This window comes from Carcharhinus amblyrhynchos, chromosome 2 (assembly GCF_965287045.1).
Source record: "Carcharhinus amblyrhynchos chromosome 2, sCarAmb.v2.hapA, whole genome shotgun sequence".
In the NCBI taxonomy this organism is placed as follows: domain Eukaryota; kingdom Metazoa; phylum Chordata; class Chondrichthyes; order Carcharhiniformes; family Carcharhinidae; genus Carcharhinus; species Carcharhinus amblyrhynchos.
The window spans coordinates 40,967,100-41,039,188 of record NC_137325.1 but is presented as its reverse complement, the minus strand read 5'-3'; the positions used below and the strand labels follow the sequence as shown (position 1 = coordinate 41,039,188).

The window sequence follows — 72,089 nt, the reverse complement described above, 5'->3', positions numbered from 1 at the left end:
GCTCACCTGGGGGAGGCAGCAGTGACCAGGCCTCTAGAGCTGAGCCCAACCCAGTACTTCAAAAAAGTAAGGAAAAGAGCAGTAAGGCAGTGTTAATAGGGGACTCCATAGTGAGGGGTTCAGACAGGTGTTTTTGTGGACGCAGACGGGAGTCGCAGATGGTGGTTTGTCTCCCTGGAGCTGGGATCCGGGATGTCTCTGGACACGTCCCAGACATCCTGAAAGGGGAGGGTGAGGAACTGCAGATTGTGGTTCACATAAGTACTGCTGACATAGGCAGGAAGAGGGAAGCAGTCATGAAAAGGGATTATAGGGAACTGGGTAGGCAGCTGAGAAAGAGGAACGCGAAGGTAGTAATCTCAGGATTGCTGCCTGTGCAGCGGGACAATGAGAGCAGGAATGGAATGAGGTGAAGGTTGAATGTATGGCTGAGGGAAAGGAGCAGGGGGCAGGGATTCCGGTTCCTGGATCATTGGGACCTCTTTAGGGCAGGTGTGACCTGTACAGTAAAGACGGGTGGCACTTGAATCCCAGGGGGACCAATATCTTGGCAGGAAGACTGGCTTAGGGCTACTGGGGGGACTTTAAACCAGAAAGGTTGGGGAGAGGAAACAGAATGAGGAGACTGAGACCGAGGAGGTTAGCTCCCTGGTAGAGAAGGACCGTAGACAGTATGAGAGGGAGGTTAGACGGGTGGTGGAGAAGGGAAGCGCCCAGACCAAGGGTCTGAGGTGTGTCTACTTTAACGCCAGGAGTGTAGTGAATAAAATAGATGAGCTTAAAATAGATGTGATGTAGTGGTCATTACGGAGACTTGGATGTCTCAGGGACAGGACTGGGTACTTCAGGTGCCGGGATTCAGATGTTTCAGGAAGGACAGGGAGGGACGCAGAAGAGGTGGTGGCGTGGCACTGTTGATCAGGGACAGTGTCATGGCTGTAGGGAAGGTGGATGCCGTGGAGGGACTGTCTACAGAGTCTCTGTGGGTGGCAGTTAGGAACAGCAAAGGGTCGATAAGTTTGCTGGGTGTTTTCTATAGGCCGCCCAATAGTGACAGGGAAGTTGAAGTGCAGATAGGGAAACAGATCCTAGAGAGATGTAGTAATAACAAAGTTGTCATGATGGGAGACTTTAATTTCCCAAACATCAACTGGAATATCCCTAGGGTAAAGGGTTTGGATGGGGAGGAGTTTGTTAGGTGTGTTCAGGAGGGTTTCCTGACACAGTACGTGGATAAGCCTACGAGAGGAGAGGCTGTACTTGACCTGGTGCTGGCTAATGAACCAGGACATGTGACGGATCTCTCGGTGGGATGGAGATCATAATTCTATCTCCTTCACGGTAGCATTAGAAAGCGATAGGATCAGGCAGGCTAGGAAGGTGTTTGTCTGGGGAAATATGAAGACATCAGGCAGATAATTGGTCGAGTAAACCGGAAGGAGGTGTTCTTGGGTAAAAGTACAGAAGGAAGGTGGCGGATATTCAAGGAATGTTTGACTGGAGCTCTGCACGATAACGTTCCGATGAGACAAGGAGGTTTTGGTAGGGCACGGGAACCGTGGTGCACGAAGGTTGTGGTGAACCTAGTCAGGAAGAAAGGAAAGGTGTATAAAAGGTTCAGAGAGCTAGGAGATGTTAAGGATCTAGAGGAGTATAAGGCTTGTAGAAAGGAGCTTAGAAAGGAAATTAGGAGAGACAGAAGGGGCCATGAGAAGGCCTTGGCGGGTAAGATTAAGGAGAATCCCAAGGTGTTCTACAAATATGTGAAGAGTAAAAGAATGAGAAGTGAAGGGGTAGGACCTATAAAAGGTGAAGGGGGAAAAGTCTGTGTGGAACCGGAAGAAATGGCAGAGGTGCTTAATGAGTACTTTGCCTCGGTATTCACAGTGGAAAGTGATCTGGGAGGTTGCACTACAGGTTTGCGGCAGTCTGAAAAGATTGAGTATGCGGATGTTAAGGAAGAGGATGTGTTGGAACTTTTAAATTCTATCAAGATAGATAAGTCACTGGGACCGGATGGGATGTACCCCAGGTTACTGTGGGAGGTGAGGGAAGTGATTGCAGAGCCCCTGGCGATGATCTTTGCGTCATCGATGGAGACGGGAGAGGTTCTGGAGGATTGGAGGATTGCAGATGTGGTTCCTATTTTCAAGAAAGGGAACAGGGATAGCCCGGGAAATTACCGACCGGTGAGTCTGACCTCAGTGGTTGGTAAGTTGATGGAGAGGATTCTGAGGGACAAGATTTATGAGCATTTAGAGAAGGTTAGAATGATCAGGAATAGTCAGCACGGCTTTGTCAAGGGCAGGTCTTGCCTTACAGGCCTAGTTGAGTTCTTTGAAAACGTGACTGAACACATTGACGAAGGAAGAGCGGTGGATGTGGTTTACATGGACTGCAGCAAGGTGTTTGATAAGGACCCCATGCAAAACTTCTTGAGAAGGTGAGAGGGCATGGGATCCAAAGGGCTGTTGCCTTGTGGATCCAGAACTGGCTTGCCTGCAGAAGGCAGAGAGTGGTTGTGGATGGGTCTTTTTCTGCATGGAGGTCGGTCACCAGTAGAGTGCCCCAGGGATCTGTTCTAGGACCCTTGCTGTTTGTCATTTTCATAAATGACCTGGATGAGGAAGTGGAGGGATGGGTTAGTAAGTTTGCCGACGATGCGAAGGTTGGTGGTGTTGTGGATAGTCTGGAGGGATGTCAGAAGTTGCAGCATGACATAGATAGGATGCAAGACTGGGCGGAGAAGTGGCAGATGGACTTCAACGCGGATAAGTGTGTAGTGGTCCATTTTGGCAGGACCAATGGGATGAAGGAGTACAATATCAAGGGTAGGAGTCTTAGCAGTGTTGAGTAGGATCTTGGGGTCCAGATCCATAGGACTCTTAAACCGGCCTCGCCGGTGGAGGATGTGGTTAAGAAGGCGTATGGTGTACTGGCCTTCATTAATCGAGGGATTGAGTTTAGGAGTTGGGAGGTAATGACCCTTGTCAGACCCGACTTGGACTTCTGTGCGCAGTTCTGGTCGCCTCACTACAGGAAGGATGTGGAAGCTATTGAGAGGGTGCAGAGGAGATTTACAAGGATGTTGCCTGGATTGGGAGGCATGCCTTATGAAGATAGGTTGAGGGAGCTAGGTCTCTTCTCCCTGGAGAGACAAAGTTTGAGAGGCGACCTGATAGAGGTTTATAAAATGTTGAGAGGAATAGATAGGGTGGATTCTCGGAGGCTATTTCCCAGGGCTGAAATGGTTGCTACGAGAGGGCACCGGTTTAAGGTGCTGGGAAGCAAGTACAGAGGAGATGTTAGGGGTAAGTTTTTCACTCAGAGGGTGGTGAGTGAGTGGAATCGGCTGCCGTCGGTGGTGGTAGCGAACTCGCTGGGGTCTTTTAAAAGACTTCTGGATGAGTATATGGGATTTAATGGGATTGAGAGTTATAGATAGTTCTATGGCTTGGTAGGTATGGATGTGATCGGCGCAACTTGTGGGCCGAAGGGCCTGTTTGTGCTGTAGTGTTCTATGTTCCCCCACTGCATTTTTGATGACCTGACCAGGCTCATTCCCATTTTCATTCCCGGGCTCAGACTATCCACATATTGTTCCAAAAAGCCTTCCTGGACACACTTAACAAATTCCTCACCATCCGAACCCTTAGGCCTAAGGCATTTCCAGTCAATATGAGGAAAATTAAAGTCTCTCGCTGCAACAACCCTACTATTTCTACATCTGTCCAGAATCTGCTTACATATCTGTTCCTCAACTCCCTGTGAGCTGTTGGGAGGCCTGTAGTACAACCCTACCATAATGACTGCTCCCTTCCTGTTTCTCAGCTCTATCAACAGAGTGTCATTACATGATTACATGGTGGAGAGGGGGACTGGTAGTGTTGAGATGGCGGCGTGGGCTCATTGGGCCGAAGGGCCTGTTTCCCGGGCTGTTTTTGTTCTTTGTTCTTTGTTCTTTCATGGCCTGGGTTCCATGCTCATCCGCAGCCTCTACACTTACTGACCTACTGTTCTGATTCCAACCCCCCTGTCACATTAGTTTAAACCTACCCAAACCATACTAGCAAAACTCCCAATAGGATATTGGTGACCCTCCATAGAACCATAGAGCGTTACAGCACAGAAACAGGCCTTTTGGCCCTTCTTGGCTGTGCCAAACCATTCTTCTGCCTAGTCCCACTGACCTGTACCTGGACCATATCCCTCTTACCTCTCTCATCCATATATCTGTCCAAGTTTTTCTTAAATGTTAAAAGCCCAGTTCAGGTGTAACACGTCCTTTTTTTTCACAGGCCTCACATTCCCTGGAAGACATCCCAATGGTTCAAAAAACTGAAACCCTTCCTCCTGCACCAGTTCTTTAGCCATGTATTCAGCTGCACTATCTCCCTGTTACTAGCCTCACTAGCAAGGGGAGTAATCCTTAGATTACTACCCCAGAATCCTGCTTTTCAATCTTCTACCTATCACTGTAAATTGCCATTGCAGGGCCTTGCTACTCTTTCTATCTGTCCATTCCAATGTGGACAATGACAGCTGTCTGATTTCCCTCTGTTTTAGGATGCTTTGCACCTGCTCAGAGACATCCAGGACCATAGCACCAGGGAGGCAAACTGCCATCCTGGAGTTCCTTTCGCGGCCACAGAAACGACTATCTGTGCCCCTAACTATTGAATCCTCTACTCCTATTGTTTTGCTATGCTTTGTACCCCACCCCCCTTCTGTGCAGCAGGGTGGTGCCTTTGTTCTGGTCACTGCTGTTGCTGTCACCTGATGGAACTTCCCCCTCATCAATATCCAAAATAGCATAATTGTTAGATAGGAGAAACAGCTATAGGGAACACTTGCGCTGACCGCTTACCCTGTCTGGCAGTCACCTATCTATCTTCCTGCACCTTGGTTGTGACCACATCTCTGAAGCTATTGTTTATAACAATTTCAGCTAACTGTGTTGCCCTTCAGTGCCTCCAGCTGCTGCTGTAACTGATCCATGTGTTCAGTGAGCATCTCAACTAGATGCATTTCCCACACATATTGCCCTCAGGGATACTTGAAGTGTCCATGAAACTCCATCATGCAGGAGTAGTGCACAACCCTGCCAATTGACATCTCCCTTCCTCTCTTAGCTGTTAGATTAAAAAAACTATATACTAGTTGGGCACTTAAAAGAAAAAAATACTGCTGCTGCTCTCATTAATAAGATGTATGGATTAAGAGAATTAGTGGGATAAATACGGAGGATTATGGGGATAGGACCTGGATGGGATGTCCTGTCAGAGAGTTGGTGCAGATTTGATGAGCTCAATGCTTCCTTCTGCACTGTAAGGACTCTGATTCTATATCACTACTCTGCCCACCTGACCAGTCCATTGATATGTCCAACAGTCTATGGCTGTTTACCATCCTATGAGTTTTCATGTCATTCATGAACATCTTCGTTATAGCCCTACATTTACATCCAAATCATTAACCTACACCACAAATAGCAATGATCTGAGCACCCCACTGAAAATAGACTTCCAGTCACAGAAATATCCCTCTGCTGTCACCCTCTGGTTTTTGTCTCTCAGCCAGTTTTTGGATCCAATGTGCCACTTAGCCTTGGATCACTTGGGGCCATACTTTCTTAACTAGTCTGCCATGAGTTCAAGTCCGTATAAACAACACCAAATGCATTACCCTCATCAACATTCCTCATAAAATTTGCTTAAATTTATGAAACATGACCTTCCCTTGACAAATCCATGCTAACTCTTTCTAGCGCTGATATATTCTGACCCACAGAATTCTTCCCAGTAATTCCCCTACCACTGAGATTAGACTAACTGAACTTTAATTTCTAGTCTATCCCTACCTCCCTACCTCCCTCTTTTAATAATGGAACAATGTTAGCAGTAATCGGGCATCTCACCTGTGAGAAATCTCTCAACACCAGATTAAAGTCCAGCAGGTTTATTTGGCAGCACAAGCTTTTGGAATCTCGCTCCTTCTTCATGTGAGTGAGGAGTTGTGTTGACAAATGGGGCATATGTAGACACAAATTCAATTTACAAGATAATAGTTGGAATGCGAGTCTTTACAGGTAATGAAGTCTTAAAGGTACAGACAATGTGAGTGGAGAGAGGGTTAAGCACAGGTTAAAGAGGTATGTATTGTCTCCAGCCAGGACAGTAACTGAGATTTTGAAAGCCCAGGCAAGTCATGGGGGTTACAGATAGTGTGACATGAACCCCAAGATCCTGGTTGAGGCCGCCTTCATGTGCAGAACTTGATTATCAGTTTCTGCTCAGTGATTCTGCGCTCTCATGTGTCATGAAGGCTACCTTGGAGAATGCTTACCCGAATGCCCGTGACTGCTGATTGTCGAGCATTATTCATTCATCTGTTGTCATAGCGTCTGCATGTTCTCGCCAATGTACCATGCCTCGGGACATCCTTTCCTGCAGCGTATCAGGTAGACAATGTTGGCCAAGTTGCAAGAGTATGTTCCATGCATCTGGCGGATGGTGTTCTCATGTGAGATGATGGCATTCGTGTCAATGATCTGGCACATCTTGCAGAGCTTGCTGTGGCAGGGTTGTGTGGTATCGTGGTCACTGTTCTCCTGAAGGCTGGGTAGTTTGCTGTGGACAATGAGGTTTGAGGTTGTGTGGTTGTTTGAAGGCAAAAAGTAGGGGTGTTGGGGATGGCCTTGGTGAGATGTTTGTCATCTTTGATACATGTTGAAGGCTCCAGAGAAGATGTCGTAGCTTCTCTGCTCTGTGGAAGTACTGGGCAATGAATGGTACTCTGTCTGTCATGTCCTGTGTTCGTCTTCTGAGGAGGTCAGTGTGATTCTTTTGCTGTGGCGCGTCAGAACTGTCGATTGATGAGCCGAGGGCCATATCCTGTTCTTATGAGGGCATCTGTAGATGTCTGTTGCAATCCTCCTCATCAGAGCAGATCCTGTGTATACGGAGGGCTTGTCTGTAGGGGATGGCTTCTTTAACGTGTTTAGGGTGGAAGCTGGAGAAGTGGAGCATCGCAAGGTTGCGGTACAGTGAAGTGCTGAGGTGACCGTCCTTGATGGAGATGCATGTGTTCAAGAATGCAACAAATTCTGGAGAGTAGTCTATGGTGAGTCTGATGGTGGGTTGGAACTTGTTGATATCATCATATAGTTGTTCCAATGATTGTTCGCCATGAGTCCAAAGGAAGAAAATGTCATCGATGTACCTATTGTACAGCGTCAGTTGAAAGTCCTGTGCAGTGAAGAGGACTTGTTCAAACCTACGCATAACAACAGGGTATGGTGCTTAACTCATCAATCGACAGTTCTGACACACCACAGCGAAAAACCACAGCAACCTCCTCAGAAGACAGACATAGTGGACAGAGTACCCTTCATTGTCCAGTACTTCCCCAGAGCAGAGAAGCTATTACATCTTCTCTGGAGCCTGAAGAAGGAGCGAGACTCCGAAAGCTTGTGCTGCCAAACCTGTTGGACTTTAACCTGGTGCTGTGAAACTTCTTACTGTGCTTAACCCCAGTCTAATGCCAGCATCTCCATATCTCACCTGTGACCAGAGAGGATTTGAAAATTACAGCCAGTGTGCCTGATGTTGCCTCCTTCAACAACTTGGAATAAATCTCATCCGGGCCTGCGGATTTATCCACTTTGAAGGCTGCTGTACCCATTAATACCTCCTCCCCTTCCGTTAATTTATTTTAATATCTCAGCCCTCCAGCCTGATCTTTACCCCAGCTTCATCATTTTCCACTTAAGACGGACGCAAATTATTCGTGAGGACCATGCCCACATATTCTGTGCCCAGTCATATTACCTATATGATTCATAATTGGCCTTGCTCTTTCCAGAGTTATTCTCCTGCTCTTTCTACATTTAGAATCTACCCATCAACACATTTTCATGCACTCTTTGCTTTCCTAATTTCCTTTTTTAAAGTTACCCTCTGTGTTTTTCATACATCCCCCAGGTCTTTGCTGTATTGAGCCTCTGGTATCAGCTGTAAGCTTCTGATTTTCATGTCCATTGGCATCCAGAGTTATCTGGTCTTGGTCCCACAGCCTTTATCTTTTTGGGAACATATTTGCTGTGTACTACTTGGAGGCCTCCCACTGCTCTGACACATCTGTGTCATCTTTTGTTTTATTTTAGTAAAATTATCCTTTCCCCAGTTAAGAACTTTTATTTTGGCCCATTTTTATCCTTTCCCAAAACTGTCCTATATGTAACTGAATTATCGTCACTACCTCCAAAATGCTCACCCTAGAGTCCTAAAGTAATGTAGAAAATTAAATAGCAAAATGAATTAACCATGTGACTCTTTTTATGTTGTTCAGATGTTGAATTGTGTAACAAATTTATTTTTCAAAACTTTTCTTGAAGTTGTTATATTTCACGTAGTGTGCCAGAAGTGAAACTTTCTTCTCAGCTGCCTCACAGCTTCAGGGACCCAGGTTCAATTCCCAGCATGGGTCACTGTCAGTGTGGAGTCTGCATATTTTCCCCATGGGTTTGCTCCAGTTTGCTCACACAGTCCTAGTGATGTGGTGGCTAGGTGCACTGGCTATGCTAAATTCTCCCTCAGTGTACTCCAGCAAACACTGGAGTGTGGCGGGCGGGGGGGGGGGGGGGGGGGGTTCACAGTATCTTAGTTGCAGTGTTAATGTAAGCCTACATGTGACACTAATGAAAAAAAAACTTTTTGTGTGATTTTTGTTGAGACCTTCATCAGTTTCACATTTTGTATATTCTGGTTTTCTTTTCTTATATCTGTGGTATTTCTGCAAGGGTGATGTGTTGAATTTGGACTTTAGAAACATTTACTTATTTTACAACTTCACAGTATGATTTGTCTTTAACTAGCTTTTCAATTACTTTCTCGAACTGATCAAGTTTTATTGTTTTCTTTTTAACTTTTCAAAACATTTATTTGTTTCAGGATTTAAAACTGTCATGGGAATACCAATTCTTGGAACGTTTTGGATATTCATTTTGAAAAATGATTAATCTAGTGTAACTGCTCCGGAAATTCAAATATTCATTTAAAGATTGTCTTATCTTTGACGTTTGTCCACTTTTTGAGCATAGTTTTATTTAATATTTAATTTGCATAATCACTGAAGGTTTTTCTTTCAGGAAGACTTCCTTGTTCTGCCATTGTTTTGTCAATTTATGTCGATGCTATTTAACTGATGCAACACAAACAAAGGTGGGACGCTGTTTTCACACTTTGATTTGGTTCTTAATGAGAGTCAGACAAATGGTTATGTTAATAAAATGCCTGAATATTTGTGGAATTCGGCAATTGGGTTGCCGAATTACAAAGGGAACGTTCCAGTGAAACTATTGTAGCTACATGTTAAGGTTGTCATCTCTTTCAGTATGCAATTAAACTGAACAAGATGGCTTCTCTACTTAGGAGCCAAGTTCCCGAAGCTCAGGACCCTCCTAAATATTGTGTTGATTAAATTAATTGGGTTAGTATTAGTTTAATTTTCGAGGTCAGCATTTGTTTTATATTACGGATCAGCATGTTTCAATTTGGTATCAGTAAAGTTAATATTTTGAGATGTTAAATAATGGTCAGTATTTATTTATTTTTGGGATGAGCATTTGTTTATTTTTACAGCGAGTGTTTTGTAGATCTTTGAATGAAAATCATTAAACCATAGAAAGCTCAGATCAGGAAAGGTTGTGAAGTCAGCGCTCTGGCTTCCTTCGTGACACTTAAAGATGAGCAGGTTGAGCTGAGGTGAGGATTACGGCTGTTCGGCATTCCTGTTCAAAGTCTGTTTCGTGGGATACGGTCACCCAAATGAGCAACCCGATTTGGATCTAAGTGACGTTACTGTCACAATTCTTCTTTATATTTCAACTATAACCTGAATGTTTAGCCAATGAACTGAACAAGTTTCGAATCATCCGTAGTTTCGTATATAAAGGCTGTAATGAAACGAGTACCGGCTTGGCTGCTTTTTCACAACAGGTTCTAGATTGACAAGGTTTGTCCGATTCCTAAACTGAACATCCACCGGGTTTACACAAAACAATAAGACAATGGGTTTGCTTGTTTCCCTGTTTGTTCTACGGCAGTTGGAAAGGTTCCTCCCTTCATACAGAATGAAGAAATATTCAGCAATGTTGTTATATAAATAAGAAAAGACCAGAACACGCTTTACATTCAGAATGCACAAACAACACAAGCGCATTGGAAACGTTTTCCATTAGACTCAACTCATCTTTACCTGAACAGATTGCTATTATTTGAACATTATTATATACTGACTTTTAAAAAAAATTCATAGTTCACAAATATTTCATAGCGATCGACTGCTTTTTGTCCGCTTTTTGTCTGAACTAAAATCGAGACCTAACCTCTAAATTTGGGAAAGAGCCAAGTGTTCAACTGTGGAATTTAACTCCATTTTCTCATTTTACGCTATCACTAAACTGTATCCCATAGGTGTCACCGAAGTCAGATTTAAAGTAATTGGCTGCAAAAAATGTTGCAACATTTTGCTTCATCTTCAGTTCAAAATAATCCACACGTTAACATGAAACGCCCCACAAATCCGTTACAACTTTTCTCAGTTCACTTTGAACCACGTGCGGCAAGTTAATAGAACATAGAACATTACAGCGCAGAACAGGCCCTTCGGCCCACGATGTTGCGCCGACCAGTTACAAAACAATGACCCACTAACCTAAACCAATCCCTTCTCGTCCATAAACCTATCCACGGATCTCTTAAACGCCCCCAAACTAGGCGCATTTACAACTGCAGCAGGCAGGGCATTCCAATCCCTCACCACCCTCTGGGTAAAGAACCTACCCCTGACATCCGTCCTATAACTACCACCCCTTAATTTAAAGCCATGCCCCCTCGTGCTAGATTTCTCCATCAGAGGAAAAAAGCTATCACTATCCGCCCTATCTAAACCTCTAATCATCTTATATGTTTCAATAAGATCCCCTCTTAGCCGCCTTCTTTCCAGCGAAAACAACCCCAAATCCCTCAGCCTCTCCTCATAGGACCTCCCCTCCATACCAGGCAACATCCTGGTAAACCTCCTCTGCACCCTCTCCAAAGCCTCCACATCCTTCCTATAATGTGGGGACCAGAACGGATTCACAACCATTTTCACTCTTATTTTCACAATATATGAACGTTTGTTTAAAATTCGCCACATATTCCAATCACATCCTGAAATCTGTGTAACGAGCTGTGGTCCACATTAAACAAACGGTCTGGAAAGAGGTGTGACTTTCTGAATTTATTTTGACTGCTAAAGAATAAATAATTGTATTGTGCAATCAACAGAAATCCGACAACGCAGCTTTGCTGTTAAAAATGTATATACATCTCTGCTAATTGTGTTTTGATGTGGGTTTTCAGGCTTGACTTTGTCAGTGGCTGATTTATGCTGGGGCTGGGGTTATGTCTCCGGCGAGTGCTGAATTTGCGGGTGGGTCATGTGTGACAGACTACGTGTAGTCTAGTGTAGTTTAGAACCGGCAATCTTCGCAGGTCACACCAACGTGGTTCACCTGAGATCAAAGCTGATGCTGGTGTTCAACTTCTACCGAACTGTTTCAAAAGGAGCGTGTATCCTGAATCACTGCGAGGTTATTTGATAATTCAGGGAGTGTTCGCAGTATCTTCACTCATCTTTGGACTCTTGTGTGCTCCTGTCAAACTTAATTGTACTCCACTCCGACTCGAATGATATTCAAATGCCGCAGGTTTTGCTATTCTCTAAATACTTTCTATCAGACGTAAAAACATCTTGACTTTCGAATTCTGTTTATCCTGTATCTGTTCCTTTATGCTCACCATTTCTTTTCTACAGTGCATGAATCGGAGTACGAGTGGATTCTCAGGCCAGCCGATATAATTATTGACTGCGAGAAATATGTCCAAAGCGGATCAATACGAAGATGCCGATTGTGTGTGTTCCTACGGCATGAAAATCACTTGGGACATTAACGACCCCAAACTACCTCAGGTAATTGTTGGGAAAGCTCCATTACGCAAGTGAGCGATTGAAATCTAGTGTTTATACATTATGGTGCAAATTACTGTCGTTTTCTTTTAATGCTCTTCAACTAAAAAGAACTTTAACCGTTGAAACCCAAAGATGATGTATGAGGTGGGGAGAGAACAAAATTCGCTCCCTCAAGAGCAGTTGTTATATAAAGGCAATGAACAGTCCTGTCTCGGTTCCTTCCGTCCGATCATTCTTTCCCTGTCGTTTACCAACGCCTGGATATTTCGGCCTTTCCATCTGCCGCCAGGTTTTTATTTAAAATGCTGTGCTGATTTGCTGATGGAGTCAAAGTCAGCAATTTGAAAATGATTGACTTCGGCCTCTGAAGCATACTGTTTAAAACTTGACTTTCACGCTTTGGCGAATTCAGCACTCATTCATTTTGTTGGCTGGTTCTTTTTACAGTGCTTAATAATTAAAATCAAATCGATTACAGACATAATCATTTTTAATATATCTAATTTGGGTATAACTTCGGATGATCGCATTTTAATCAGATTCTATAAATTTTATATATCCGCTCAAAATGAACATGGTTTTAATTTGATTTATTATTGTCACATGTATTAATATAACGTGTTGTTTCTGGCGCGCCATACAGACAAAGCATATCGTTCATGGAGTACCTGGGGAGAAGGAAAGGAGAGGGTGCAGAATGTAGTGTTACAGTCATCACTGGGTGCAGAGAAAGATCAACTTAATGCGGGGAGGATCCATTCAAAAGTCTGAAAGGACATGTAAACCTATTCCAGTTTAAAAATTCCGATTTATTTTAGAGTTCATTGCAGGTTTATAACCCTCTAAAATCTGGTCTGGGTTCATAATAAGCCAACCCATGTATGTTTTTCTTGTATCGTATTTTTTATTTGACAGTCTTGCTAAACAAATCAATAATTGTGTGTGCAACTTTCAGGATGTGAAGCAGTTCGACACGTTCCAGGAGTGGACAGATGGCTATGTTCGATATATTTATACTGCAGACGATAAAAATGCGCAGAGGCACCTAAGTGGTTGGGCTATGAGGAATACTAATAACCACAACTGTCAAATCCTGAAAAAGTCTTGCTTGGGTGTGGTGATCTGCGCCAGAAACTGTACTCTGCCGAACGGTAGCAAACTTCAGCTCAGACCGGCTATCTGTGACAAGGCTCGTCAAAAACAACAGAGTGAGTATCCTCCAGCTGTCAATATTGTTGGATTAACATTGCACCCTTTTTAACGGGAACCCATATTTCTATCTCAAATTGTGGTTTAAACGGGCGAAGCGAGATTTATATCAGGAAAAGGAATGTACATAAACTCTCCACTCACCGACAAGAGGCTAATTGGAAACATGTTTGAACATAAAACAAATATTTTAGTTGAGGAAGGAACGGGACTAAATCTTTCGCCTTTGCTCTCCGGCAGAAAACAACTCATTAAATGTGTAGGAAAAGGTTCGAATAAATGCAAATTTTTAAGTCATGCGCTTGTTCAGACTTTTGTATCTATGGCCTGAAATTCTATCTTTCCAGCAGTGTCTGCGGCCGCAGTGATTTCTTTAACTGGGTTTCTAGCATTCTTTTATTTCAAATATGAATCCACAGATCACACATGTCCCCAGATAAGAACCACGGTTAAAGGTTTAAAACGTTTAAAGTTTATTTATTAGTCATAAATAAGGCTTAACATTAACACTGTAGTGAAGTTACCGTGAAAGTCCCTTAGAGGTTAAAAGTTATTGGTTTTTCCTTTTGGTCTAAGTTCATAGAGAAACATTTATAACATTATTAATATCATCCTCCCCTTCTGGGCAAATCTTTTAAGATGCAGAATATATCACAACCTTTCCAGAAACGATCTTTAAAATTGAATCCAGTTTTGGTTACATTCTCATCACCACAGAATTATAGAATACGGCACATAAAGGAACCCAAACAAATGTTGTTCACTAGCATGCCAATTAATACATCTATTTTTCATCAGGAGACTCAAGATAGCAAGAAATAGAAGCAGGCCATCAGGCCCTTCAAGTCTGCTCTATTATTCAATACTATCATGACTGATCTATGCTATCATTTTCCGTGTTGTTTTCCCCATTGCCCTTTATTCCTCGATTTCATCAAATATTTATCCACCTCTGCTTTAAATCCTTCTAATGATCCAGCCTCCACTATTTTTTGGGGCAGAAAATTCCAGGGATGCACCACCCTCTGAGTGAAGAAATTTCTATGCATCTCAGCTTTAAATGATAGACACTTTATCTTGTTATGCCTACTTATTTGAAACTTTCCCACTAGTGAAAACATCTCAACATTTACCCTGTTAAGCCCCCTCAGGATCTTGTATGTTTGAATAAGATCACCCGTCACTCTTCTAAACTCCAAGGAAGACAGACCCAGACTATTTAGTACTTTTGATAGTTCAACCTCCTCATCCCAAGAATTAGCCTGGCAAATCTCCTTTGGACTGCCTCCACTGTTACTAATCCTTTGTTAGAAAAGGGGATCAAAACTATACACCGTATTCCAGGTGAGGCCTTACTAATGCTCTGTAAAATTGTAACAAAACCTCCCTCTATTTCAACTTTATTTGCAACAAAGGCCAAAATGCCCTTTGTCGTCTTAACTAATTGTTGGACCTGCCTGCTATGTTTTGTGATTCAAAACCTAGTCGCTCTTCTTCACTCACCTGCAGTCTCTTTCCATTTAGGTAATAATTTGCCTTTTAATTCCACCTATCAAAATGCAGGTCTCACACTTCCCCACGTTAAACTCCGTTTGCCAAGTTTTTGCCCAATCACCCAATCTATCTTTCATGTTTTAGAATCACAATATCTTCATCACAGCATGTCCTACCTATCTTCATATCATTGAATTTGGAAACCTTGCATTCTGTTCCTTCCTCTAGGTCATTAATATAAATAGTAAACAATTGCTGGCCAGAACTGATCCCTGCAGCACTTCAATAGTTGAATCTTGCCACTCTGAAAAAGACCCACTTATTTCAACTCTTTGTTTTCTATGTAACAACCAATTTCAATCCACGCTAATATGCTTCCTCCAATTCTGTGGGTTTTTACTTCATGCACACTTTCTTTTGCAGCACCTTGTCAAATGCCTTTTGGAAATTTTTCAAGCCCTCCAATTTCATTTAATTCTGGTGATTTAATTCTTTGCGATAAATTGAAGCTAGTGGCCATTCCTTAAAGAGTATTATAATCTTATCACTATTTATCCTATCACAACTCTTCAGAATCTGGCAGAGCTCTGCCACGTTTAGTTTCAGTGAAATAAAGTGCTAACTTCTCCAGTCTGTTTTCATCATTGAGAGTGTGATAATATTCTTGAGCCAGAGGTACTAATGAAAAGCCGTTTGATAATTGATAAAATGGCTAAAGATGATAGAGATCCAAACTGCCTGACAAACATCAATATCAATTGTTTAGTAACATTGACTTTCTGTTCTAAAGCTCCATTGGTACTGCAGCTATTGTTTGTGGAATGCAATGGGCAACTGGCAGATGCAAGTTATTCTGTCTTCCACATAAATACAAATTATTCTGAAATCAGTGATGGAGGAACAATAATTTTGGCACTGGTGTTGTTGAATTCATACATAGATTGAATTAATACAATACATACCAAACCATAGATCCTTGGAAGTCAGGTTCTAAAATTAGGAGATTCTTGATAGAAGCTAACATCAGAATTACTAAAAACTAGATTTATGCAGTTTCCAGGGCAGCCAATAGATAATCTTGAGACTTCTGTTATTTAGTTTTACACTGATTTGGATTTATATTATGTTCAGTGTGACATCAGTGTCTGAGGACAATCATGCATCTTCTGGTTGAGTGTTCAGAAGTCACACAGGAACCAAAACATTTCACTGTCACTTTGTTTCTATGAATATTACAAACATCTTGCATTGCTGCAAAAGTGTATATAAAACTTACTCTAAGCATGTTGAAATTTTCTACTTCAGCACATGTGAAATACTTTTCTTTAAGAATAAATTGGATCAATTCACTGGTAATGTGCCCCCAGAGGGGAGCCACATCAAAGTGGAATATGGGTCAGAGTTAGGGCTATAACAGTAGCACTGATTCTCTGACCTTTTAATCCAATCAGACTCTTCACTAGACATGTGGGATCAGCAAATTGATAATATTGCATTATTTTTTGCAAAATAATGTAGAAAGAGGTGTTTTCTTGAACTAGTAATAATTTAATTTTACGGCTATGCAGTGGGATTATGCTTGCTGAAATGGCAAATCTGCTGGTTCTGTTGATCTTTTGTCATTTATGACCATTCTACCATCTTAGTTTTTAAAAAAGGTAATTCGTGCATTATTTGAAATGTATGAGGAGAAAAAAAACTTTGGTAAATAAAATGACAATGATTTAAAAATTGTCCAGACACAAATAGTGGAATGAATAGTATTCAGGAGACATGCAGATATTGTTATAATCAAAACAAATGAAGCTCAAATCCAGCATAACCCTTCATGCCTGTGCCAGCTCACTGAAAGCACTATTATATTAATCTTATTCCCCTGCTCTTTTCCACACAATTTTAAAAAAAGCTCCCTTTTTTTAATACTGAACTATTGTAAAAGCTATTACGGATTTTCCTTCCTCCCATGTTTTCTTCCATGTCTTATCAAACTTCTGCATGAGAAAAAATCTTCTCTCATTCTCTCTTTGTTCTCCTGATGATCTTAAACTCATATCTTCTAATGACTATAACTATACTCATTGCCAATCAGTGGATTTTTGTGACTTCCTTCATCTAAATCTCTCATAATTGAATGTGTAAGAATTCCCAGAGATGTGTTGTAACTGGGAACACAATTTCGATCTGAATAATACATTTAGTTGCAATTTATTCTGTTCCGGATTATCTTATTTTGTTTTATTTTCATAAATTGTGAGTGTTCCGGCGTGCAGTAATGACTTTTTTTTACAGTGCTTAGGATATGGAAAGCACTGGAAAGGTCATAATTATTGCCCATGATTAGTTACCTTGGAAAGTTGCTGGTTTATTGTCTTCAACTGTTGCAGTCTTTGTGCTGCACTGATTGTGTTATATGGCTATGAACGCTTCAATACTGAAGAAATGGTAATAAATATACAGTCAGGCTGAAGCTGACAGTGTTTTCTTTCCATTGTTGCTCTTGTCTTTCATGATAATAGAGATCACAGAGCTTTTGAAGTATAGCTGAACAATGTTCGTGAATTGTTATATGTCTATTCTGCTGGTTTATTGAATTGATGACGCCTGAGTCCATTAGTTGGCTTCAAACAGATTGCTAATGATTTCAAGCTTCTTGTAGCTAGAGCATACACATGAATGGAATTATTCCATCAGACTCCTGATATGTGCAAGATAGACGATGGAGAGGTTTTGAGGAGTCAGAAGATTAGTGACACATCACTGAGTAATCAACCCTACTTTTCTAACCCTGATGTTTATTTGGTTGATTTGATTAAAAATTCTGTCAATGGTGACCTATCAAATATGGTGGGGTGATGGCAGTGCAATTAAACATCAAAGACTATGGCTAAGCTTTCTTTTGTTCTAGAAGACCATTGGCCAAAGTACAATTGTTATCTACCATTTATTGAATCATAGAGTCACAGAGATATAAAGTGTGGAAACAGGCCCTTCAGCCCAACTCATCCATGCCTACCAGATTTTCTAAACTGGGCTCGTCCCATTTGTCTCTGTTTGACCCATATCCCTCTAAACCTTTCCCAACCATGTGCCTGTCCAAATGTGTTTTAAATTTTTGTAATTGTTCCCACCTCTATCACCTCATCTGGAAGCTCATTCCATATATGCACCACTCTCTGTGTGCAAAAGTTGCCCCTCAGGTCCCTTTTAAATCTTTCTCCTCTCGCCTTAAACCTATGACCTCTTGTTTTGGACTACCCACCATTCTTAAGTAATGGCACAACATTTCTATCCCTCCAGTTTTCTCGACTTGAATAAAAGCTGTTCGAATGTTGCCATAGGTTAAAATGGTTGGTTTCGTTATCAGGAGAAATACAGATAATGAGATGTGATCACATGTGAATTATGATTCCAGACACTGGTGATTCTCAGTGCCCCAATGTGTTGTGTCTGTTTGGCACAATAAGTGGTGAAGAGGAAAGATATTGTCATCTCACCTCTGGTACTCATCTCTTCCTTTTTGGGGCCATATGTCCTCAGTCCAGCTAGGAAGGCTAGTTCTGGTGCTGAGAAAAGGGTTGGACATGGTGGAGCAAGTGTCTATGAGGAAACACTTTGGTATTCAGGGCTGGCATATTCTGTAAGGATGAAGGATAAGTATGACAAGTTTCTGGAACCTTGGATAGTGAAAGATTGTGAACCTAGGAGACTGGGAACACACGAAGCAAATGTGGAATACAAGGAAAGTAGAAAGAAACTTCAGCAAGGAGTAAGGGAGGGCTAAAAAAGGTCATAAAGTCATTGGCTGTGGGATTAAGGAAAATTTCAAGGCTTTTTATACATGTATAAAGACCAAGAAGGTTGGCCCACTCAAGGACAAGGGAGGGAATCTATGCGTGGATCCAGAGGAAATGGGTGAGGTATTAAATGAGAACTTTGTGTCAATAGTCACCAAAGAGAAGGACTTAGTGGATGACGAGACTGGGAAGGGTGTATAGATTGTTTGAGTCATGTTGAGATCAAAAAGGAGGAGGTATTGGGATTCTTGAGAAACATCAAGGTAGACTTGACCACAGGGCCTGATGGGATATACCCCAGAATACTGAAAGAAACAAGGAAGGAAATTGCTGGAGCCTTAAGTGAAGTCTTTGTACCCTTACTGGCCGCAGAGGAGGTCCCAGAAGATTGGAGAATAGCCAATGTTATTTGTTTATGAAGGGTAGAAAGGATAATCCAGGTAATTACAGGCCGATAAGCCTTAGGTCAGCGGTCGCGAAATTATTGGAGAGGATTCTTCAAGACAGGATTTACTCCCATGTGGAAATAAGTGGACATATTAGCAAGAAGCAACATGGTTTTGTGAAGGGGAGGTCATGTCTCATGAACTTGATCGAGTTTTTCAAGGAAGTGATGAAGATGATTGTTGAAGGTAGGGCAGTGGATGTTGTCTACATGGACTTTAGTAAGGCCTTTGACAAGGTCGCTCATGGCAGACTGGTACAGAAGATGAAGTTGCATGGGATCAGAGGTGAGCTGGCAAGATGGATACAGAACTGGCTGGGTTATAGAAGACAGAGGATAGCAGACGAAGGATGTGTTTCTGAATGGAGGGCTGTGACAAATGGCATTCCTCAGGGATCAGTGTTGAGACCTTTGCTGTTTGTAATATAAACCAATGATTTGGAGGAACAAAGAACCAGTTTGATTCGTAAGTTTGCAGATGACACAAAAGTTGGTGGAATTGCGGGTAACAATGAGGAATGTCAGAGGATACTTTGGTTGGAGATTTGGGCAGAGAGATGGCAGACAGAGTTTAATTCAGACAAATGTGAGGTAATGCATTTTGGAAGGTCTAACACAGATAGGAAACATTCAGTAAATGGCAGGAGCCTTAAGAATATTGATAGGCAGATGGATCTGGATGTACAGGTACACAGGTCATTGAAAGTGGCAATGCAGATGGAGAATTTAGTCAAGAAGACATATGCTTGTCTTCATCGGCCAGGGCAGTGAGTTTAAAATTGGCAAGTCATGTTGCAACTTTATGGAACCTTCGTTAAGTTGCACTTGGAATACAATGTTCTGGTTGCCATGCTACCAGAAGGAAGTAGAGACTTTGGTGAGGGTACAGAAAAGATTTACCAGGATGTTGCCTGGTATGCAGGGCATGAACTTTGAGGAAAGGTTGGAGAAACTTGGTTTGTTCAAAGTGGAATGATAGAGATTGAGAGGCAACCTGATAGAAGTCTACAAGATTATGAGGGGCATGGACAGAGAGGATAGTCAGAAGTTTTTTCCAGAGTGGAACAGTCAATTACTAGGGTGGTTAGATCTAAAGGAGATGTACAAGGCAAGTTTTTTTACACAGAGGGTGGTGGCTCATAGAGCCATAGAGGTTTACAGCATGGAAACAGCCCTTCGGCCCAACTTGTCCATGCCACTCCTTTTTTTAAACCCCAAAACTAGTCCCAATTACTCGTGTTTGGCCAATATCCCTCTATACCCATCTTACCCATGTAACTGTCTAGGCGCTTTTTAGAAGACAAAATTGTATCGGATTCTAGTACTACCTTTGGCAGCTTGTTCCAGACACTCACCACCCTCTGTGGGGATAAAAATGCCCTTCTGGACCCTTTTGTATCTCTCCCCTCTCACCTTAAACCTATGCCCTCTAGTTTTAGAACCCCCTAACTTTTGGAAAAAATGTTGCTATCTAGCTTATCTATGTCCAAAGATGTGCAGGTTAGGTTGATTGCCTATGCTAAAAAAAATTGCCTCTTAGTGTCCTAAGATCTGTAGATTAGCAGGTAAACGTGCAGGGATATGGGGGTAGGACTTGGTGGGATTGTGGTTGATGCAGACTCGATGGGTCAGGTGGCTTCTTTCTGCAGTGTGGGGTCTCTATGATTTTATGATCTATGATTGTATGTCCCTGCTACGCTACAGAGAAACAAGTCCCAGTCTATCCAGCCTCTCCTTATGACTCAAACCATCAAGCCCCAGTAGCATCTTAGCAAGTCTTTTCTGCACTCTTTATAGTTGAATAATATTCTTTCTACAATAGGGTGACAAGACCAGAACAATATTCTAAGTGTGGCCTTACCAATGTCTTGTACAACTTCAACAAGACATCCCAACTCCTGTATTCAATGTTCTGACCAATGAAACCAAGCATGCTGAATGCCTTCTTCACCACTCTGTCCACCTGTGACTCCATTTTCAATTGATCAAGATCCCGTTGCAATCTGAGATAACCTCCTTTACTCTCCACCATGCCAACAATCTTGGTATCATCTGCAAGATTACTAACCATGCCTATTAAATTCTCATCCATGACATGAATATAAATGGCAAATAACAGTGGACCCAGCATCGATCCCTGAGGCACACCACTGGTCACAGGGCTCCAGTTTGAAAAACAACCCTCTATAACTACCCTCTGTCATCAAGCCAATTTTGTATCGATTTGGCTACCTCACCCTGGATCCCATAAGATTTAACCTTATGCAGCAAGCTACCATCTGGTCCCTGGAACTTGCTGCCAGAAGTAGTGGAAGCAAGGGGCATCTTGACAAATACATGAAAAGGATAAGCATAGAAGGATAATGGTACTGGGAAGTGGAGGGGGTTTCAGTTCAATTGGGCAGCTTGGTCAGTGCAGGCCTGAGGGCTGAAGGGCCTGTTGCTGTTCTGTAATTTTCTTTGTTCTAAGAATGATCATCATCGAATAAGGTTTAGATTAGTGATGGAGAAAAGGAAGGAAAATTCTGAAGTAGAACTTCTAAATTGGAAGAAGGCTCTAGCCAGGGTAGAATGGAACCATAGACTTGCAGAAAAAACTGTAACAGTAATCATAGAATCCCTACAATGCCAAAAGAGGCCATTCAGTCCATCGAGTCTGCACCAACTCGACGGGCCTAGTTCCGTGAGGCCATATTCCTGTGACCCTATGTATTTGCCATGCTTGACTGTCTAACACTTGAGGGGTAATCTAACATGGCCAATCCACCTAACGTGCACATCTTTGAACTGTGAGAGGAAACTGGAGTACCCGGAGGAAACCCACACAGACGCAGGGAGAACATACAGAATCCACATAGACAGTGACTCAAGCCGGGAATTGAACTGTGAGGCAGCAGTGCTAACTACTGTGACACTGTGCTGCTCTATTAAGGAGAAGGTGTTTTGCAAGTACATGTTAGGTATGTCCTAACAAGGGTGAAAGGTAGGAAAACCAAAGGCAGGATGATGAAGGTGATAGAGAACATAATGAAATAAATAAAAGTGCATAATGCATGAGTAAATTCTTCAAGCAAGAACCGGGGCAAATAAAATGAGTTGCGAAGGGAAGTGAGGATGAAAATAAAACTGTCAAAGGGCGAATAGAATGTTAATTAACATAAGAGAATCCAAAAACCTTCTCCCAGCATTTAAATAGCAAGTGGATTTTAAGAGGCAAGATGGGTCCTATCGGGGGCCAATGCAGGTGATCAACGCTTGGATGTATAGGGCAAGTATCAAATACTTAATTAGTGTTTTGTATCAGAAGGAGGATGCCGATAAAATGTTGGTTTAAAAACAGATGGTAGCGATAATGGATAAGGCAACATTGAAAGACAAAATATAGTGCCAAGCCTGGCTATGTTTAGAGTGGATAATGGTTTAGATGGCTTTCATCCCAGATTGCTAAAAGAAGTCATGGCAAAGAAAGCAGAAATGCTTGCCATAATCTTCTAATTTACTTAGATAGGGGGAGGAGCCAAATGGAAAAATGACACTCTTATTCAAGAAAGGATGTAAATTCATTCCTCATAACTACTAATTGGTCAGCTTAACGTCAGTGGTGGGTAAGTTTTAGAAACAATAATCAGAAAAATACCAACAAGCACTTGGAGAAGCACGTTGTTGTTTGCTGGTTTTTTAAAAAAACTTAACCTTTAATAGGCAAACTCTAACCTTTTTGCTTCGTCTGGTAAACATATCATGCCAGTACTGTAACTTCATACCATGATTTTATGTGTTGTGTCTCAGTGGGATACTATAGCAATGTTCCTGGAGGAGCAGGACATTCTGGAAAGCGACTTCCTAAAGTTCATTTTTAATTGCATGTATAGGGTCACTGGAAGTTGCTTACCAATCTACATTTTAACACTGATAGCTTCATTGTTATTTTTGCTACAAAATCAATGGCATTGCTTTTTCATTGGGATCAGGTATTAGGAATTTAGGAAGAGTCCTAATAATCACTAGAGCAAGTGAGCAAAAGGCAAGCATTTACCTTGTGTTTGGACATGTGTGAAGGGCATCCCCCCTGAGGCGTGACCGCCAATATTGTTATCAATCCTTCAATAACATTACAAAGATTCTGATCAGATTTTCTGGTAGACTACCTAGGCACTGGAGTCACCATGCTACACTACAAATGCTGAAAGATGTACAATTGATTTTAGTGCACATACCAAAGCTCCTTCTACAGCACTTCCCAAATCCAACTGCTACTTACCTTCCAGAAGGACATGGAGTATGAGCTTGGGAACACAACCACCTACATCCTCCCTTCCAAACCACTACACCATTCTGGCTTGAAACTATAGCCTTTACTGTTGCTGGGTCAAAATCCTGGAGCGTCTTTCCTAATAGCACATGGACTGCAGTGGTTCAAGAATGCGGCTCACTACCACCTTCTCAAGGACATTTAGGCGCGGGGAATTGAAATTGTGGTCTAGCCTGTGATAGCGAAATCCCATGGAAAGAATAATAAAAACACTGAGAAGCCAGATTGAGACCTGTTTTCTGCATTATACTACCATTGATGTACTGTCATCCCTGTAATCATGTGAAGTACTTAAGGGATGTATCAACTACACTTCAACAAGCAGAAACAACATTCAACAATAACTTCATAACAACTAGTACACTGAAATGAAAGAACATGTATGATCAGACTGTCCAGTGAAAGTTGATTTTACATGAAATCCCACATGACTTAACATAGAACATAGAACACTACAGCACCAACAGGCCCTGAAGTGAGGCGACTAGAACTGCGCACAGTACTCCAAGTGAGGTACCAATTAATTATATTATTAATTAATTAATTAATTAATTAATGGCTTCATAGCCAATTAATTAGGGGACTTTAACTTTCCCCACATTGACTGAGATAGCCATAGTATTAGGGGCTTGGATGGAGAGAAATTTGTTGAGTGCATTCAGGAGGGATTTCTCATTCAATGTGTAGTTGGCCTGACTAGACAAGACAAAAACCTGAGCTCCTCTTGGGAAATAAGGAAGTACAAGTGACAGAGGCGTTAGTGAGGGATCACTTTGAGGCCATTGATCATAGAACATAGAACACTACAGCACAAACTGGCCCTTCGGCCCACAAGTTGCGCCAATCACATCTATACCTACCAAGCTATAGAACTATCTGTAACTCCTAATCCCATTAGATCCCATGTACTCATCCAGAAGTCTTTTAAAAGACCCCAGCAAGTTCGCCTCTACCACCACCAACGGCAGCCGATTCCACTCACTCAAAACCTCTGAAAACTTATCCCTAACATCTCCTCTATACTTCCTTCCCAGCACCTTAAACCTGTGTCCTCTCGTAGCAACCATTTCAGCCCTGGGAAATAGCCTCCAAGAATCCACCTATCTATTCCTCTCAACATTTTATACTCTATCAGGTCGCCTCTCAACCTTCGTCTCTCCAGGGAGAAGAGACCTAGCTCCCTCAACCTATCTTCATAAGGCATGCCTCCCAATCCAGGCAACATCCTGTAAATCTCCTCTACACCCTCTCAATAGCTTCCACATCCTTCCTGTAGTGAGGTGACCAGAACTGCACTCAGTACTCCAAGTGGGGTCTGACAAGGGTCTTATAAAGTTGTAGCATTACCTCCTGACTCCTAAACTCAATCCCTCGATTAATGAAGGCCAGTACACCATATGCCTTCTTGACCACGTCCTCCACCTGCAAGGCCGATTTAAGAGTCCTATGGACTCGGACCCCAAGATCCTTCTGCTCTTCATAATTCTGCTCTTCATAATCATAATTTCATTAGTTTTAAGATGGCTATGGAAAATGATAGGTCTGGCCCAAAAGTTAAAATTCTGTATTGGGGTAAGGCCAATTTGATGGTGTTAAATAGGAATTTCCAGAGTTGAATGGGAGAGTCTGTTGGCAGGCAAAGGGGCAGCTGGTAAGTGGGAGGCTTTCAAAAGTGTGCTAACCAGGGTTCAGGGTAAGCCCATTCCTTTTAGAATGAAGGGCAAAACTGGTAGAAGTCAGGAACCCTGGATGACTTGGATATTGAGGCCCTGGTCAAGAAGAAGAAGAAGAAGGCATAGGTAGCTGGGATCAAGTAACTCCCTTAAAGTATAGAGGATGTCGGCGTAGAGTTGAGAGAAATCAGGAGGGCAAAGGGAGGACACAAGATTGTTTCGGTAGATAAGGCCAAGGAAGGACATAAAGGCCAAAAGAGTAATTAAGGAGAAATAGGACCTCTTCAGGATCAACAAGGTCATCTATGTCCAGATCCACAAGAGATGGGTGAGATCCTAAATGAATATTTCTCATTAGTATTTACTGTTGAGAAAGGCATAGATGTTCAGGAACTTGAGGAAATAAATAGTGATGGCTTGAGGAGTGTCCATATCACAGAGAAGGAGATGCTGGAAGTCTTAAAACATATTAAGGTGGATAAAGTCCCTGGGACTTGATGAAGTGGACGTTGTGGGAGGTGAGGGAGGAAATTGCGGGTCCCCTAGCAGAGCTATTTGAATCATTGACAGGTGAGGTGCCTGAAGATTGAAGGGTGGCAAATGTTGTGCCTTTGTTTAAGAAGGGCTGCAGGGAAAAGCCTGGGAACTACAGGCCAGTGAGCCTAATGTCTGTATTGGGTAAGTTGCTAGAAGGTATTCTGAGAGACAGGACCTACTGGCATTTATAAAGAACAAAGAAAATTGCAGCACAGGAACAGGCCCTTCAGCCCTCCAAGCCTCCCCGATCATGCTGCCCGACTGAACTAAAGCCCCTACCCTTCTGGGGACCATATCCCTCTATTCTCATCCTATTCATGTATTTGTCCTGATGCCCCTTAAAACTCACTATTGTATCTGCTTCCGCTGCCTGTCCCGGCAGTGAGTTCCAGACATCCACCACTTACACCTTCTTTAAACCTTGCCCCTCGCACCTTAAACCTATGCCCCCTGGTAATTGACTCTTCCACACTTAGACTATCTGACTATCCATTCTGTCCATGCCCCTTATAATCTGTAGACTTTGAGAGACAAGGACCGATTAGGGACAGTCGTCAGGATGGCTTTGTGAGTGAAAAATCATGTCTCACAAATTTGATTGAGCTTTTTGAAGGGATAGCCAAGAAGGTAGATGAGGGCAGTACAGTTGACATTGTCTACATCGACTTTAGCAAGGCCTTTGACAAGGTATCACATGGTAGGTTGTTGCATAAGATTAAAGCTCATGAGATCCTAGGTGAGATAACCAAATGGATTGAAAATTGGCTTGATAGACAGAATGTGGAGATGTGGGCATTGGACTGGGGTAAACAGAGTAAGAAGTCTCACAACACCAGGTTTATTTGGTAGCAAATGCCACTAGCTTTCGGAGTGTTGCTCCTTCGTCAGATGAGTGGGAGATCTGTTCACAAATAGGGAATATAAAGACACAAACTCAATTTATAGAATAATGATTGGAATGCAAATCTTTACAGCTGATCAAGTCTTAAAGGTACAGACAATGAGAGTGGAGAGAGCATTAAGCACAGGTTAAAGAGATGTGTATTGTCTCCAGACAGGACAGTTGGTAAGATTTGGCAAGTCATGGGTGTAACAGATAGTGTGGCATGAACCCAAGATCCCGGTTAAGGCCATCCATGCCTTGGGCCATCCTTTCCTGCAGCGTATCAGATAGACAATGTTGGCCGAATTGCAAGAGTATGTACCGTGTACCTTGTGGATGGTGTTCTCACGTGAGATGATGGCATCTGTGTCAATGATCCAGCATGTCTTGCAGAGGTTGCTGTGGCAGGGTTGTGTAGTCTCGTGATCACTGTTCTCCTGAAGGCTGGGTAAATTGGGGAGAACACAGTAAGAAGTCTCACAACACCAGGTTAAAGTCCAACAGGTTTATTTGGTAGCGAGGGAGGAAGTGTTAGGGCTTTTAGGTAGCATTAAAACTGATAAATCTCCGGGGCCTGATGGCATTTATCCCAGGCTGCTTAGGGAGGCGAGAGATGAAATTGCTGGGCCTCTGACGCAAATCTTTGTCTCTTCTTTGGACACAGGTGAGGTCCCAGAGTGCTGCAAGATAGCGAACGTGGTACCATTGTTTAAAAAGGGTAGTAGGGATAACCCTGGTAATTATAGGCCGGTGAGTTTGACGTCAGTGGTAGGGAAGTTGTTGGAGAGGATTCTTAGGGATAGGATGTATGCGCATTTAGAGCGTTGTGATCTGAATAGGGATATGCAGCATAGCTTTGTTAAGAGGAAGCCTTGCCTTACAAATCTGGTAGAATTTTTTGAGGAGACAAAAACGGTTGACGATGGATGAGCCGTTGATGTCGTCAATATGGATTTCAGTAAGGTGTTTGACAAAGTCCCTCATGGTAGGTTGGTTGAAAAAGTTAAGGCTCATGGAATACACGGTCAGGTATCTAGATGGATTGAAAACTGGCTTGGTACTAGGAGACAGAGAGTAGTAGTGGAAGGGTCTTTTTCTAGCTGGAGGTCTGTCACTAGTGGTGTGCTTTAGGGCTCAGTACTGGGACCTCTTCTATTTGTAATATACATACATGTCTTGGAAGAGGGAGTACGTGGTGTGATCAGCAAGTTTGCAGATGACACTAAGATGGCTGGACTGGCAGACAGTGAGGAGCAGTGTCAGGCAATACAATGGGATATAGATAGGCTGGTATATTGGGCAGATAAATGGCAGATGGAATTTAATCCTGATAAATGTGAGGTGATGCATTTTGGGAGAAATAATGTAGGGGGGAGTTATATGATAAAGGGTAGACCTATAAAGAGTATAGAAACACAGAGGGATCTGGGGGTGCAAGTGCACAAGTCTCTGAAGGTGGAGAAGGTTGTGAAGAAAGCTTATGGTATGTTAGCCTTTATAGGAAGGCGTGTAGAGTACAAGAGCTGGAGTCTAATGTTGCAGTTGTATAGAATGTTGGTTAGGCCGCATTTAGAGTACTGCATCCAGTTCAGGTCACCTTACTACCGGAAAGACGTGGAGACCCTGGAGAGAGTGCAGAGGACATTTACCAGGATGCTGCCTGGTATGGAAGGACTGGGTTATGAGGAAAGATTGAGCAAATTGGGGCTGTTTTCCCTAGAAAGACGGAGACTGAGGGGAGATCTAATAGAGGTGTATAAGATTATGAAGGCTATGGATAGAGTAAACAGTGGTAAGCTTTTTCCTAGATTGGAAACGCACATTACGAGGGGCCACGGGCTTAGGGTGAGGGAGGGACGAGGTATAATTCGGATGTTAGAGGGAGGTTTTTCACACAGAGGGTAGTGGGGGTATGGAATGCTCTGTCAAGCAAGGTGGTGGAGGCAGGCATTCTGGAGTTGTTTAAGAGTTACTTAGATAGGCACATGAGCGGGATGGAGATGGAGGGATATAGGAGACTGTTTTAATTAAGGTTCAGGAGCCTTGGGACGTCCCTGGGAATCAATTGATTCCTATGGACCTTCCAACATATTTTCTAGCTCACTTGTTTTGCTTTTGAGCTTCTGGGGATTCCCTTAAATGTTTGTATAAGGATGTGCATGGTATTGATGTTTTTCTCTTTTAATCCATAGGTGCTTCGGTTCGCCTTGTTGTCCAACAAGGGGCATACGCGTGATGGGTCGTACGAGGGCTGCTCTTGGATGTTTCAAGAGTAGCCTAGTACTTCACGCCATTAGTGTACGCTTAAACTGGACCAGATGCTGGGCAACACGACAGCTCAGTGACTATCACTGTTTGCTGTGCAGATTCATGGATTTGGGCCAGTATCTGCGGGAGTTTGCGCATTCTCCCCGTGCTTGCGTGGGTTTTCTCCGGGTGCTCCGGTTTCCTTCCACACCCCAAAGATGTGCTGTTAGGCTGATTGGAGTAACAAATTGTCCCTAAATTAGTCTTCCCTCAATGTGTAATGCCATAAGCATAGACAAGGGTCATGGGTGGAGAGGGGACTCATAATGTCAAAATGGCAGCACGGGCTTGTTGGGCCAAAGGGCCTGTTTCCCATGCTGTGTTGTTCTTTGTTCAAATGCAACTAGCTTTCAGGGCTCGTCAGGTGAGTGAGGAGTTCTGATCACAAACAGGGCATATAAAGGAGACCATTGAGGAGACCATACTGACGCTACAACAACGGATGAATGAACACCGCTCAACAATCATCAGGCAAGAGTATTATCTTCTTGTTGGGGAATGCTCCAGCGGTCACGGGCACTCAGCCTTTCATCTTCAGGTAAGCGTTCTCCAAGGCGGCCTTCATGACACATGACAACACAGAGTCGCTGAGCTGAGACTGATATAGCCAAGTTCCGCACACATGAGGATGGCCTCAACCGGGATCTTGGGTTCATGTCACACTATCTGTAACCCCCATGACTTGTCTGGATTTGCAAAATCTCAGTAACTGCCCTGGCTGGAGACAATACACATCTCTTTAACCTGTCCTTAACCCTTGCTCCACTCACATGGTCTGTACTTTTAAGACTTGATTAGCTGTAAAGACTCGCATTCCAATCATTACGCTTTAAATTGAGTTTGTGTCTTTATACGCCCTGTTTGTGAACAGAACTCCCACTCACCTGATGAAGGAGCAGCGCTCCGAAAGCTAGTGGCGGTTGCTGCCAAATCAACCTGTTAGACTTTAACCTGGTGTTGATGACAGAAGGCAGAGGATTGTTTTTCAAACTGGAGGCCTGTGACTAGTGGTGTGCCTTAGAGATCAGTGCTAGGTCCCCTGTTATTTGTCATTTATACTACTGATTTGGATGAAAAATTAGGAGGCATGGTTAGTAAGTTTGCAGATGACGGCAAGATTGTTGGCATAGTGGACAGTGAGGAAGGTTATCTGGGATTGCAATGGGATCTTGATCAAAAGGCCAGTGGGCTGATGAATGGCAGATGGAGTTTAATTTAGATAAACGTGAAGTGATGTAGATTGAACCAGGGCAGGACCTAGTCAGTTAATGGTAGGGTGTGGGGGGAGTTACAGAACGAAGAGATTTAGGGGTACAGATTCATAGCTTCTTTAAAAGTGGAGTCACTGGTGGACAGAGTAGTGAAGAAGGCATTTGGCATACTTAGTTTCATTGGTCAGAACATTGAATACAAGAGTTGGGACATCTTGTTGAAGTTGTAAGGCCACACTTGAAATACTGTGTGCAATTCTGGTCACCCTATTATAGAAAGGATAATATTAAACTAAAAATTGTGCAGAAAAGATTTACTATGATGCTACCTGGGACTTGATGATTTGAGTTATAAGGAGAGGGCCTTAAACTGGGACTTTTTTTTGCCCTGGAGCACAGGAGGCTTGGGTCTTATAGAAGACTTTAAAATAATGAGGCGTACAGATTAGCTAGATAGTCAATATCTTTTCCCAAAAGTAGAAGAGTCTAAAATTAGTGGGCATAGGCTTAAGGTGAGGGGGAGATACAAAAGGGTCCGGAGGGGCAATTTTTTCACGGGGTGGTGAATGTTTGGGGCAAGCTGCCAGAGGTGGTGGTAGAGGTGGTTACAATTTTTGTCTTTTAAAAAGCATTTAGGCAGTTACATGGGTAGGATGGGTAGTCAGGGATATGGGCCAAACATGGCATATGAGACTTGCTTAGCTTAAAAAAAGGGGGCATAGTCATAGAGGTTTACAACATGGAATTTGGCCCAACTTGTCCACGCTGCCCTTCTTTTTAAAAAACCTCTAAGCTAATCCCAATTGCCTGCATTTGGCCCATACCCACCTTACCCATGTAACTGTCTAAATGCTTTTTAAAAGACAAAATTGTACCTGCCTCTACTATTACCTCTGGCAGCTTGTTCCAGGCACTCATCATCCTCTGTGTGAAAAGAATTGCCCCTCTGGACACTTCTGTATCTCTCCCCTCTACCTTTAAATCTATGCCCTCTAGTTTAAGATTCCCCTACCTTTGGGAAAAGATATTGACTATCTAGCTCATCTGTGCCCCTCATTATTTTATAGACCTCTATAAGATCATCCCTCAGCCTTTTACACTCCAGAGAAAAAAGTTCCAATCTATTCAGCCTCTCCTTATAACTCAAACCACCAAGTCCCAGTAGCATCCCAGTAAATCCTTTCTGCAATCTTTCTAGTTTAATAATATCAGTATGGACAAGTTGGGCCAATGGGCATGTTTCCATGCTGTAAACCTCTATGACACCTTGACTGTACTTCTGAACTCAAATTCTCTTGCAATGAAGGCCAACATTTCATTTGCCTTCCTAATTGTTTGCTGGACCTGCCTCTCCATTTCCATTGGGTGGTGTACAGTGACCCAGATCCATTTGTATATTCACAGTTCACAATATATCACCATTTAAATACTCTTCCATTCTGTTTATCACACCGAAATGTATAACATCACATTTAGCCATGTTCGTACTGCATCTGCCATATATTTGCTCACTCACTTAACTTCTCTAAATCATCTTGATGTTTCTTGACTTTTAAGGGGCATCTGGGCAAATACATGAATAGGAGGGGAATAGAGGGGTATGGTCCCAGAAAGGGTTGGATGGTTTTAGTTCAGACAGGCAGCATGGTCGGTGCAGGCTTGTAGGGCCGAAGGACTGTGCTGTAATGTTCTTTGTATCCTTCTCACATCTCACAATTCCACCCAGTTTTGTGTCACCACCAAACTTGGAAACGTTACATTTGTTGCCTCATCCACGTCATTTATATGTGTTTATACTTAAAAAAATATTTAGGTTATCCTTTTATTCTGTGCACCAAAGCTTTCTCATGCACTCCGCTAGCTTTGCAGAGCTATCAATAAGAAAAGGCTGATACTTGTGTAGAAACTAGAAGCCATTCGAGCCTGCTCCGCCATTCATTTTGATCATGGCTGATCATTGAATTCAATATACTGATATTCTCTTTCCCCCACCTCCCCCCAATATCCGTTGACCCATTTCACCCGAAGAGCTATGTCTAATTTCTTCTTGAAATCAGAGAACATTTTGGCCTCAGTTACATTCTGTGATAGTGAATTCCACACATTCACCACCCTTTAGGTGAAGATATTTTTCCTCATAGAATTATAGAATCCATAAAGTATAGAAGGAGTCCATTTGGCCCATCAAGTCTGTTCTGACCACAGTCCCACCCAGGCCCTATCCCATAACCCTACACATTCACCCTGCTAATTCTCTGACACAAGGTCAATTTAACATGGCCAATCAACCTAAGCTGCACATCTTTGGAACGTGGGAGGAAACCAGATCACCTGGAGGAAACCTATGCAGTCACTGGGAGAAAATGCAAACTCCACACTGACAGTGACCCAAGACCGGAATTGAACCTGGATCCCTGGCTCTGAGGCAGCAGTGCTTGCCAATGTGCCGCTGTAAGTTCTCTCAGGTTTAACCCCCTCTAGTTCTGGACTCCCCCACCATTGGGAACATTCTGTCTGAATCTACCCTGTCAGAATTTTATAAATTATGATATGCTATAACAAGCTGTATTTGAATATTAATGGAACTTTCAAAGTAATTCCATGTTTACTTTGGTGCAGAAGTATAATCATTACAAAGTGCATACTAGCTCATTTCTTCCTCTTAGTTCTATTTTGTGGAAAGTAGTGGGATAACCTTAGAAATTGAGTTGCTGTTGAAAAGTCTTGCCCAGTAAGAGTGCTAGTCAAATTAGAAATATCAGGATAGATCAAACTAGTACATGCTGAAAAGATGGTGTGAAGGGGAGGATTTCAGATTTTTGGCTCTAGGGGAAGTGGACCAGTACAAGCTGGCACAAAAGGCTACAACTGAGAAGGACTGGGACTGATGTCCAAGGGGCCGCATTTGTTAGTGTTGGGGAGGGTTTAAATTAAAATGGCATGGGGACTGGTTTAGGGATGGCACAGTAGCACAGTTAGCATTGCTACCTCACAGTGCCAGGGACCCGGGTTTGATTCCAATCTTGGGTGATTGTGAAGTTTGTACAATCTCCTCATGTCTGCGTGAGCTCCTCGGAGTGCTCTGGTTTCTTTGCACAGCCCAAAGTCTAAAGTTATTTTATTAGTGTTATAAGTATATTACATTACATTACATGTTACATTAACACTGCAATGATGTTACAGTGAAAATCACAAGATGGATTGGGCTTGCTAAATTGCCCTTTAGTGTCCAAAGATATGTTGGTTAGGGGGATTAGCCATGGTAAATGCATGGAGTTACAAGGATGGGGCAAAGGGGGGGACTAGGTAAGATGCTCTGTTGTGGAATCGGTGCAGATTCGATGGGTCAAATGGCCGCCTACTGTCCTGTACGGATTCTATGCATAGAGTCAGAGAATCGAGGACAAAAACCAAAAATGGAAAGGGAAATAAGCAGTGATAGCCAGAGAAACCAAGAGTCAGCTTCCAAAAAGGGTCTCAGTGAAAAATAGGGGGAAGAGGACCTGTAACATCAAAAAGATGAGCCAAAAGGTTTTGTGCCTTAATGTGCAGAGTCTTATTGGGATGGATAGAAAACTAGTTGGCAGGCAGGAAACAAAGAGTAGGAATAAGCAGGTCCTTTTTCCAAATGAAAGGCAGCGAGCAGTGAGGAACAAAGAAAATTACAGCACAGGGACAGGCCCTTTGGCCCTCCAAACCTGCACCGACTGAACTAAAACCCCCTACTCTTCCAGGGAGCATATCCCTCCATTCCCTCCTATTCATGAATTTGTCAAAACGCCCCTTAAGAGTCACTATGATATCTGCTTGCACTACCTCCACCGACAACAAATTCCAGGTGCCCACCACCTCATACATCTTTTAAACCTTGCTCCTCACACCTTAAACCCATGCCTCCTAGTAATTGATTCTTCCAGCCTGGGAAAAAGCTTCTGACTATCCACTTTGTCCATGCCCCTCATAATCCTGTAGACTTCTATCAGGCCACCCCTCAACCTGCATTGTTCCAGTGAGGTTTCTCCAACCTCTCCTCATTGCTAATGCCCTCCATACCAGGCAACATCCTGGTAAATCTTTTCTGTACCCTCTCCAGAGCCTCCACATCAAAGAACAAAGAACAAAGAACAACACAGCACAGGAAACAGGCCTTTCAGCCCAACAAGCCCGTGCCGCCATTTTAACATTGTGAGTGCCCTCTTCTACCTATGACCTTTGTCCATGCCTATTGGACTCCACAATAAAGGAACCATAACTAAATTGAGGGACAACTAATTTAGGGACAATTTGTTAACACCAAGAGCACATTTTTGGGGTGTGGAGGAAACTGGAGCACCCGGAGAAAACCCATGCAAGCACGGGGAGAATGTGCAAACTCCCACAGACACTGGCCCAAATCCATGTATCTGCACAGCAAACAGTGATAGTCACTGAGCTGTCATGTTGCCCGTCAGGTGGTCCAGTTTAAGCGTACACTAACAACGTGAAGCACTAGGCAACTCTCGAAGCAACATCCAAGAGCAGCCCTCGCACGACCCACCGCATGTATACCCCTTGTTGGACAACAAGGCGGACCGAATCACCTGTGGATTAAAAGAAAAGACATCAATAAATATGCACAACTTATACAGACATTCACGGAAACTCCAGAAGCTCAGAAGTGAGATAAGTGAGCCACAAAATATGGTGGAAGGCTTAATCAACATCCTTCTGGTAGTGTGGCCACCAGAATTGAACTCTATGTTCCAAGTGTGGCCTAACTAAGGTTCCATAAAGCTGCAACACGACTTGCCAATTTTTAAACTCAATGCCCCGGCCGATGAAGGCAAGCATGCCTTCTTGACCACCTGTGTTGCACCTTTCAGAATGACCTGTGTGCATATTGGAACCACAGGGTTCAGTGCTTGGACCCCAGCTATTCACCATATATATTAATGATTTAGATGAGGAAACTAAACGTAATATTTAAGTTTGCATCCTTCTCTCAGCTCACCCCCTATCTAGCTTTGGCACATCTGCAGAGTTGAGTGAGTGAGCAAGTGATTGGTAGATATAGTTTGGGTTAATTTGGATAAATGTGAGGTTATCCATTTTGGTTGCAAAAATGGGAAGGCCGATACCTGAATGGCCTTAAATAGGGGAGGGGAATATACAATGAGACCTGGGTGTTATTATCCACCAGTCACTGAAGTGCAGGCAGTAAAAATGCCAATTATATGTTGGAGCAGGGATATTTTGATATAATTATCCAAGGCCCTGAGGCCACACCTGGAATATTGTGTGCCGTTTTGGTCTCCTAATCTGATGTTCTTACCCTCGAGAGAGTGCAGAATTTTACCAGACTGATTCCTGGGATGGTAGGACTGAGATACTAAGTGAGATTGAGTCAGTTAGGATTGTATTTGTTGGAGTTCAGAAAAATGAGGAAACCTGTAAAATTCAAACTAGATGAGCTAGGGTAGATGCAAGAAGGATGTTCCTGATGTTGGGAGCATCCAGACACAGAGTTCACAGCCTAAAGATACAAATAATACAGAGCCTTCCAGAACACAACTATATTGTTATGAAGTACCTGATATGCTTCCTTAACGTGGTATTCCAGGAGAGTATTTTTAATAAAATGAACCCTTCAAGCCTGGTATGTGTCTTTGAAGTGAATCTAATCTGGCCCACAAAGGGACCTGCAACATTGTATGCCATCCTGCCAATAAATATGTTTGCTAAGCTATTAGACTGTTAAAGATGGAGTTGAGGAGAAATATTTTCGCCCAGGGAATGGTCGGTCTGTAGAATTCGCTACCATCGGAAGTAGTTCAAGCCAAAATATTATATGTTTTTAAGAGGGAATTAGATACAGTACTTGGCGAAAGCAATCAAAGGATATGGGGGGAATGTGGGATTCCCTTTGAGTTGGATGATCAGTCATGATCATAATAAGCAGCGGAGCAGGTTTAAAAAACCAACTGATCTCCTTCTGCCCCTTTTTTTTTGTTGTTGTTTCTGTATTTCTATAGCAGATGCCCAAGGCACAAGTTTGAATCTTTGAAAGATGTAACTTGTGGGCAAGGTTCTCAACTGGAAACACTAAATCGGAAAATTAGTATTTTTTTTCAATGTGGGTATTGGATCTAACTTGTTTCCCCATTGTAAAAATCCTAATTGATAGATTTATGCTTTGCAGAAAGAATGTGTCCAAACTGTAACTCAGCATTGGAACTGATATCCTGCCGAGGTCACAGTGGTTATCCTGTCACAAACTTTTGGAGACTTGATACTAAAGCAATATTTTTCCAGGTAAATTTATGTTTGGACACAAAGGTATTCAATGAGATAAAAATGTTAAATATATTTAATCATTTTAATGACTTGCCATTTCTCTGTGCCACACTTTGCCCAGGTTTTGAATTGAGAATATAAAGAACAAAGAAAATTACAGCACAGGAGGGCCCTTTGGCCATCCAACCTACACTGACCATGCTACCTGACTTAATTAAAACCCCCTACGCTTCCAGGGACCATAGTCCCCTATTCCCATCTCATTCATGTAATTGTCAAGACACCCCTTAAAAGTCACTACCGTATCCGCTTCCAATACGTCCCCCAGCAACTAGTTCCAGACACCCACTACTCTGTGTAAAAAATCTGCCTTGTACGTCTCTTTTAAAACTTACCCCTCGCACCTTAAACCTATGCACCCTAGTAATTGACTCTTCCACCCTGGGAAAAAGCTTTTGACTTTCCACTCTGTCCATGCGTCTCATGATCTTACAGACTTTTATCAGGTCTCCCCTCAACCTGTGTCGCTCCAGTGAGAACAAAACAAGTTTCTCCAACCTCTCCTCATAGCTAATGCCCTCCATACCAGGCAACATCCTGGAAAATCTTTTCTGTACCCTCTCCAAAGCCTCCACATCCTTCTGGCAGTGTGGCAACCAGAATTAAACACTATATTCCAAGTGCGACCTCACTAAGTTTCTGTAAAGCGGCAACATGACTTGCCAATTTTTAAACACAATACTCCGACCAATGAAGGCAAACATGCTGATGTCTTCTTGACTACCTTCTCTACCTGTGTATCTGAACATCCAGATCCCTTTGCCTATCGATACTCCTAAGGGTTCTGCCATTTACTGTATATTTTCTACCTGTATTAGACCTTCCAAAATGCATCATTTCACATTTCTCCGGATTAAACTCCACCTGCCACCTCTCCGCTCAAGTCTCCAACTGATCTATATCCTCTGATGGTCCTCATCGCTATCCGCAAATCCACCAATCTTTGTTGTCTGCAAGCTTATTAATCAATCCAGTTACATTTTCCTCCAAACCATTTATATATATTACAAACAGCAAAGGTCCCAGCACTGATCCCTGAGGGACACCACTTGTCACAGCCCTCCATTCAGAAACACATCCTTCCACTGCTACCCTCTGACTTTGACCGAGCCAGTTCTGTATCCACCTTGCCAGCTCACCTCTGATCCTATGCAACTTCACCTTCTGCACCAGTCTGCCATGAGGAACCTTGTCAAAGGCCTTACTGAAGTCCATGTAGACAACATCCACTGCTCTACCCTCATCAATCATCTTCGTCACTTCCTTGAAAAACTCCATAGAACCATAGAAAATGACAGCTCAGCCTTTCTTGCCTGTGCTCAAAAATGTTTTGCCTAGTCCCACTGACCTGCACTTGGACCATATCCCTCCATACCCCTCTCATCCATGAACCTGTCCAAGCTTTTCTTAAATGTTAAAAGTGACCCCACATTTACCACTTTATCCAGCAGCTCATTCCTCACTCCCACCACTCTCTACATGAAGAAGCCCCCCCAATATTCCCTTTAAACTTTTCTCCTTTCACCTTTAACCCATGGCCTCTGGTTTTTTTCTCCCCTAGTCTCAGTGGAAAAACCCTGCTTGCATTCACTCTATCTATACCCATCAAAATCTTATACACCTCCATCAAATCTCCCCTCATTCTTCTACGTTCCAGGGAATGAAGTCCTAACCTACTCAATCTCTCTCTGTAACTCAGCTTCTCAAGTCCCGGCAACATCCTCGTGAACCTTCTCTTCACTCTTTCAACCTTATTTACATCCTTCCTGTAACTAGGTGACCAAAACTGTACACAATACTCTAAATTCGGCCTCACCAATGCCTTATATAACCTTACCATAACACTCCAACATTTATACTCGATACTCCGATTTATAAAGGCCAATGTACCAAAAGCACTCTTTACAACCCTATCCACCTGTGTTGTCACTTTTAGGGAATTCTGTACCTGTATTCCCAGATCCCTCTGTTCAACTGCACTCTTCAGAGTCCTATCACTTAGCACTTTGGTTTGTCCTTCCAAAGTGCAATACCTCACACTTGTCTGCGCTAAATTCCATTTGCCATTTTTCAGCCCATTTTTCTAGTTGGTCCAAGTCCCTCAGCATGCGTTGAAAACCTTCCTCACTGTCCACTACACCTCCAACTTTGTATCATCAGCAAATTTGCTGATCCAATTTACCACATTATCATCCAGATCATTGATATAGATGACAAACAACAATGGACCCAACACCGATCCCTGCGGCACTCCACTAGTCACAGGCCTCCACTCAGAGAAGCAATCCTCCACAACCACTCTCTGGCTTCTTCCATTAATCCAATTTAGAACCTCCCCATATCTACCTAGTGACTGAACCTTCCTAACTAACTTCCCATGAGGGACCTTGTCAAAGGCCTTGCTAAAATCCAGGTAGACAACATCCACTGCCTTCCCTTCATCCACTTTCCTGGTGACCTCCTCACAAAACTCTAATAGATTGGTCAAACATGACCTACCACGCACAAAGCCACGTTGACTCTCCCTAATAAGTCCCTGTCTATCCAAATATTTGTAGATCCTATCATTTATCACACCTTCCAATAACTTGCCAACCACCGACGTCAAACTTAATAACCTGTAATTTCCCGGATTTCTTTTGGAACCTTTTTTAAACAACGGAACAACATGAGCCACCCTCTAAGCATCCGGCACCTCCCCCATGAATATTGACATTTTAAATATGTCTGCCGGGGCCCCTGCAAGTTCACTACTAGCCTCCCTCAAGATCCGTGGGAATACCCTGTCCGGTCCTGGGGATTTATCCACTCTGATTTGCCTTAAGACAGCCAGCACCTCCTCCCCTTTAATCTGTATCAAGTTCATGATCAAGTTCATGAACTCGATCAAGTTCATGAGACACAACGTCCCCATATGTGACTAACACTGCTCAATATTATGATAAAGTAAATTTGACTGCCTTCCAATACGTCTGCATGTGCAGTTAAATGCAGAAGTCTGGAAGTTGCTATCTGAATGATCCTGCTACACCATTACAGTATCTTGCCAGGAGAAGCAAAATTAAAATTCATTTGAGTGTGAAATCCTGTACTCATGCACTAGCCACCCATGAAAAACATCCAGTAAAGTTGTGTCTTGTGCGTTCCACATGTGAGTGCAATTTTAAAGGTATGATAAATCAAATCAATATCACTATCAAAGTGGCATTAAAAGTTTAATTTTACAACTATGTACCCCATTCCTTCAGAATTTGATTGTCGTTGTATTCAAGACCCTCCACCCCGTCTGGAATGATCACTCCCTGCACATCCCCATCCGCTCTCACCCCCAATCATCTCTGACTGACTGATGGACAGTACCAGGTTGGCACTGCCCAAGAGGCACTCATGGCCCCTGACCTACTAGGGAGCCTAGCTTTATGGAACGCAACTGATTTGATGAAATAGAGAGACCTAAGAAAAAGATCTTGCAGCATAATATTATGTAAATTGTAAAATTGTTGAATATAACATTATGCAATAGGAACAGGTAGAAAACATTACATTTTACACCTTATCCCAACTTTGGCTTTGTTCACCAGAAGGAAAATCATAGTCATGGGTTGGAATTGAACATGATGTTTGGAAGTGAGACAGGGAGTAAGGGTGGGAAGGGAGGTGGGTGGGGTGGTGGTGTGATTGCCAGAAAATTAACAAGAAGATGGGGCAGGGGGTGGGTAACCATGCCTTTCTCAATGTAATGGAATGGAATGGAATTCCCTAAGCAACAGGAATTTGGAACAAACACAGAAAATGATGGAAAGTTTCAGCAGGTCTGACAACATCTGTGGAGAGAGAATAGAGCCAACATTTCAAGTCTGGATGACCCTTCATCAGAGCTGGAATTTGAAGGATGGTTCTCCCATACAGAGGCCAACTGGGGTCCTTGAATGATCAATTAAATATAGCCTATTTGTGCTGCTGTTGGCATTCTCCTGCTCTGGACCACAGAAGGCAGCCCTATCAGCATGGGCCAAATTAGGAACATCTTCCCCTTCCTACACCAACTACATCCCTCCTCTTGTTAGGTTCTGACTGACAAGCCTCGGTGATACTGATCTCAGTCATAAAGAAAATCCAATATGCTGCACTGCATTAGGTGCAGTTCCAGCAGTGACTACAGGGTTGTGAAGAACAGCCAGCCCTCCAATTGACCAGCAGTACTCGAAGCAGTATATGATCCTTTAAAAAGACTGGACCTTGATTCCAGGCCATTGCCTGATTGCCACAACATCAACCGAGGCTCTGGGAAACGGTCAAGGTAAAATTGCCCCTGGCTTTCCTGCCTGCTGCTGGGGCTGCCAGTGCTCCAATAAAATTTGGTCATCAAGGCTATACCAGCTCTCTAGAGCAATCTAATCAGTCCAATTCCTTTGCTCTATCCCTATAGCAGTAATCACTAACGCACTTTCTATGTTTTCTCCCCAACTGATGAATAAATCAAGGCATCATGTATGTGATTTCCTTTCTGTACAGGCAGCATGCATTGGAAAACTTTATTTCATAAAGCTGGGTTTCTTGCATTAAAATTGGGCTATTAAGCATGACATGTCATTGTCATATTCCATTCTTTTTGAGTGAGTAATCACAATTGTCATTATTTACATATTCTCCATGTGCAACAATGAAATATGTAGATCCAAATCCAAAGATGTGCGGGTTAGGTTGATTGGCCAGGCTAAAATTATCCCTTAGTGTCCTGGGATGCATAGGCTAGAGGGATTAGCAGCTAAATTTGTAGGGATATGGGGATAGGGCTTGGGTGGGATTGTGGTCGGTGCAGACTCGATGAGCCAAATGGCCTCTTTTTGCACTGTAGGGTTGCTATGATTTCATGATGTATAGGTCAACCTAATGGTATTTTTATAAATATAATTTATTTCTCTTTAATATAAAATAACACTGTTGGCTTTGATACTGTTGGTCAGGGGGCAATGTAAAAGCCATAGTGATCGACATTTACATATTAAATACACAGGCCAAAGGTGTACATGATCATCCAAGACCAGAAAGTAAATCAGAAACAGAAGCAAGAAGAAGTGCTGTTAAGAGACGAATGGCCTCCCCACATTTTGTTCATAAAAAGAGACATATGGAATTGGAGGTAAGGGACACATCAAAAGATATTTGTTTCAGATTTTGGTATCAAAGTTTCAATAAGGTAGGATATTCCACTACTTGCTTAGTGAATTACCATTTTCCAAACCACTCTCACCCCAAAACATTATCAATTATGCATTTAAAACAACAATATTTAGAAATTTTTAAAAATGAAATCAGTGTGGTGGGGAAATACCAACATGGACTGGCTAGTCTGAACGATTGTTTCTGTAATGTATCAATTTTTGAATGAGAAAAAATTAATTTAATAAATTGAAATCCTTCTCCCATCATGTCTGTAACTTTTCTGGCGGGTCAGACTGGGAGAAGAACGTCGTTGGCCTTTATCTGGGATTTTCACATGCACATCTCCCAGAGCCGGAGAATAGTCGGAGTCTGGACCACACTGGAAACCGGCAGGAAGACTTGAATCTTAACGTAGTTTAGATATGTTTTGCATTTCATTATCAGGAACTTGCTGGTCCAGATTGAATCTCCCACTCTGTCAGGAGTACTTCATTCCAGCAAAGTTTAGAGTAGCTCTCATTCGAGGAACTAGAGAGAGACACCGCTGGAATGATGGGGGGGGATTGCAATCAGGGATCCCAGAGGTTCGGGCGGTGGTGGGATGGTGCCCCCTTAGCATGGGCACCATGGCAGTGCCAGCCTGTGCCCTGGCACTGCCCAAGGGGCAAAGCACCCATGCCAAAGGGTGAGGCCCATTGCCACTGGACCCAGCCCACAATCAGTGGGGTGGGAGGATCCTGATTTGGAGGGAGGACAGTGATAGGGGCAGACTGGGAGTGGGGGAGGTGGTATCTCCCTGGCTGGTGGGGGAAGGGGGAGTCTGACCCTTGGGGGGGGTGTTAGCAGGGCAGGGTTTGAAGGAGGAAGGGGGAAGAGGGGTGGGAGGATCACCATTGCTGGGTGCGGGGGTCTGGACATTGGGACAGGGGGACCAGGGCTGGCCCGGGATTTGTTGTGGGGGCCGTGATCGGGCCATGGGGTTCTCAAGGAGCACACTGTGGGGGATCCTGGGCTGCACAGCAATTGAGCTGATCAGCGTACGGGGAGACTGACAGATCGGGGCCACTGTGCAGGCACAGAGTTCTGGAACTGTTAGACTCCGGCGGGAAAAGGCCCCCCCGGGGTTTTTAATGAGATTCACAATTGGGACCTCTATAGGGCACAGAGTGGGGAGATTCGAGTGTGAAGCTGAGCTGAGAAAACAGTCATGATCTAAAACAGTTTTCCCACCTATTCAGCACTTTTTGAAGAATCGCACCGTCCTTTCCTATTTCTACCTTGGTGGTGGAGTTCATTTTTAGGCCTCTAGTCTCTGGGTTTTGGTGGAACCCATGCAGAGCTTCTACAGTGATAAAGGCTAATAGCAGACAGGAAAAGCAGTGTTTAATGTGATGACAGGATTTTACATTGTGTTGCACGCCATTTAAGCAAAACAACATTTTAGGTCACAAGATTCACACCAGCTTGGTGACAGGTCACCCGCCCTGCAATCTCAGTGCATTAATGCCGCAGGACATGCTTGTCACGACACAGCTATACACTGCATGGTGCAGGCACGAATGCCAATGACAGAGGATAGTGTAGCTTCTCAAGCTAACCCTTTATGCCAACAAGGAAGCCAGAGTAACTGGAGCATTCATAGTGAGGAGGAGCAGTTGGTGCAAAACCCTGGGGCCATCCCCCAAATGTCTGCAGAAGTGTCTGGCCCATACAAATCCCCTCTTCCAGTGACTGCATCAGCTGAGGAGGGTGGCACTGCCACATAGCAGGATCCCAAAAGCAGGCTGGGGCCCTACAAGTCTCAGCCCTCCAGGGAATATCCGCCAAGGTCATCCCAGAAAACGGCAGGGCAGAAAGCAGGTTGCCTTCACCCTGCTGTTGATGCTGGGTTGTACCAAGGCATAGCAGCAGGATTAGGAAGGTTAAGAAGGTCTATCTGTGAGCATGAGCACCAAGCACTATTGAATAGCATTCATCTCTCTGAATAAACTCATTTATTGCACCCTATCTAAGGCTTTTGATTTGATTTATTATTGTCACGTATTAACATACAATGAAAAGTATTGTTTCTTGTGCACTATACAGACAAAACATGCCATTCATAGAGAAGGAAACGTAAGAGTACAGAATGTAGTGTTACAGTCAAAATTAGGGTATAGAGAAAGATCAACTTAATGCAGGGTAAGTTCATTCAAAAGTCTGACAGCAGCAGGGAAGAAGCTGTTTTTGGGTCAGTTGGTATGTGACCTCAGACTTTTGTATCTTTTTCCCGACGGAAGAAGGTGGAAGAGACGGTGTGTGGGATCCTTAATTATGATGGCTGCTTTGCCGAGGCAGCGGGGAGTGTTGACAGAGTCAATGGATGGGAGATAGACTGGGCTACATTCATGACCTTTTGCCGTCTTGGGCAGAGCAGGAGCCATACCACGCTATGATACAACCCATCGTGTATCTGAAAAAGTTGGTGAGAGTTATAACTGGCATGCCAAATTTTCTTAGTCTCCTGAGGAAGTAGAGACATTGGGTTTTTTAACTATAGTGTCGGCATGGAGGGATCAGGACAGGTTATTGGACACCTAAAAACTTGAAGCTCTTGGCCCTTTCTACTTTATCCCCATTGATGTAGACAGGAACATGTTCTCCTTTACGCTTCCTGAAGTCAATGACAATCTCCATCATTTTGTTGACATTTGAGGGAGAGATTATATTGTTCCCCCACCAGTTCACCAGATTCTCTATCTCATTCTTGTACTCTGTCTCATCATTGTTTGAGATCCGACCACTAGGGTGGTGTCATCAGCAAAATTGAAAATTGAGCCTTTGGCTTTGATCCTCATGTCATCATTGGCTACAGGTATAGTGCCGGAAGACTGGAGGATAGCAAATGTTGTCCCCTTGTTCAAGAAGGGGAGTAGAGACCATCCTGGGAATTGTAGACCGGTGAGCATTACTTCTGGTGTGGGCAAAGTTTTGGAAAGAATTATAAGGGATAGGATTTATAATCATCTAGAGAGAAATAAATTGATTAGGGATAGTCAACAGTTTTGTGATGGGTAGGTCGTGCCTCACAAACCTTATTGAGTTTTTTGAGAAGGTGACCAAAGAGGTGATAAGGGTAAGGCAGTTGACGTGGTGTATATGGATTTTAGTAAAGCGTTTGATAAGGCTCCCCATTGTAGGCTACTGCAGAAAATGCAGATGCATGGGATTGAGGATGATTTAGCAGTTTGGATCAGAAATTGGCTAGCTGATAGAAGACAGAGGGTGGTGGTTGATGGGAAATATTCAACCTGGAGTTCAGTTACAAGTGGTGTACCTCAAGGATCTGTTTTGGGGCCACTGCTGTTTGTCATTTTTATAAATGACCTAGATGAGGGTGTAGAAGGATGGATTAGTAAATTTGCTGACAACACCAAAGTCGGAGGAGTTGTAAACGGTGAGGATGGATGTTACAGTTTGCAGAGGGACATAGATAAGCTGCAGAGCTGGGCCGAGAGGTGGCAAATGGAGTTTAATACGGAAAAGTGTGAGGTGATTCACTTTGGTAAGAGTAACAGGAGTACAGAATAAAGGGCTAATGGAAGGACTCTTAGTAGTGTTGACGAGCAGAGAGGTCTCGGTGTACATGTGCATAGCTCCCTGAAAGTTGGCACCCAGGCTGATAAGGTTGTTAAGAAGGCGTACGGTGTGTTAGCTTTTATTGGTAGAGGGATTGAATTTTGGAGCCGTGAGGTCATGTTGCAACTGTACAAAACTCTGGTGCGGCCACACTTGGAGTATTGCGTACAGTTCTGGTCGCCGCATTATAAGAAAGATGTGGAGGCATTGGAAAGGGTGCAGAGGAGGTTTACCAGGGTGTTGCCTGGTATGGTGGGAAGGTCTTATGAGGAAAGGCTGAGGGACTTGAGGTTGTTTTCATTAGAGAGAAGAAGGTTACGAGGTGACCTAACTGAGGCATACAAGATGATCAGAGGGTTAGATAGGGTGGACAGTGAGAGCCTTTTTCCTCGGATGGTGATGGCTAACATGAGGGGACATGGCTTTAGATTAAGGGGTGGTAATTATAGGATGGATGTCAGAGGTAGGTTCTTTACTCAGAGGGTAGTAAGGGCATGCCTGCAGCAGTTGTGGACTCGCCAACTTTAAGGGTGTTCAAATGGTCAGTGGATAGGCATATGGATAACATTGGAATAGTTTAGGTTAGAAGGTCATTAGATTGGTTCCACTGGTCAGCGCAACATCGAGGGCTGAAGGGCCTGTACTGCGCTGTAATGTTCTATGAATTGGAGGGGAAATTGGCCATGCAATCATAGGTGTATAAGGAGTGTAGTTGGGAGCTGAGAACACAGCCTTGTGGGGCACCGATGTCAAGGATGATTGTGAAGGTGGTATTGTTGCCTATCCTTACTGATTGTGGTCTGTGAGTTAGGAAGTCCAGTCACAGAGGCCCAGGCCACGGAATTTGGAGATGAGTTTCATGGAAATAATGGTGTTGAAGGCTGAGCTGTACTCAATAAATGGGAGTCTGACATAGGCTCCCTGATCTGATGAGGTGTCTTCCTGTAGTGCCAGACAGAATCTTTGATAACTGTATCAGAGCTGGGCACTCATCCGGAGCTTCCTCAATGTGCTTTCTGAGAGATTGCCAGTATACTGGTGGTGTTCCTTCAGAGACTGAACACAATGCCTATTTCTCCAGGGAATGTGGAAGTCTCCTAAAATGCTGAGTGCTATCATCACTCAACCCAGTCATTGTCAATGTGTTCTCTTTACATTTGGCCCTGCTGCTAATCCCCATATTCCATTAGTCTCAGCCTCTAGTGAAATGAACCTCAAAGATACAGATCACTAAAAAGATCAGGAGAGTTGAAACTCTGCATGTGACATCGCCATAATATGATCCAATCACTGAGAGCAAATGAAATGCCATCAACCAGACAGAAGTCAGATATTCACAGTAGCTCTGTGAAGATCCATGCACTGTCCCCATTGCAAGTCGTTGTCATCTTCCTGCAATGTGGGGACTATGGACAACTGTTCCTTCCCCATGTTTTATTAGTAAGGGTGTACGCTACCAGCTATCAGACAGGAGAACGGTATCCATAGAAGGGACATGAGGATTGGTGGAATGTCCTCAGTGATTGGCTCATCACCTGCCATGAATCAGGTAGCACTGAACACATCCCAAGCTTATCTGCCCATCTGGGTATCGCCATTGTCTCATGACCAACATCCTCTCCCTCCTCCTCATCTGAGGAATTCTGTCATTCCTCCATCTCCTCAAGTAGTTTCTCCCCACTGTTGACATGCCAGGATGTGCAGGGAACAGCAGATGACCATTATACATGATACCCTCTGCAGACAGTATTGCAGTGCTCCACCAGACCAGTTCAGGCACTGAAACCTTATCTTTACCTATGGTTTGCTCAACCAAAGTGTGGGTTGCAGCATGAGCCTCATGTCATGTCTCAGCTGCACTCTGTGGCCTCTGCACAGCCCATCATCAGCCAGTTGCTCAATGGTAGTCCCTGTCCCTGAGGAGCCAACCTTGTAGCAGCTGTGGATCCTCAAACATGCCAGGACTATGAGAGCAGGTCAGGATGTATCAGTCATGCACATTCCTCAAGAATCTGGAAGATTTGCTTTGCATGGTTGCAGTCCAGCTGAACATTCAGGAATGGAAATCCTTGTGGTTGATGAGCTGCACTTGTTTATGTCACGGGGATTGGAGAGCATCCCCATACAGTCAGAAACAGGAGAATTCATAATGGGGAATAAAGGAACAGCTAAGGAACTAAATTCATACTTTATTCACACTTTCTTTTGTGAAGACTGAGACAATGTACAAGAAGTTCTGAAAAGTACAAGTCTTAGTGAGGAACTAAAGGATATCAGTATTAGTAGAGAAATGGTTTTAGGGTAATTGTTGGGATGGAATGTGGATATATCTCCAGGGTCAGATAATCCTCGTCTCAGAGTACTTAAGGCAGCGGCCTTGGAAATAGTAGATTCATTGGTGGTCATTTTCCAAAATTCTTTGGACTCTGGACTGGTTCCTACAGATTGGAAGGTAATGTAAACCCACTATTCAAAAAGGGAGAAAACAGGGAGCTATAGACCAGTGAGCCTAATGTCAATTCTGGGGAAGTTGCTAGTGTACATTATCAAGGATTTCATAGCTCGGCATTTGGAAAGCAGTGGTATAATCAGACAAAGTCAGCATGGATTTTCAAAAGGGAAATCATGCTTGATGAATGTATTGGAATTCTTTGAGGATGTAATTAGTAGAGTTGACTGAGGAGAATCAGTGGATGTGGTTTATTTAGACTTTCAGAAGATTTTCAACAAGGTCTCATAAAGCAAACTACTATGTAAAGTTAGCATGAGATTGCAGGTAGTGTCTTGAGATGGATAAAAAGCTAGTTAGCAGATAGGAAGCAAAGAGTTGGCATAAATGGGTATTTTTCTGATTAGCAGGCAGTGACTAGTGGGGTACCACTGGGATCTGTGCTAGGACTGCAAATGTTAACATGCATTAATGATTTGGAAGAGGGAACTAGATGCATTATCTCCAAATTTGCAGATGAAGCAAATGGGAGGGTGAGCTGTGAGGACAATGCAGAGATGCTTCAGTGTGACTTGGACAAGCTGAATGAGTGAGCAGATGCAGTATAATGTGGATAAGGGTGAAGTTAACTACTTTCATAGCAAAAATAGGAAGGCAGATTATTATTTGAATGGATGCAATTTGAAGAGGTGGATACTCAGTGAACATAAGAACATAAGAAATAGGAGCAGGAGTAGGCCATCTAGCCCTTCGAGCCTGCACCGCCATTCAATAAGACCATGGCTGATCTGAAGTGGATCAGTTCCACTTTCCCGCCGTCTCCCCATAACCCTTAATTCCCTTGTCTGTCAAAAACCTATCTACCCGTGACTTAAATATATTCAGCGAGGTAGCCTCCACCACTTCAATGGGCAGAAAATTCCAGAGATTCACCACCCATTGAGTGAAGAAGTTCCTCCTCAACTCTGTTCTAAACTGCCGCCCCTTATTTTGAGGCTGTGCCCTCTAGTTCTATTTTCCTTTCTAAGTGGGAAGAATCTCTCTACCTCTACCCTATCTAGCCCCTTCATTATCTTGTAAGTCTCTATAAGATCCTCCCTCAGCCTTCTAAACTCCAATGAGTACAGGCCCAGTCTATTTAATCTCTCCTCATAAGCTAACCCCCTCATCTCTGGTATCAGCCTGGTGAACCTTCTCTGTACTCCCTCCAAGGCCAATACATCCTTACGCAAATAAGCGGACCAAAACTGCACACAGTACTCCAGTTGCGGCCTCACCAGTGCCTTGTACAGTTGCAGCAAGACCTCCCTGCTTTTATATTCTATCCTCCTCGCCATAAAAGCCAACATTCCATTGCTTTCTTGATCACCTGCTGCACCTACAGACTGAGTTTTTGTGATTCATGCACAAGGACCCCCAGGTCCCTCTGCACTGTAACATGCTGCAACTTTTCACCCTTTAAATAATATTCCTTCCTACTATTATTTCTACCAAAGTGGATAACCTCTCATTTGCCAGGTCCTCGCCCACTCACTCAGCCTATCCAGATCTCTCTGCAGACTTTCTGCGTCCTCCACGCAATTCGCTTTTCCATTCATCTTCGTGTCATCAGCAAATTTTGTTACCCTACACTCAGCCCCCTCCTCCAGATTGTCTATGTAAATGGTAAACAGTTGAGGCCCCAGCACCGATCCCTGCGGCATTCCACTAGTCACCAACTGCCAACCAGAAAAGCATCCACTGATTCCAACTCTCTGCTTCCTGTTAGATAACCAATCCTCAATCCTCACTAACACTTTATCCTGAACTCCGTGCACTCTAACCTTCTGCAGCAACCTTTTGTGAGGCACCTTATCAAATGCCTTCTGGAAATCTAAAAACACCACATCTGCCAGTTCCCCTCTGTTTACCGCACTAGTCACATGTTCATAAAAATCCAGTAAATTCGTCAAACACGACTTCCCCTTCACGAATCTGTGATGCGTCTGTCTGATCAAACTGTTCTTTTCTAGGTGTCCTGCTATTTCTTCTTTGATGATGGATTCTAGCATTTTTCCAACTATGAACGTTAAGCTAACTGGCCTGTAGTTCCCTGCCTTTTGTCTGCTACCTTTTTTAAACAGCGGTGTAACATTAGCTGTTTTCCAATCTGCCGGCACTTCCCCAGAGTCCAGTGAATTTTGATAAATAATTACTAAGGCATCTGCTATTACTTCTGCCATTTCTTTCAGAACCCTGGGATGCATTCCATCCGGTCCCGGGGACTTGTCTACCTTGGTGTCCTTATGCATTAATTGCTGAAAGTAAGTGCGGGTAGAGCAGAGAGTGAGAGAGAATCTCATAGAAATGTGTAAATTTCAACAGGATTAGACAGAGTAGATTTAGAAAGAATTCTCCTGATGGTGACGGATTGCAGAATTGGGGGTCATAGTTTGAGGATAAGTCCTTTGAGGACTTGAGGTGAGGAGAAATCTCTTCACCCAGAGAGTGTTGAATCTATGAAATTTATTACTACAGTAAGGGGTTGAGGCCAAAACATTGTTTGATTTCAAGAAAAAAATTAGATACAGCTGTTTTGTAAAGGAACTAAGGGATATGGGGAGGGCAGGGGGGAGGTGGGATTTTGATGATGAGCCAAGATCAGAATGATTAGCAGAGCAGGCTTGAAGGTCTGAATACCTTCTATTTTCTAGATTTCTGTTTCTATGAGCCACGTGAGTGTAGTCAATGGCACTCTGCACCTGCGGAAAGCCAGACATCTGCTTACATCAGGGAGGCGGTGGAATTATCATGGACTAACCATCCAGAGACCCAGGGTAATGTTCTGGGGATCTGGGTTCAAATCCCATCGCAGCAAATGGTGAAATTTGAATTCAATAAAAAGTCTAATGAAGACCATGAAATAATTATCGATTGTCGTAAAAACCCATCTGATTCACTTATGTCCTTTTTACTGCCCTTACCTGGTCTACATAAGACTCCAGACCCCCAGTAATATGGTTGATTCTGAAAAGAATGTTGACCCTGAAATGGAGGGCAATTGAGGATGGGCAATAAATGTTGGCCCAGCCAGCAATGCCCATATCCCATGGTGCTTGCATTCTGACTTCCCTGATTCCAGTCAGAATGAGCGTAGTTATATGCCCTTGCAAAGATTGCGGGCCTGATTCTCCCATCGTGATGCACCTTTTTTTTGGCACGTCAGGTTGGGAAATACACATGTTGGCCATTTCGCGGGATTCACACATGTGTTCCGGATGCATGTGTGTTTCCCAAAACCAATCCACCCTTGCCTGCGCAACATGACCAAGTGGTCACAGCTTTAGTTAATCTACTGCACCCTGAGCTCTCATCCCAGGTGTAGGCATTGTCCCAAGCTTCACTCAAGATCTTGCGTGTATCCGGTTCAATGTGTGTGTGGGAGTGGGTTGCAGGGGCACCTGCCCAGACACACCTCAGCACACATCATCTGGGTCAGAATGCTCACCTCAATGAACCTACCCCTGTTGGCTCTCTCAAGCATTGTATGTGTTTGCTCAGTGGGACAATGGTGCAGAAAGACCACAGTAGTCACTCAATCTGAAGGTGGCAATCAATGGCACTTGCACACATCAGTTATGGTTTAGTGGGCAAAATTGGGTAAGCAGTCAGATCTTTAAGCTACAAAGGAATTAACATGCCTGTAGTCTCAGTTACATGCATTTCATAGAATCATAGAATCCTACAGTGCAGTGGAGACCATTCAGCCCATCGAGTCTTCACTGCCCAGAATCGCACCCAGACTCTTTCCCTTAACCCCATGCATTTAACTAATTCCTATTGACACTAAGGGGTAATTTAGCATGGCCAATCCACCTAACCTGAACATCTTTGGACTTTGTTCATTAATGACGTGTATCACCATTAGATTTGCCCTTGTTCCTTGCCAATGACACTTAACTGGATCCATCAATCCATGATGACCAGCCACAAACCCACTGCACTGGCCCATGCTGCTCTTCTCCATATAAGAGCTGTTCAAAATGGTCACTGCCCAGGAACAAAGAACAAAGAACAACACGGCATGGGAATCAGGCCCTTCGGCCCAACGAGCCTGCGCTGCCATCTTAACAATGTGTTTTTCCTCCTCCACCCTTGACCCATGTCTATGCTTATGGTACTCCCATTGGAAACCAGATTAAGGGGAGAATAATTTAGGGACGATTTATTACACCAATCAGCCTAAGAGCACATCTTTGGGGTGTGGGAGGAAACCCACGCAACCACAGGGAGAATTCGCAAACTCTCACAGACACTGGCCCAAATCCATGTATCTGCACAGCAAACAGTGATAGTCACTGAGGAGTGGGAAGGCAGCCTCAGGCATAGTGATTTTAGCACTTGGTAGCCTTTTCCCCTTCTGGCCCTGATTCTTCTCCCACCATGTCCCCAATTTTTTCACCTGCTGCCCCTGACTCTTTTTATCCCCCAGTAACCCCAAGTGTTCAGCTCTTAACTCTTTGCCACAGTACACTTAAGATCTTCCCCAGTACCCATGAGTTCTTCTCTGGTAGACCTGAGCCATTCCCCTGTACCTACGAGGCCTCCCTGCTGCTTTCTCACTGCTCTGCAAAAGCGCTGCCACTTTTCAAGCTCTCCATTCACTTCTGAACTCTCCTATAATTGGATGCATCTGTACACACATCAGGTACCTGACATTGCATGTTGGGAAATGCACCCCACCTCCACCTGACAGGGAGAAAGGATGATTGCTTTCCCACCAACACAGTACACAATTTAGGCTTCTCACAAAACTCCTCTCAACCAAACCCAACCAAATAAAAGTAGGAGCAGAAAACCCCAGACATGTTTTCAATCTATGTGGAAATACTGCACATTTGTTACTGATGGAAGAACATGGCTGGGGTTGTCGGGGGGATGGTTTTATAGGTTATATAGTAGAGGACATTGTGGGAAGCTGATTTACATGGATTTTGCACTGGGTATGATTGGAATTGTGCAGATGGTCTGGAGGAGTCTCAAAATGTTCTTAATGCCCAGAGTCTCAAAGATTCTTAAACCAGCTCTTTCCATGATATTGAAATATAGAGCTGATCAATACATTGACTAATCCATCTATTTGTTACTTATCTTCTGAAATTGCTCTGTACTGAGAATTATTCAGCTGATTAAAATGCAGGTCAGAGCAATGGATTATTTATTAGCCCTGTCACTGAGTTGGTACTTAGTCACTAGTGGAGGAAATCCTCCTGGGCAGCTTTTTCTTGTAAGTGTAAACATAACACAGTGAAAATCCAAATAACATCTTCTGCAAATTCTATGCTAACTTTCCACCAAAGTATCTGATTCCTCTATTATTAAACTGATTTCAATTTCAAGAATGAACTAAGTCCTATCTAAGTCTTTTTTGTTTCCTCCAGCAGGAATGTGATTTTTTTGTTCTCTGGAAGCTTGGAACTAAATTAGAGAATATATGATAATTTCAACACATCCTGTTGTTTCCAGTAATCAATTTTAATTCCTGTCTCTATATTTAAACAGCAGAAAATATCTCTCAAATTGTGGAACACACCCTGCTAGTAGTGAGATGACATCAGATTGACTCTGGAGTGAGGGAGACTGAAACTAAAAAACAGGCAACATTTCATACATGATCAGATTTACTATTAGAACATTTGTCTGGAGAGACATTTCTAAACTTTGTACAGGTAGATAAATATTATGCTGATAAATGACAGCATTACCACCAATCTTTTAACATCCATGTATATTTAAAATGTGAAGCTTAACTTTTCTTACTGTCTTGCAATTGTAGTTAATGTTTTTGTTATTTGCTTACCCCCAGGCAAGTAGGTATCACGATAGTGGTGGTCCTTTCAGCAGTTTCCACCACATGCCTTGCACAGAAGCTCCAGATAGATTCGGCATAATAGCAGAGGCAAACTTTCCTATTCCATCACATCATTACTCGCCATTTCAAAATGCAGAATCTTTCAAGCCTGTTTATGATTCCAGTAGCAGTTTTGTGGAGACAGCCTCACCACTTCAGAAGGTCTCCAATCCAAGGATCTATGTACCTCGAGGTTCCTGTGGCTATGATTTTACTATGTCTGGCTATATGGGCTCCAACTCTTATTCAGCTCTTTATAAAGATTCTAGTAATATGCAATCTGAAACTGACTCAGGAAAGATATGTATGCAACTTAATGGATCCCAGCAGAGTATGGGCACTCTGAATGTCCACGATCGGAACTTTGATGGGCCAAGTAAACATCATGGGTGGAAGCCGATATTCAAAGGAGGAAGTGGAGACAGGAATGAGTGTGGCCATATTGCACAAAATTCAAGCCATTACTACAATGGAGAATACCCCTGCAGATTAGGTGGCACTGGGTCTACGCCTCCAGCTCTGCAGACTATCATAACCACAACTACTAAGGTTTCCTATCAAACTTATAAGCCTTTGACTAAGTTTGGAGACAATATTTGTGCTGCTAAAAATCTTCCCAACTGTAATCACTTGGCAGACACCATTTACCCTGAGGCAAAGTTCCAGGAAGATAACAGCATGATCAAATCAGTCACATCCTATCAAGGAGAAGCGCCCTCTAAAACAGAGCGGGCCGAAGGGCTGGAAAGCTACAGATATGAAAATTATTCCACCAACTCCTACACTGATCGATTATCTCAGCCCTTTAGATACGATACTGGAGAATACTGAAAATGAACTGACAAAAATATTCATCATTCTGAGCTTCGGAGTCATACAATGGCCATGCTTATGACACTCACTCTTTTTATTATTACACAGTATGTCAGAATGTCAGTCCACTCAAGTTCTGGTTTGCAAGTGATGCAGTGTTACTGAATGTTCTAGAATGCTGTACAGAAAGCTTTGTTTCTATCAAAAAGCAATTATAATGTTAGCATAATTTTTAATTAGAATGTGCTCTGATGTTTAAAATAATCTGTAATTTAACTGGGGACTTCCAGGATAAAATCCAAGGCCTCTTTTAAATCAGGACGAAGCTGAATCGAATCAAATTGAACTGTACTATTCTAGAATCTATGTTTCAATTCTTCAAGAGTTTTTTTTGGCTCACAGTCAACCTGAAACACATTCATTTCAAATATAAAACTGCAATTCAAACCACCAAGACTTCCTTAAAGATGAACATTTTTTATATTCTGTATATTTTTATGCTCAAAGTTTATAATCCCTTGTCATTATGACAGTTTTTAGTATGTCTGATGTTGAATGCTTGTTATAAAATACGATTAAATAAACATATTAGACTTGATGTTAAACATATACAAACTGAAAGGTGGTCTGGATATGATTTGGGATATTGTTACATCATTTGTCTTTTTATTCAATTCCTCGAGGAATACTAGAGATCTATAGTTGGATTTAGTTCATGCCAGCTAGATTCTGTTCAACAGTCATGCTGTTCAAATCCTTCAAACATATTGCAAGGTAGCCAGCCAATTATCTGGCAAAATGAGCCAAGCAATTGGGATAGATTTGGAGTTTTAGATGCACTGAGACCTTTATCAAATTTCTACTTGAGGAACAGAATTTTATGTTCCTTCACCAGTAGATTTGTAGGCGGCGGTGGCCATAACATACAGTGGGATAGGTGAAGCCTAGGCCTGACCTTCATATCCTTGTCCTAATTGAGGCCATAAGTGGCAAATTAATGACAACTTATGGACTGTTTTCTATGTAGCTCCTCCCACAAGCCTCAAAATTGAGAATCAGAGGCAGCAACCTGAAAAGTGACCCTATTAAGATACCCCAGCTGGGAAGTGGGGAGGCCTCTATCAATAGTCTCCTTTTTTAATAGGCATTCTTCTGCAGTGGCCAGGCCTTTCGGGTGATTATTTCCCCCCCTTTCCCTACCACCACGTTCCCCACAAAGGCCCTCGACCTCTCCACCAACACCCCCAGCTCACTGGTACTCTATCCATCCACCAGGGGTCATCTCCACTCTCCAACCTGAGTCTCTGGCAGCTTCTAGTCTCTAGACTTTAGAGAGAGGAAAGGAGAGACACTGCTTTGCCTTAACTCAAAAGAAGCAAAACTTAGAGCAAAACTCCAACTCCAGAGACGGGGAAAAACACTGGTGTTTCTCTCAGTTCCAAATAGTTTCGGAAAACAAAACTAACACTGGACTTTTCTGTGAAGCGTACCTGTCCCCAGTCATGTGACAGGCCCTGTCAATCATCCCCAATCAAGCTGTGCAATCCCAGGAGAATGTTAAAACAACAGAACACTGCAATAGTTCAAATAAAAACAAACATGAGGTCAATTATACGGCTTCAGTAACAATGAAAGGCACCGGCTATAAACAACAGTGCTGACAAAATCCCAGGAACATTGTTAAATACATCCCTTAAAGACACAGTATCGCCACATCATCCAGCTCAATAACAAAGAACGGCAGAGAACAAAGAACAATACAGCACAGGAAACATGCCCTTCAGCCCTCCAAGCCCACGCCGCTCATTGGTCCAACTAGATTGGGAGAGGTTTAAATGTCAACAAAGATTGACAAAGAAGTTGATAAAGAAGGGTAGGAGAAACTATGAAGCTGGGCTAGCACTTAATATAAAAAAAGGATAGCAAGAGTTTTTATAAATATATAAAAAGGAAGAGGCTGGCTAGGGTGAACGTTGGACCCTTAGAGGATGAGAGGGAGGACTTAGTGGTAGGGTATGGGGAAATGGCTGAGGTCTTGAATAACTTTTTTGTTTCGGTCTTCACGGAGGAAGACATGAATAATTTGTTGGGTGTTAGCGATGGAAAGGTGGTAGGACTGGAGGGTCTCAATGACATTATTGTTACTAGAGAGGCGGTGCTAGACAGACTGGAGGGACTGATTGTGGACAAGTCCCCAGGACCGGATGGAATGCATCCGAGGGTTCTGAAAGAAATGGCGGAGGTGATAGTGGATGCCTTGGTGGTTATTTTCCAAACGTCACTGGATTCCGGGGAAGTGCCGGAAGATTGGAAAACAGCTAATGATACGCCGTTGTTTAAGAAGGGTGGCAGGCAAAAGGCAGGGAATTATAGGCCAGTTAGTTTAACGTCTGTTGTAGGTAAAATGTTAGAATCCATCATCAAGGAGGTAATAGCGAGGCATCTTGAGGGGAATTGCTTGATAGAGCAGACGCAGCACGGTTTTGTTAAGGGGAAGTCATGTCTGACAAATTTATTGGCGTTCTATGAGGATGTGTCTAGGGCGGTGGATAGAGGAGAGCCGGTGGATGTGGTCTTTCTTGATTTTCAGAAGGCGTTTGACAAGGTACCTCACAAGAGGTTATTGCAGAGGGTCAGGGGGCATGGAGTTGGGGGTAGGGTGTTAGCGTGGATAGAGGATTGGTTGTCAAATAGGAGGCAGAGAGTGGGGGTTAATGGGTGCTATTCGGATTGGCGGTTGGTGACTAGTGGAGTGCCCCAGGGGTTGGTGCTGGGGCCTCAGCTATTTACCATTTATATAGATGATCTGGAGGAGGGAACCGAGTGTATGGTGTCGAAATTTGCTGATGACACCAAGATTGGTGGAACGGCAAATTGAGCGGAGGGTGTAGAGAGTCTGCAGAAGGATCTAGATAGGCTGGGTGAATGGGCCAGAAACTGGCAAATGGAATTTAATGTTGCGAGGTGGTCCACTTTGGTAGGAATAATGGTAGGAAGGACTATTACTTACGTGGCGAAAAAATGCAGCAGGCGACGGTGCAGAGGGACCTCGGGGTCCTTGTGCATGAGTCGCAAAAACCCAGCCTGCAGGTGCAGCAGGTGCTCAGGAAGGCTAATGGGATGCTGGCCTTCATAGCGAGGGGGATTGAATATAAAAGTAGGGAGGCCTTGCTGCAGCTGTATAGGGCATTGGTGAGGCCGCAGCTGGAGTACTGTATGCAGTTTTGGTCGCCGCACTTACGCAAGGATATTTTGGCCTTGGAGAGAGTGCAGAGGAGGTTTACTAGGCTGATACCGGAGTTGAGGGGATTGAGCTATGAGGAAAGGCTGAATAAACTAGGCTTGTACTCGTTAGAGTTTAGAAGAATGAGGGGAGATCTCATTGAGACATATAAGATGATGAATGGGATGGATAGGATAGAGGTGGAGAGACTCTTCCCGCTCAGAAAGGACAGTAGGACTAGGGGGCACAGCCTCAAGATAAATGGGGGGCGGTTTAGAACGGAGTTGAGGAGGAACTTCTTCACTCAAAGGGTGGTGATTCTCTGGAATTCTCTGCCCGTTGAGGTGGTGGAGGCTGCCTCGCTAAATATTTTTAAGACGCGGGTTGATGGGTTTTTGATAAGCGAGGGGATTAAGGGTTATGGGGAGAGGGCGGGAATGTGGAACTGAGCCACGACAGATCAGCCATGATCTTATTGAATAGCGGGGCAGGCTCAAAGGGCTAGATGGCCTACACCTGCTCCTATTTCTTATGTTCTTATGTTAGACTATTCATTTGTATCCCTCCATTCCCAGTCTGTTCATGGATAGACATATCCAGATAAGTCTTAAACGATCTTAGCGTGTCTGCCTCCACCACCCTGCTTGGCAGTGCATTCCAGGCTCCCACCACCCTCTGTGTAAAATATGTCCCTCTGATATCTGTGTTATACCTTGCCCCCCCTCACGAACCTGTGACCCCTCATGCTCATCACCTCCAACCTGGGAAAAAGCTTCCGACTGTTCACCCTATCTATGCCCTTCATAATTTTATACACCGCTATTAGGTCTCCCCTCATTCTCTGACTTTCCAGGGAGAACAACCCCAGTTTACCCAATCTCTTCTGATAGCTAAGACCCTCCATACCAGGCAACATCCTAGTAAACCTTTTCTGTACTCTCTCCAAAGCCTCCATGCCCTTCTGGTAGTGTGGCGAACAGAACTGGACGCAGTATTCCAAATGTGGCCTAACCAACGTTCTATACAGCTATAACATCAGACACCAATTTTTATACTCTATGCCCTGTCCTATAAAGGCAAGATGCCATATGCCTTCCTTACCGCCTTCTCCACCTGTGATGCCACCACACCCAGGTCCCTCTTTGTGTCTGTGCTCTTGATGGTTCTGCCATTTATTGTTTAACTCTCCCCTACATTAGTTCTACCAAAATGCATCACTTCACATTTATCTAGATTAAATTCCATCTGCCTGTTCCACTTTCCCTCCTTTGAAGTTATCATGTTGTAGCCAACCAAGGGAATTGACTAAGAAGGCAATTCATCCCTCTTCACTGGGGTGTGGGGAGGGTCAATATAATTTGGGGAAACAAATTGGGGTCATGCCTGGGATACTAAAGGGCAATTTAGCATAGCCAATCTAACCCGCACATCTTTGGACTGCGGGAGAAAACTAAAGCACCCAGAGGTAACCCGTGCAGACAAGGGGAGAATGTGCAAACTCCACACTGACAGTGACCCAAGCCAGGAATTGAACCCAGTCCCTGGTGCTGTGAGGCAACATTACAAATCACTGCACCAGACTCCCCACTCTCTGGGCGAATTTTTCATCATCTGAGTCCCAAATGGTTTAACCCATATCCTCAGATTGTGACCTCTGGTTACAGAGTCCTTTGACCCAACTTGTCCATGACACCCAGTTTTTACCATTAAAGTAGTCCTAATTACCTGTATCCCTCTTTACCAATCTTATCCATGTAACAGTCAAAATGCTTTTTAAAAGACAAAATTGTGTCAATTTCTACTACTACTTCTGGCAGTTCATTCCAGACACTCACCACTCTGTGTGTGGAAAAAATTGCCTCTCTGGTCCCTTTTATATCTCTTCCCTCTCACCTTAAACCTATGCCCTCTAGTTTTAGACTTCCCTACCATTGGGAAAAGATATTGACTACCTACCTCATCTAGGCCCTTCATTGTTTTATAGACCTCTATAAGATCACCCCTAAGCCTCCTCCGCTCCAGGAAAGAGTCCCAGTCTATCTAGCCTCTCCTTATAATTCAAACCATCAAGTCCCGGCAGCATCCAAGTAAATCTTTCTACTCTTTCTAGTTTTTCTTTCCATAATAATATTCTTTCAATAATAGGGTGACTGTACACAGCATTCTAAGTGTGGCCCCATCAACGTCTTGTACAACTTCAAGGCATCCCAACTCCTGTATTCAGTGTTCTGACCAATGAAGCTAAGCCTGCCAAATGCCTTCTTCACTACTCTGTCCATCAGTGACTCCACTTTTAAGGAGTTATGAACCTGTACCCCGAGACCACTTTGTTCTGTGTTCCCGCTCTTTAAACTGTCACCGCTCTGTGTTCCCACTCTTTAAACTGTCACCGTTCTGTGTTCCCACTCTTTAAACTGTCACACCTCTGTGTTCCCTTTCTTTAAACTGTCACCGCTCTGTGTTCCCTTTCTTTAAACTGTCACCGCTCTGTGTTCCCTTTCTTTAAACTGTCACACCTCTGTGTTCCCGCTCTTTAAACTGTCACCGCTCTGTGTTCCGCTCTTTTAACAGTCACCACTCTGTGTTCCCTCTCTTTAAACTGTCACACCTCTGTGTTGCGGCTCTTTAAACGGTCGCCACTCTGTGTTCCTTCTCTTTAAACTGTGACCGCTCTGTGTTCCCGCTCATTAAACTGTCACCGCTCTGTGTTCCCGCTCTTTAAACTGTCACCGCTCTGTGTTCCCTCTCTTTAAACTGTCACCGCTCTGTGTTCCGCTCTTTTAACAGTCACCGCTCTGTGTTCCCGATCTTTAAACTGTCACACCTCTGTGTTCCCGCTTTTTATGCTGTCACACCTCTGTGTTGCTGCTCTTTAAACGGTCGCCACTCTGTGTCCCTTCTCTTTAAACTGTCACCGTTCTGTGTTCCCACTCTTTAAACTGTCACCGCTCTGTGTTCCCGAACTTTAAACTGTCACCGCTCGATGTTCCCTCTCTTTAAAAGGTCGCCACTCTGTGTCCCTTCTCTTTAAACTGTCACCGTTCTGTGTTCCCGCTCATTAAACTGTCACCGCTCTGTGTTCCCGCTCTTTAAACTGTCACCGCTCGATGTTCCCTCTCTTTAAACTGTAACCACTCTGTGTTCCGCTCTTTAAACTGTCACTGCTCTGTGTTCCTGCTCTTTAAACTGTCACCACTCTGTGTTCCTGCTCTTTAAACTGTCACCACTCTGTGTTCCACTCTTTAAACTGTCACCACTCTGTGTTCCACTCCTTAAACTGTCACCGCTCTGTGTTCCCGCTCATTAAACTGTCACCGCTCTGTGTTCCCACTCTTTAAACTGTAACCACTCTGTGTTCCACTCTTTAAACTGTCACCGTTCTGTGTTCCACTCTTTAAACTGTCACCACTCTGTGTTCCCGCTCTTTAAAGGGTCGCTGCTCTGTCTTCCCACTCTTTATACTGCCACCGCTCTGTGTTCCGCTCTTTAAACTGTCAAACCTCTGTGTTCCCGCTCTTTATACTGTCACCGATCTGTGTTGCTGCTCTTTAAACTGTCGCCGCTCTGTTTTCCGTCTCTTTAAACTGTAACCGCTCTGCGTTCCCTCTCTTTGAACTGTCACCGTTCTGTGTTCCCACTCTTTAAACTGTCACCGCTCTGTGTTCCCGCTCTTTAAACTGTCACCGCTCTGTGTTCCCTCTCTTTAAACTGTCACCGCTCTGTGTTCCCACTCTTTAAACTGTCACCGCTCTGTGTTCCCGCAGTTCAAACTGTCATCGCTCTGTGTTCCGTTCTTTAAACGGTCGCCGCTCTGTGTTCCCGCTCTTTATACTGTCACCGTTCTGTGTTCCTGCTCTTTAAACTGTCGCCGCTCTGTGTTCCCACTCTTTAAACTGTCACCGCTCTGTGTTCCCTTTCTTTAAACTGTCGCCGCTCTGTTTTCCCACTCTGTAAACGGTCGCCGCTCTGTGTTCCCGCTCTTTAAACTGTCACCGCTCTGTGTTCCCGCTCTTTAAACTGTCACCGCTCTGTGTTCCCGCTCTTTAAACGGTCGCCGCTCTGTGTTCCATTTCTTTAAACTGTCACCGCTCAGTGTTTCCACTTTTTAAATTGTCATCGCTCTGCGTTCCCGCTCTTTAAACTGTCACCGCTCTGTGTTCCCGCTCTTTAAACTGTCACCGCTCTGTGTTCCCGCTCAATATACTGTCACCGCTCTGTGTTCCCACTCTTTAAACTGTCACCGCTCTGTGTTCCCGCTCTTTAAACTGTCACCGCTCTGTGTTCCCTCTCTTTAAACTGTCACCATTCTGTGTTCCCGCTCTTTATACTGTCACCGCTCTGTGTTCCCACTCTTTAAACAGTCACCACTCTGTGTTCCCACTCTTTCAACTGTCACCGCTCTGTTTTCCTGCTCTTTCAACTATCACCGCTCTGTGTTCCCACTCTGTAAACGGTCGCCGCTCTGTGTTCCTTTTCTTGAAACGGTCACCGCTCTGTGTTCCCTTTCTTTAAACTGTCACCGCTCTGTGTTCCCTCTCTTTAAACTGTCACCATTCTGTGTTCCCGCTCTTTATACTGTCACCGCTCTGTGTTCCCACTCTTTAAACAGTCACCGCTCTGTGTTCCTGCTCTTTCAACTATCACCGCTCTGTGTTCCTTTTCTTGAAACGGTCACCGCTCTGTGTTCCTTTTCTTGAAACGGTCACCGCTCTGTGTTCCCTTTCTTTAAACTGTCACCGCTCTGTGTTCCCACTCTTTAAACTGTCACCGCTCAGTGTTTCCACTTTTTAAATTGTCATCGCTCTGCGTTCCCGCTCTTTAAACTGCCACCGCTCTGTGTTCCCGCTCTTTAAACTGTCACCGCTCTGTGTTCCCGCTCATTATACTGTCACCGCTCTGTGTTCCCACTCTTTAAACTGTCACCGCTCTGTGTTCCCGCTCTTTAAACTGTCACCGCTCTGTGTTCCCTCTCTTTAAACTGTCACCATTCTGTGTTCCCGCTCTTTATACTGTCACCGCTCTGTGTTCCCACTCTTTAAACAGTCACCACTCTGTGTTCCCACTCTTTCAACTGTCACCGCTCTGTGTTCCTGCTCTTTCAACTATCACCGCTCTGTGTTCCTTTTCTTGAAACGGTCACCGCTCTGTGTTCCCTTTCTTTAAACTGTCGCCGCTCTGTGTTCCCGCTCTTTAAACTGTCACCGCTCAATGTTCCCTCTCTTTCAACTGTCACCGCTCTGTGTTCCTGCTCTTTCAACTATCACCGCTCTGTGTTCCTTTTCTTGAAACGGTCACCGCTCTGTGTTCCCTTTCTTTAAACTGTCGCCGCTCTGTTTTCCCACTCTTTAAACTGTCACCGCTCTGTGTTCCCACTCTTTAAACTGTCACCGCTCTGTGTTCCCACTCTTTAAACTGTCACCGCTCAGTGTTTCCACTTTTCAAATTGTCATCGCTCTGTGTTCCCGCTCTTTAAACTGTCACCACTCTGTGTTCCCGCTCTTTAAACAGTCACCGCTCTGTGTTCTGCTCTTTAAACTGTCACCACTCTGTGTTCCCTCTCTTTAAACTGTCACCGCTCTGTGTTCCCGCTCTTTAAACGGTCGCCGCTCTGTGTTCCCTTTCTTTAAACTGTCAGCGCTCTGTGTTCCCGCTCTTTAAACGGTCGCCGCTCTGTCTTCCCACTCTTTATACTGCCACCGCTCTGTGTTCCGCTCTTTAAACTGTCACACCTCTGTGTTCCCGCTCTTTATACTGTCACCGATCTGTGTTGCTGCTCTTTAAACTGTTGCTGCTCTCTTCCTGATTTTTAAACCGTCATGCTCTGTGTTCCAGCTCTATAAACTGTCGCCGCTCTGTGTTCCTTATCTTTAAACTATCGCCACTCTGTGTTCCCTCTCTTTAAACTGTCGCCGCTCTTTAAACTGTCACCACTCTGGGTTCCCGCTCTTTAAACAGTCACCGTTCTGTGTTCCCTTTCTTTAAACGGTCACCGCTCTGTGTTCCCTTTCTTTAAACTGTCGCCGCTCTGTTTTCCCACTCTTTAAACGGTCGCCGCTCTGTGTTCCCACTCTTTCAACTGTCACTGCTCTGTGTTCCATTTCTTTAAACTGTCACCGCACAGTGTTTCCACTTTTTAAATTGTCATCGCTCTGTGCTCCTGCTCTTTAAACTGTCACCTCTCTGTGTTCCCACTCTTTAAACTGTCACCACTCTGTGTTCCGCTCTTTTAACAGTCACCGCTCTGTGTTCCCTCTCTTTAAACTGTCACACCTCTGTGTTCCCGCTCCTTATGCTGTCACATCTCTATGTTGCTGCTCTTTAAACGGTCGCCACTCTGTGTTCCTTCTCTTTAAACTGTCACCGCTCTGTGTTCCCTCTCTTTAAACTGTCACCGCTCTGTGTTCCCACTCTTTAAACTGTCACCACTCTGTGTTCCCGATCTTTAAACTGTCACCACTCTGTGTTCCCGATCTTCAAACTGTCACCGCTCGATGTTCCCTCTCTTTAAACTGTCGCCGCTCTGTGTTCCCGCTCTTTAAACGGTCGCCGGTCTGTCTTCCCGCTCTTTAAACTGTCAGTGCTCTGTGTTCCCGCTCTTTAAACTGTCACCGCTCTGTGTTCCCGCTCTTTAAACGGTCGCCGCTCTGTCTTCCCACTCTTTATACTGCCACCGCTCTGTGTTCCGCTCTTTAAACTGTCACACCTCTGTGTTCCCGCTCTTTATACTGTCACCGATCTGTGTTGCTGCTCTTTAAACTGTTGCTGCTCTCTTCCCGATTTTTAAACCGTCATGCTCTGTGTTCCAGCTCTATAAACTGTCGCCGCTCTGTGTTCCTTATCTTTAAACTATCGCCACTCTGTGTTCCCTCTCTTTAAACTGTCGCCGCTCTTTAAACTGTCACCACTCTGGGTTCCCGCTCTTTAAACAGTCACCGCTCTGTGTTCCGCTCTTTAAACTGTCACCACTCTGTGTTCCGCTCTTTAAACTGTCACCGCTCTGTGTTCCGCTCTTTAAACTGTCACCGCTCTGTGTTCCGCTCTTTAAACTGTCACCGCTCTGTGTTCCGCTCTTTAAACTGTCACCACTCTGTGTTCCCGCTCTTTAAACTGTCACCACTCTGTGTTCCCGCTCTTTAAACTGTCACCGCTCTGTGTTCCCGCTCTTTAAACTACCACCGCTCTGTGTTCCGCTCTTTAAACTGTCACCGCTCTATGTTCCCGCTCTTTAAACTGTCACCGCTCTGTGTTCCCGCTCTTTAAACTGTCACCGCTCTGTGTTCCCGCTCTTTAAACTGTCACCGCTCTGTGTTCCGCTCTTTAAACTGTCACCGCTCTGTGTTCCCGCTCTTTAAACTGTCACCGCTCTGGGTTCCCGCTCTTTAAACTGTCACCACTCTGGGTTCCCACTCTTTAAACTGTCACCACTCTGAGTTCCCACTCTTTAAACTGTCACCACTCTGTGTTCCCGCTCTTTAAACTGTCACCGCTCTGTGTTCCCGCTCTTTAAACTGTCACCGCTCTGTGTTCCCACTCTTTAAACTGTCACCACTCTGGGTTCCCACTCTTTAAACTGTCACCACTCTGGGTTCCCACTCTTTAAACTGTCACCGTTCTGTGTTACCTTTCTTTAAACTGTCACCGCTCTGTGTTCCCGCTCTTTAAACTGTCACCGCTCTGTGTTCCCGCTCTTTAAACTGTCACTGTTCTGTGTTCCCACTCATTAAACTGTCACCGTTCTGTGTTCCCTTTCTTTAAACGGTCACCACTCTGTGTTCCCTCTCTTTAAACTGTCACCGCTCTGTGTTCCCTCTCTTTAAACTGTCACCGCTCTGTGTTCCCTCTCTTTAAACTGTCACTGCTCTGTGTTCCCACTCTTTATACTGTCACCGTTCTATGTTCCCGCTCTTTAAACTGTCACCGCTCTGTGTTCCCGCTCTTTAAACTGTCACCGCTCTGTGTTCCCTCTCTTTAAACTGTCACCGCTCTGTGTTCCCTCTCTTTAGACTGTCACCGCTCTGTGTTCCCACTCTTTATACTGTCACCGTTCTGTGTTCCCACTCTTTAAACTGTCATCGCTCTGTGTTCCCTCTCTTTAAACTGTCACCGCTCTGTGTTCCCTCTCTTTAAACTGTCATCGCTCTGTGTTCCCTCTCTTTAAACTGTCACCGCTCTGTGTTCCCGCTCTTTAAACTGTCACCGCTCTGTGTTCCCTCTCTTTAAACTGTCACCGCTCTGTGTTCCCGCTCTTTATACTGTCACCGTTCTGTGTTCCCGCTCTTTAAACTGTCACTGCTCTGTGTTCCCTCTGTTTAAACTGTCACAGCTCTGTGTTCCACTCTTTAAACGGTCGCCGCTCTGTGTTCCCGCTCTTTAAACTGTCACCGCTCTGTGTTCCGCTCTTTAAACTGTCACACCTCTGTGTTCCCGCTCTTTATGCTGTCACATCTCTGTGTTCCCGATCTTTAAACTGTAACCGCTCTGTGTTCCCGCTCTTTAAACTGTCACCGCTCTGTGTTCCCGCTCTTTAAACTGTCACTGTTCTGTGTTCCCACTCATTAAACTGTCACCGTTCTGTGTTCCCTTTCTGTAAACTGTCACCGCTCTGTGTTCCCTCTCTTTAAACTGTCACCGCTCTGTGTTCCCTCTCTTTAAACTGTCACCGCTCTGTGTTCCCTCTCTTTACACTGTCACTGCTCTGTGTTCCCACTCTTTATACTGTCACCGTTCTGTGTTCCCGCTCTTTAAACTGTCACCGCTCTGTGTTCCCGCTCTTTAAACTGTCACCGCTCTGTGTTCCCTCTCTTTAAACTGTCACCGCTCTGTGTTCCCTCTCTTTAGACTGTCACCGCTCTGTGTTCCCACTCTTTATACTGTCACCGTTCTGTGTTCCCTTTCTTTAAACTGTCATCGCTCTGTGTTCCCTCTCTTTAAACTGTCACCGCTCTGTGTTCCCGCTCTTTAAACTGTCACCGCTCTGTGTTCCCGCTCTTTAAACTGTCACCGCTCTGTGTTCCCTCTCTTTAAACTGTCACCGCTCTGTGTTCCCGCTCTTTAAACTGTCACCGTTCTGTGTTCCCGCTCTTTAAACTGTCACTGCTCTGTGTTCCCTCTGTTTAAACTGTCACAGCTCTGTGTTCCACTCTTTAAACGGTCGCCGCTCTGTGTTCCCGCTCGTTAAACTGTCACCGCTCTGTGTTCCGCTCTTTAAACTGTCACACCTCTGTGTTCCCGCTCTTTATGCTGTCACATCTCTGTGTTGCTGCTCTTTAAACGGTCGCCACTCTGTGTTCCTTCTCTTTAAACTGTCACCGCTCTGTGTTCCCTCTCTTTAAACTGTCACCGTTCTGTGTTCCCACTCTTTAAACTGTCACAACTCTGTGTTCCCGATCTTTAAACTGTCACCGCTCGATGTTCCCTCTCTTTAAACTGTCACCGCTCTGTGTTCCCACTCTTTAAACTGTCACCGCTCTGTGTTCCCGCTCTTTAAACTGTCACCGCTCTGTGTTCCCTCTCTTTAAACTGTCACCATTCTGTGTTCCCGCTCTTTATACTGTCACCGCTCTGTGTTCCCACTCTTTAAACAGTCACCACTCTGTGTTCCCACTCTTTCAACTGTCACCGCTCTGTGTTCCTGCTCTTTCAACTATCACCGCTCTGTGTTCCTTTTCTTGAAACGGTCACCGCTCTGTGTTCCCTTTCTTTAAACTGTCGCCGCTCTGTGTTCCCGCTCTTTAAACTGTCACCGCTCTATGTTCCCTCTCTTTCAACTGTCATCGCTCTGTGTTCCTGCTCTTTCAACTATCACCGCTCTGTGTTCCTTTTCTTGAAACTGTCACCGCTCTGTGTTCCCTTTCTTTAAACTGTCGCCGCTCTGTTTTCCCACTCTTTAAACTGTCACCGCTCTGTGTTCCCACTCTTTAAACTGTCACCGCTCTGTTTTCCCACTCTTTAAACTGTCGCCGCTCTGTGTTCCCTTTCTTTAAACTGTCGCCGCTCTGTTTTCCCACTCTTTAAACTGTCACCGCTCTGGGTTCCCACTCTTTCAACTGTCACCACTCTGTGTTCCCATTCTTTAAACTGTCACCGCTCAGTGTTTCCACTTTTTAAATTGTCATCGCTCTGTGTTCCCGCTCTTTAAACTGTCACCACTCTGTGTTCCCGCTCTTTAAACAGTCACCGCTCTGTGTTCCGCTCTTTAAACTGTCACCACTCTGTGTTCCCTCTCTTTAAACTGTCACCGCTCTGTGTTCCCGCTCTTTAAACGGTCGCCGCTCTGTGTTCCCTTTCTTTAAACTGTCAGCGCTCTGTGTTCCCGCTCTTTAAACGGTCGCCGCTCTGTCTTCCCACTCATTATACTGCCACCGCTCTGTGTTCCGCTCTTTAAACTGTCACACCTCTGTGTTCCCGCTCTTTATACTGTCACCGATCTGTGTTGCTGCTCTTTAAACTGTTGCTGCTCTCTTCCCGATTTTTAAACCGTCATGCTCTGTGTTCCAGCTCTATAAACTGTCGCCGCTCTGTGTTCCTTATCTTTAAACTATCGCCACTCTGTGTTCCCTCTCTTTAAACTGTCGCCGCTCTTTAAACTGTCACCACTCTGGGTTCCCGCTCTTTAAACAGTCACCGTTCTGTGTTCCCTTTCTTTAAACGGTCACCGCTCTGTGTTCCCTTTCTTTAAACTGTCACCACTCTGTGTTCCCTTTCTTTAAACTGTCGCCGCTCTGTGTTCCCTTTCTTTAAACTGTCGCCGCTCTGTTTTCCCACTCTTTAAACGGTCGCCGCTCTGTGTTCCCACTCTTTCAACTGTCACTGCTCTGTGTTCCATTTCTTTAAACTGTCACCGCACAGTGTTTCCACTTTTTAAATTGTCATCGCTCTGTGTTCCTGCTCTTTAAACTGTCACCTCTCTGTGTTCCCACTCTTTAAACTGTCACCACTCTGTGTTCCGCTCTTTTAACAGTCACCGCTCTGTGTTCCCTCTCTTTAAACTGTCACACCTCTGTGTTCCCGCTCCTTATGCTGTCACATCTCTGTGTTGCTGCTCTTTAAACGGTCGCCACTCTGTGTTCCTTCTCTTTAAACTGTCACCGCTCTGTGTTCCCTCTCTTTAAACTGTCACCGTTCTGTGTTCCCACTCTTTAAACTGTCACCACTCTGTGTTCCCGATCTTTAAACTGTCACCGCTCGATGTTCCCGATCTTTAAACTGTCGCCGCTCTGTGTTCCCGCTCTTTAAACAGTCGCCGCTCTGTCTTCCCGCTCTTTAAACTGTCACCGCTCTGTCTTCCCGCTCTTTAAACTGTCACCTCTCTGTGTTCCCACTCTTTAAACTGTCACCACTCTGTGTTCCCGATCTTTAAACTGTCACCGCTCGATGTTCCCTCTCTTTAAACTGTCACCGCTCTGTGTTCCCGCTCTTTAAACAGTCGCCGCTCTGTGTTCCCGCTCTTTAAACGGTCGCCGCTCAGTCTTCCCACTCTTTATACTGCCACCGCTCTGTGTTCCGCTCTTTAAACTGTCACACCTCTGTGTTCCCGCTCTTTAAACAGTCGCCGCTCTGTGTTCCCGCTCTTTAAACGGTCGCCGCTCTGTCTTCCCACTCTTTATACTGCCACCGCTCTGTGTTCCCGCTCTTTATACTGTCACCGATCTGTGTTGCTGCTCTTTAAACTGTTGCTGCTCTCTTCCCGATTTTTAAACCGTCATGCTCGGTGTTCCAGCTCTATAAACTGTCGCCGCTCTGTGTTCCTTATCTTTAAACTATCGCCACTCTGTGTTCCCTCTCTTTAAACTATCGCCACTCTGTGTTCCCTCTCTTTAAACTATCGCCACTCTGTGTTCCCTCTCTTTAAACTGTCGCCGCTCTTTAAACTGTCACCACTCTGGGTTCCCGCTCTTTAAACAGTCACCGCTCTGTGTTCCCGCTCTTTAAACTGTCACCACTCTGTGTTCCCGCTCTTTAAACTGTCACCGCTCTGTGTTCCCGCTCTTTAAACTATCACCGCTCTGTGTTCCGCTCTTTAAACTGTCACCGCTCTATGTTCCCGCTCTTTAAACTGTCACCACTCTGTGTTCCCGCTCTTTAAACTGTCACCACTCTGTGTTCCCGCTCTTTAAACTGTCACCGCTTCTGTGTTCCGCTCTTTAAACTGTCACCGCTCTGTGTTCCCGCTCTTTAAACTGTCACCGCTCTGTGTTCCGCTCTTTAAACTGTCACCGCTCTGTGTTCCCGCTCTTTAAACTGTCACCACTCTGGGTTCCCGCTCTTTAAACTGTCACCACTCTGGGTTCCCGCTCTTTAAACTGTCACCACTCTGGGTTCCCACTCTTTAAACTGTCACCACTCTGGGTTCCCGCTCTTTAAACTGTCACCACTCTGGGTTCCCACTCTTTAAACTGTCACCACTCTGGGTTCCCACTCTTTAAACTGTCACCACTCTGTGTTCCCGCTCTTTAAACTGTCACCGCTCTGTGTTCCCGCTCTTTAAACTGTCACCGCTCTGTGTTCCCACTCTTTAAACTGTCACCACTCTGGGTTCCCACTCTTTAAACTGTCACCACTCTGGGTTCCCGCTCTTTAAACTGTCACCACTCTGGGTTCCCACTCTTTAAACTGTCACCGTTCTGTGTTACCTTTCTTTAAACTGTCACCGCTCTGTGTTCCCGCTCTTTAAACTGTCACCGTTCTGTGTTCCCACTCTTTAAACTGTCACCACTCTGTGTTCCCGCTCTTTAAACTGTCACCGCTCTGTGTTCCCGCTCTTTAAACTGTCACCGCTCTGTGTTCCCGCTCTTTAAACTGTCACTGTTCTGTGTTCCCACTCATTAAACTGTCACCGCTCTGTGTTCCCTTTCTTTAAACTGTCACCGCTCTGTGTTCCCTCTCTTTAAACTGTCACCGCTCTGTGTTCCCTCTCTTTAAACTGTCACCGCTCTGTGTTCCCTCTCTTTAAACTGTCACTGCTCTGTGTTCCCACTCTTTATACTGTCACCGTTCTGTGTTCCCGCTCCTTAAACTGTCACTGCTCAGTGTTCCCGCTCTTTAAACTGTCACCGCTCTGTGTTCCCTCTCTTTAAACTGTCACCGCTCTGTGTTCCCTCTCTTTAGACTGTCACCGCTCTGTGTTCCCACTCTTTATACTGTCACCGTTCTGTGTTCCCGTTCTTTAAACTGTCATCGCTCTGTGTTCCCTCTCTTTAAACTGTCACCGCTCTGTGTTCCCGCTCTTTAAACTGTCACCGCTCTGTGTTCCCTCTCTTTAAACTGTCACCGCTCTGTGTTCCCTCTCTTTAAACTGTCACCGCTCTGTGTTCCCGCTCTTTATACTGTCACCGTTCTGTGTTCCCGCTCTTTAAACTGTCACTGCTCTGTGTTCCCTCTGTTTAAACTGTCACAGCACTGTGTTCCACTCTTTAAACGGTCGCCGCTCTGTGTTCCCGCTCTTTAAACTGTCACCGCTCTGTGTTCCGCTCTTTAAACTGTCACACCTCTGTGTTCCCGCTCTTTATGCTGTCACATCTCTGTGTTGCTGCTCTTTAAACGGTCGCCACTCTGTGTTCCTTCTCTTTAAACTGTCACCGCTCTGTGTTCCCTCTCTTTAAACTGTCAACGTTCTGTGTTCCCACTCTTTAAACTGTCACCACTCTGTGTTCCCGATCTTTAAACTGTCACCGCTCGATGTTCCCTCTCTTTAAACTGTCACCGCTCTGTGTTCCCGCTCTTTAAACTGTCACCGTTCTGTGTTCCCACTCTTTAAACTGTCACCACTCTGTGTTCCCGATCTTTAAACTGTCACCGCTCGATGTTCCCTTTCTTTAAACTGTCACCGTTCTGTGTTCCCACTCTTTAAACTGTCACCGCTCTGTGTTCCCGCTCTTTAAACTGTCACCGTTCTGTGTTCCCATTCTTTAAACTGTCGCCGCTCTGTGTTCCCGCTCTTTAAACGGTCGCCGCTCTGTCTTCCCGCTCTTTAAACTGTCAGTGCTCTGTGTTCCCGCTCTTTAAACGGTCGCCGCTCTGTCTTCCCACTCTTTATACTGCCACCGCTCTGTGTTCCGCTCTTTAAACTGACACACCTCTGTGTTCCCGCTCTTTATACTGTCACCGATCTGTGTTGCTGCTCTTTAAACTGTTGCTGCTCTCTTCCCGATTTTTAAACCGTCATGCTCTGTGTTCCAGCTCTACAAACTGTCGCCGCTCTGTGTTCCTTATCTTTAAACTATCGCCACTCTGTGTTCCTTACCTTTAAACTATCGCCACTCTGTGTTCCCTCTCTTTAAACTGTCGCCGCTCTTTAAACTGTCACCACTCTGTGTTCCCGCTCTTTAAACAGTCACCGCTCTGTGTTCCGCTCTTTAAACTGTCACCACTCTGTGTTCCCGCTCTTTAAACTGTCACCGCTCTGTGTTCCCGCTCTTTAAACTGTCACCGCTCTGTGTTCCCGCTCTTTAAACTGTCACCGCTCTGTGTTCCGCTCTTTAAACTGTCACCGCTCTGTGTTCCCGCTCTTTAAACTGTCACCACTCTGTGTTCCCGCTCTTTAAACTGTCACCGCTCTGTGTTCCGCTCTTTAAACTGTCACCGCTCTGTGTTCCCGCTCTTTAAACTGTCACCACTCTGTGTTCCCGCTCTTTAAACTGTCACCGCTCTGTGTTCCGCTCTTTAAACTGTCACCGCTCTGTGTTCCCGCTCTTTAAACTGTCACCGCTCTGTGT

At 44.2% G+C, this 72,089-nt stretch overlaps 1 protein-coding gene across 1 annotated transcript; it reads left to right on the top strand.

Annotated features, from left to right (window-relative positions):
• Window positions 1-11,925: 11,925 nt before the first annotated feature.
• Window positions 11,926-54,170, top strand: LOC145360599 (chorion-specific transcription factor GCMb-like). Its single transcript, XM_080215949.1, has 5 exons — window positions 11,926-12,018; window positions 12,974-13,226; window positions 36,062-36,174; window positions 41,234-41,359; window positions 53,295-54,170. Exons 1-5 carry the CDS (start codon window positions 11,926-11,928, stop codon window positions 54,168-54,170), a joined length of 1,461 nt encoding a protein of 486 aa, XP_080072075.1.
• Window positions 54,171-72,089: the final 17,919 nt, after the last annotated feature.

Coding starts and splice junctions, on each gene's coding strand:
- LOC145360599 (XM_080215949.1), top strand. CDS start 11,926: ATGTCCAAAGCGGATCAATACGAAGATGCCGATTGTGTGTGTTCCTAC. Junction 13,227..36,061: donor GGCTCGTCAAAAACAACAGA/GTGAGTATCCTC, acceptor TATGCTTTGCAG/AAAGAATGTGTCCAAACTGT. Junction 41,360..53,294: donor AGAGACATATGGAATTGGAG/GTAAGGGACACA, acceptor GCTTACCCCCAG/GCAAGTAGGTATCACGATAG.